Source organism: Pseudophryne corroboree, chromosome 3, assembly GCF_028390025.1.
Source record: "Pseudophryne corroboree isolate aPseCor3 chromosome 3, aPseCor3.hap2, whole genome shotgun sequence".
Classification (NCBI taxonomy): domain Eukaryota; kingdom Metazoa; phylum Chordata; class Amphibia; order Anura; family Myobatrachidae; genus Pseudophryne; species Pseudophryne corroboree.
In genome coordinates, this window is record NC_086446.1 from 701,170,793 (window position 1) to 701,242,881 (window position 72,089).

The window sequence follows — 72,089 nt, forward strand, 5'->3', positions numbered from 1 at the left end:
CCTTTGCCTCGTGGCAAATATGAATAGCCCTTTGCTCTCTTATTTTTAAAGGAACGAAAGGGCTGCGGTTGAAAAGTCGGTGCCTTTTTCTGTTGGGGAGTGACTTGAGGTAGAAAGGTGGATTTCCCGGCTGTAGCCGTGGCCACCAAATCTGATAGACCGACTCCAAATAACTCCTCCCCCTTATACGGCAAAACTTCCATATGCCGTTTTGAATCCGCATCGCCTGTCCACTGTCGCGTCCATAAAGCTCTTCTGGCCGAAATGGACATAGCACTTACCCGTGATGCCAGTGTGCATATATCCCTCTGTGCATCACGCATATAAAGAAATGCATCCTTTATTTGTTCTAACGACAGTAGAATATTGTCCCTGTCCAGGGTATCAATATTTTCAATCAGGGATTCTGACCAAACTACCCCCGCACTGCCCATCCAGGCAGTTGCTACAGCTGGTCGTAGTATAACACCTGCATGTGTGTATATACTTTTTTGGATATTTTCCATCCTCCTATCTGATGGATCTTTAAGTGCGGCCGTCTCAGGAGAGGGTAACGCCACTTGTTTAGATAAGCGTGTTAGCGCCTTGTCCACCCTAGGAGGTGTTTCCCAGCGCTCCCTAACCTCTGGCGGGAAAGGGTATAATGCCAATAATTTCTTTGAAATTATCAGCTTTTTATCAGGGGCAACCCACGCTTCATTACACACGTCATTTAGTTCTTCTGATTCAGGAAAAACTATAGGTAGTTTTTTCATACCCCACATAATACCCTGTTTAGTGGTACCTGTAGTATCAGCTAAATGTAACGCCTCCTTCATTGCCAAAATCATATAACGTGTGGCCCTACTGGAAAATACGGTTGATTCGTCACCGTCACCACTGGAGTCATCGCCTGTGTCTGGGTCTGTGTCGACCGACTGAGGCAAAGGGCGTTTCACAGCCCCTGACGGTGTTTGAGTCGCCTGGACAGGCACTAATTGATTGTCCGGCCGTCTCATGTCGTCAAACGACTGCTTTAGCGTGTTGACACTATCCCGTAGTTCCATAAATAAAGGCATCCATTCTGGTGTCGACCCCCTAGGAGGTGACATCCCCATATTTGGCAATTGCTCCGCCTCCACACCAATATCGTCCTCATACATGTCGACACACACGTACCGACACACAGCAGACACACAGGGAATGCTCCTAATGAAGACAGGACCCACTAGCCCTTTGGGGAGACAGAGGGAGAGTTTGCCAGCACACACCAAAAGCGCTATATATATATCAGGGATAGCCTTATAATAAGTGCTCCCCTATAGCTGCTTTGTTATATAAAAATATCGCCATAAATTTGCCCCCCCTCTCTGTTTTACCCTGTTTCTGTAGTGCAGTGCAGGGGAGAGACCTGGGAGCCGTCCTGACCAGCGGAGCTGTGAGAGGAAATGGCGCCGTGTGCTGAGGAGATAGGCCCCGCCCCTTTTCCGGCGGGCTCGTCTCCCGCTATTTTGAGAAATCAGGCAGGGGTTAAATATCTCCATATAGCCTCTAGGGCTATATGTGAGGTATTTTTAGCCTTTATAGGTACTCATTTTGCCTCCCAGGGCGCCCCCCTCCCAGCGCCCTGCACCCTCAGTGACTGCCGTGTGAAGTGTGCTGAGAGGAAAATGGCGCACAGCTGCAGTGCTGTGCGCTACCTTTAGAAGACTGCAGGAGTCTTCAGCCGCCGATTCTGGACCTCTTCTGTCTTCAGCATCTGCAAGGGGGCCGGCGGCGCGGCTCCGGTGACCATCCAGGCTGTACCTGTGATCGTCCCTCTGGAGCTTGATGTCCAGTAGCCAAGAAGCCAATCCATCCTGCACGCAGGTGAGTTGACTCCTTCTCCCCTCAGTCCCTCGCTGCAGTGATCCTGTTGCCAGCAGGAATCACTGTAACATAAAAAACCTAGCTAAACTTTCTCTAAGCAGCTCTTTAGGAGAGCCACCTAGATTGCACCCTTCTCGGCCGGGCACAAAAATCTAACTGGAGTCTGGAGGAGGGTCATAGGGGGAGGAGCCAGTGCACACCACCTGATCGGAAAAGCTTTACTTTTTGTGCCCTGTCTCCTGCGGAGCCGCTATTCCCCATGGTCCTTTCAGGAACCCCAGCATCCACTAGGACGATAGAGAAAAAGAGCCTAATTCAGACCTGATCGCAGCAGCAAATTTGTTCGCTAATGGGCAAAACCATGTGCACTGCAGGTGGGGCAGATGTAACGTGCAGAGAGAGTTAGATTTGGGTGGGTTATTTTGTTTCTGTGTGGGGTAAACCGCTCAGCACACATCTCCCCCCCCCCCACCGCTCAGCACAGCGCGATGTGCTGAGCAAGGGCGGGGCCGCCCACTTCACATAGCGCTGAAGTGAACGACCCGCTAGATTGAGCAATCTAGCACCGGTGATAGCGAAGCGCGGGGTCACGCATCGCTATCGCTGTGGGGCATACACACGGCAGATCCTTGCTTAAAATCTAAGCAATCTAGTCAGATTGCTTATATTTTAAACATGGATCTCTCCGTGTGTACCCCCCTTTACTCTTTCTGCACATGTTATATCTGCCCCCCTGCAGTGCACATGGTTTTGCCCATTAGCTAACACATTTGCTGCTGCGAATAGATCTGAATTAGGCCCAAAGAGAGGTAGGTGTGCAATGGATGAAGAGAGGTGGGCGTGGAATGGATGAAGAGAGGTGGGCGTGGAATGGATGAAGAGAGGTGGGTGTGGAATGGATGAAGAGAGGTGGGCGTGGAATGTATGAAGAGAGGTGAGTGTGGAATTCATGAATGTCTGGCTTTGTAAATAAAATGTAAAAAAAACACCTTTTATTAATCATTATTTATTTGGTCAGCTACTTGTGACTACTTGGCATAGGACTGCTTCACAATTTAGACTTCAGATGCCCTCTTCAAGCAGCACTGCGAATGTTAGCTATGTTTATTTCAGAGGCACATTTCTTACATCCACAAATAGTCCTCGTCTATCGTTATGTTTTATCCCTGCGTTCATTTCTCCTGCGCATCTTTGCAAAGTAACAGCTGGCCTGAAACTCCCATTAGCTGTCAATTTAAACAATTGTAATAAGATTGTCATTTCACAACAGGGTTTTTATTTATTTTAGTATGCAGTGAAAACTGTGCCATGTGCCAGGGATATAGCCTGTATGGTGACTGCAGCTTTCTACAGACAGGAATGAATACAGTCCTTCCCCGTCCCATCGAGCACTGCAGTGTTTTTTGTTTTGTTTGTGCAAGAACTTTATTCTGAAACCACAGCCATCAGTGCAACTAAAGATTTCAGGAAATAATAAAATTGTTATGTTTGATTGACAGTGAAAGACAGCTAACTGTTTTATGGAGAAAGCCAACATAAGCCAAAGGGGGGTCCATTGTGTAAATGGAAGGATTGATCACATACTCACAGCGGGGTCTCTGCATTCAGTGAAGCTGAATCTGTCTTCCACAGCAGACCCTATAGACACGAAGACTAGAACAGATGCACCCCTCACCCTCAGCCATAGACCGCGCTCTGAATGCCTCAGCGTATTTCAGTATGTCTCCATTGCGCCCTAGAGTTAAATATTATTTCCTGGTGCATCTGTAGTGGGAAAGAGTAAAGGCCATCATAATAAAAGTCAGTTAAATTAGATGGGTATTTACACTAGGGTCATTATATAACTACAGACAGGGCTTCAATACTATAAAGTTGCAGAAAATCAATAATTCTCAGTTTTATTACTCTTTTGACCTTAAAGATCCCCCGTTTTTAACTAATTAAAATAATTAGACCAGTAAGTCGAAATATTTCTGTGCGTTTCATTAATTCACATAGGAATGGATAACAATATTCAGTATTTCAGCAGTGGGTAGATATATATTTCATGGCACTCTGTAATGAAGGCTGCTATGGGGGATGAACTTACTATTCATGAGACTGCAGCCTAGGAACTAACACGGACATGCTCCATGTCACAGCGTTGTCGCTGGTTCTAGTGGAACCATCTCCTGTTCTCTCACGCGTTCCAGCTCAGCTAGAACAAGAAACGGCTGAGCTACAGTGTTATGGACACACTAGCGGCCATCGAGGGGAGACATGTTTTATTTAGCTGTACGATGCAGGGGGGAAAAGTGCCTGTTTGTGCATCGCTGCACGCTGTGCACCACTGCACCCGCCCCTGTACATCAGCGCTCCTGCCCAGTGCAGTCTCGGCAATCATAATATCTGTTATGCTATAGTTCAGTGATTCACATATATAATGTGTTTTTGCATTTAAACTTCTTTAACAACGAGATATCCTGCCATGAAGTTTTCATGTCCATGCAAGCACGATGGTTAAGTAAATAGCATGCCCAATTTTGCCATTTCTCATTTGTTAGATCTTCAGTGGCCTAGAGTACTAATGGCCTGATTCAGAGATGTACGCACATTCCGTCACACCTGCGATTCCGTACAAAAGTATGTGACTGTTGCAGCTGCCAGGATTTGTATTTTTGTAGGAAGACGCACACACCCAATCCAATGGATGCATAGTATGGCAGTACGGAGCCATGCTTACTGCATACAAAACGGCAGTTGCGCGCTATGACATACGTCTGCTGTTGAGTTACCTCCCACAAATGCCTGTTAATTATTTTGTGAATAAATCCTCACGGCAACCGCCATCACAAGGCCATGCAGGTGCTAAAAGCTGTTGCCCAGGGAAAGTTTAGCATACCAGCCGTACTGACTATCATTGGAGGGACGCTACAGGCTGGTCCCTCCCCTGTGGGGGAATGGAAGATGGTGGAGAATCATTTTACTTTTATCCTTATTGATTTAAATTATAAATGATGTGTATATACACACACAACATTGGAATTGAGAACGTATTCTTATTTTCTCGATTAATAAATTTCCTGTAGGGCTGTACTCATTGCCAATTCCATTATACAGTAATTAAAAAAATGGAAGATTTGCATTAATAACAATGGACATAATTCATGTTTGTATGCAGATGCAATTAAAATTGTGGTTCTCTAGGCTACGGAGCTGCTAATGGGGGTAATTCCAAGTTGATCGCAGCAGGATTTTTGATAGCAATTGGGCAAAACCATGGGGGTAATTCCAAGTTGATTGCAGCAGGATTTTTGATAGCAATTGGGCAAAACCATGTGCACTGCAGGGGAGGCAGATATAACATGTGCAGAGAGAGTTAGATTTGGGTGGGTTATTTTATTTCTGTGCAGGGTAAATACTGGCTGCTTTATTTTTACACTGCAAATTAGATTGCAGATTGAACACACCCCACCCAAATCTAACTCTCTCTGCACATGTTATATCTGCCTCCCCTGCAGTGCACATGGGCCCTCATTCCGAGTTGTTCGCTCCCAAGCTGCTTTTAGCAGCTTTGCACACGCTAAGCCGCCGCCTACTGGGAGTGAATCTTAGCATGGTAAAATTGCAAACGAAAGATTAGCAGAATTGCGAATAGACGGGGGTAATTCCAAGTTGATCGCAGCAGGATTTTTGTTAGCAATTGGTCAAAACCATGTGCACTGCAGGGGAGGCAGATATAACATGTGCAGAGAGAGTTAGATTTGGGTGGGGTGTGTTCAATCTGCAATCTAATTTGCAGTGTAAAAATAAAGCAGCCAGTATTTACCCTGCACAGAAACAAAATAACCCACCCAAATCTAACTCTCTCTGTACATGTTATATCTGCCTCCCCTGCAGTGCACATGGTTTTGCCCAATTGCTATCAAAAATCCTGCTGCGATCAACTTGGAATTACCCCCAGACACTTCTTAGCAGTTTCTGAGTAGCTCCACACTTACTCGGCAACTGCGATCAGTTCAGTCAGTTTCGTTCCTGGTTTGACGTCACAAACACTCCCAGCGTTCGCCCAGACACTCCCCCGTTTCTTCAGACACTCCCGCGTTTTTCCCAGAAACGGCAGCGTTTTTTCACACACACCCATAAAACGGCCAGTTTCCGCCCAGAAACACCCACTTCCTGTCAATCACATTACGATCACCAGAACAAAGAAAAAACCTCGTAATGCCGTGAGTAAAATTCCTAACTGCATAGCAAATTTACTTGGCGCAGTCGCAGTGCGAACATTGCGCATGCGCAATTAGCGGAAAATCGCTGCGATGCGAAGAAAATTACAGAGCGAACAACTCGGAATGACCACCATGGTTTTGCCCAATTGCTAACAAAAATCCTGCTGCGATCAACTTGGAATTACCCCCTATGTTAGCAAGTGAAGCTGGCATCGAGAAGAGACTCCTACCACAGCCATTGCAAACGCATTTGCAACTGTGTACACATTCGCAGCCTGTACACTAAAACTAGGAACATCGGAGCTAAGGGTTGCTCTATGGCTGCGCAGACGGGACCCAGCAGTAGCGTTTCAGACACCATGTTCTTGCACGTACGAGCTCACAGCTGTCAGCAGATAAACACACCCCGAAATGGCCATGACACGCCTGCATTTTACCAACCACTCCCTGTAAACTCCCCGTTAACACCTCCAAATGGCCACTTTCTGTCAGTCACTTTTCCATGAACTCCTCATTGTGAGTGAGATCACAGCAGCACCTTGGCACATGCGCATTGCAATCACAACACATTCGCAGACTGTTATATCTGTTGCGATAATCATCTATTACATAGAAACATGAATAAGGCCTAATGATACAGAAATACTAGTTAAACTATCCCAAATATTGTATCCTATTGCTGCACTGTTTGGATTCTATTCACCAGTATTGGGATAATTAGCAGTTTAGCGCTCTTACTTCTTGTAGCCAAGTGCTACGGTGCTGTCAACCTCTGTGCCATCAAAGATGGTCACACCAATACTGTGCTATAACAAGGGGCACTCACCAGGCTTCTGCAAAGGCAGTACTGTAGTTCGGGGTGTGGTTCATTGGATTGACCTGACCCCAAAAGGTTGACAAGCACAATGTCAACATAGGGAAAAGGTCGACATAGTAAAGAGGTCTACATGGAAAAAGTTGACAGAGGAAAATGTTGACATGAGTTTTTTAAATTGTCTTGGTGTTGTGTTCTCTGTAAAATGACCAAGAACCCCAATTAATGCACCATGTCCCCTTGCATGGTGCTGCAGACAGGTTACTATTCCCCATCGTAGTCTACGTGGATGGTAAAGTATAAAAAAGTTGAAAATGAAAATAAAAAATGGTATAAAACCATGTCAACTTTTTTCTGTGTCGACCATTGCCATGTCAACCCTTCAACAATGTCGATCTTTTGTCCATGTTGACCTAATGCATGTCGACCAGTATTGGTTGACCTATTGACTGATGACCTTAGTAGTGTCATCCTATCATCCGGATCCCCTGTAGTTGATTACTCACACATATTCAATGCTGCGAGTGATGATATGTAAGCAAAGGCATGTGCAGATGCCGACACAGGGGTGCCGCTCTGGACTTCCCCCCTTCACCGCATTATCGTCTACACTACTCCCCCCTATCCCTGTCCAGGACATAGACTGCTTACCTAGCAGCCCAGATGAGCAGTCTTATGTTCCAAAGGAAGGGGTGGAGGAGATAGTCTGTTACCCGGAGGAGGGAGGTTGTCCGGGGCAGCATCCCTGTGTCGGCGTCTGTGCGCGTCTATGTATGTGAGTAAAAAATAAATTCCTCTAGAAGTCTGGTGAGTGCCCTTCCATTGCAGTACAGTATATACACACGCTGGCCAATGTTTACATGCTACGATTTAGAAAATATACACATCAATAATATTTAGATCGTTTTACAAAGCAGTAGGAGCTGTATTCTATGGTGGTATAATGGTCCACCTTGACCATTTTATATGTGTGCATGTGTTTATAAATATATATATTGTTTGTGTGAACATTTATGTGCGCGTGTGTATAACAATATAATGTGTTTGTAATATGTATATATGAATGCATGTTTATAGGAGACACCAGATAGCACTGTCCAGTAAAGTTTGTAAGCACAGCATTTAAATGTTACAAACAATTCTAAACTGGATAGGAAGTGGGTTTTAAACTGGCTTAAAGGGATTATGGTTTTAAAGCTGAATAAATGGTTCCCTGTTTTAGTTCATACACATTAGCTTTTAAAAGATTACTTGTGTATTGACCAACAACCACTGTAGCTGATCTTAAAATAATGATCTGTGCTGAGGGGGTATCATTGTATTTGTGTTGGGAAGGGGCATTCCCTAGAGGAGGGCTGGCGTTTGGACTCTTTACTTCATCTTCCCCACTGAGGATAATCTGTTGGGGATGTTTAATGCACTTAATTAAGCCTAGGTAAAGATCTGGTTCCAATTAGCATGGAATTGCACATACCCCACCCTGTCGCTAACAGAAGTATTACAACTGGTCATTTACATACTGACATGTAAGCTCTAGGCCCAGAGTAACCCGGCCATCTTACCCTATTATATGCTACAGTGATATATACTGTATAAAATGTGTATTTGTGTTTCTTATATCACTTCATATAATGATGATTTATTTATCTTTTAGCTCCTGGATCTGTTCATGATTTGGGACTGGTCGACGTATCTAGCTGACTATGGCCAACCGAACTCCAAGTATCTGAGGGTGAACCCCAGCACAGCCCTAATCCTGCTGGAGAAGTGAGTATAGAACTCCCTTGTGAATAATCATGCAAAGAGAATGAAGTCTTACCTGTAACGCATGCTGATAGCAGTCCTGGATATATGAAACGTCACATAATACCTCTGCTATTAGGGTGCTAGAATTACAGTGGTGTTAGGGTGCTCGTTAATTACTTACATCAGAGTTTCCCAAACTCTTCCATTACAATCCAGGTTTTAAGGATATCCATTTTTTAGCACAGGTGTCTAAATTAGTAACCGTCTGGACTCGAGCATGGATATCCTCAAAACCTGGACAGTAATGGTGGAGTTTGGGAAACTCTGTCTTACATTAGAAAAAAAATTGTCTAGCATAAAAAAGAACTACTAAAATAATAAAAATAGTTGACACGCTAACTCCTTTTCACTTCATCCGGTACTCACTGAAAGCTATATTAAGTCGCTATTGCAGGGCATTCCAGGCGTTATGTTGGGTTGTACCATATGTGTGGGTGTAAACATTACAGGCTTCCCGGTGCTAAATATACAGTTAGGTTTAATGACCAAGAATTATACGGCTGCAGCACGTATTGGTAGAGGTAGTAGGATTTAAAGCTCACACCTACAAATACCAGGATACGCAGTGCTATTGGGATGGTCAATAATAATATCTAAAAATATATTATTTTGATCTCTACAAAAGTGCTGGATGGTACAATCACAGGATGCAGCCGCTCTTCTGTGATCACCTATGCTATTGTCTTCATCATCGTTTCCTAACTCGCACGAGGGGTTGAGAAGCTGCAAGTTACTCCTCTCCTCCTCTCCTGATGTTTGCATTTGTGACTGTCTTCCTAGGTGGCATTTGTGCCAACATGCCCATACTCTACTTTGGGAACCTTTACATGCACCGTGCTTCTCACAATCCACACCTTCAATCATAATAAAACGCCATAAGTGTAAGATGTGAATGACTGTCCATACATAAGTAGTGCTCTGTGCGCAATCGCAGAAGTAAAATGCGTATTTTACACAGTAAATCACAGCTCAACACAGGAGCGTATTAAGAGAGGAGGGGGCACGAGCGCAGTCTCCATCTGGACCCCCTCCTCTCTAGCGCTAGCCGGTGGCGCAAGTGCGTAGACTCTGCTACTGTGCTGATCTTCGGGAAAATGGCTGCTACACCCAGTGATTTCTGCAGCCCTGCCATTGCCAATGCTGGACACCACAAAGGCAAGTATTTAAGAACATGGGTGTGTGGTGTGGCCACGCCCCTGCTGACCCAGAGGCCCGAGTGTACCTCACATCCTGCACCCATTTGCCACTTTCTCCTGCTGATATTGAGCAACATGTTCATCATGCGTGAATGGTGGGGCATGCTGGAACTTGTAGTTTGACAGCAGCTGAAACTCTGCAGGTCTGCATGATTATATATGATGAGATAGTGATGACTGTGTTGTCGCATTAGCGTATGGAGATACACAATTACAAGCTGTCACTGTTGCCTTTCTTTTCCTAGGATGAAAGACATGAGCAAGAAGAATAATATATTTGCCCAGTTCAGGAAGAATGACCGGGACAGGCAGAAGTTAATAGACACCGTGGTGAAACAGCTTAGAAGTCTGGTGAATGGGATGTCCCAGCACTCGTAGTGCTGGCGTGGTTCCTTCTGCAAAGTGTACAGAGACCTATAATCAGCACATTTCTTTCCTGCAATCTTTATTGTTTCTGCAAAAAGTAAAAAAGGTTTGGAGTGTGAATGCCGGCGTGGTCAGGAAACAGAGATTTTTAAGATTTGTTTTTTTGTAACTAGAAGGTATTTTATATATTGCACACAGGTGGTGTCGGTATTGCAGTTGGCGGAACAAGTCACTGGTGTGCACAGCTAGTGAATGAACTATAAATAAATATTGTATTTTAAATATAGCTGCTAAAGCCGCCACTTTTCTGCTACCTGGGCATTTTACGAAAGGGTTTTCTAAGTCACGCAAAGTCATTGCTATGATGAGAAGTGCGTCAGTCGCTGAGAAGACATGTCTGGTGGTGATCATTATAATTCAGACCTGCATCTATGGCTACTGAATGGAGATGTCTTCCTATCTGAGTGTATGACTGTGACCATCCACTTTTATCATATATTATATTCTCAGGGTTGTGATTTTGAACTGTACTTTGTAAATACTGGCTTTTACTCTCCTTTGGGAATAAAAAGAATGTTGACGAAAACTTGAGCTTTTAACGTTATTTCTGAAAATAGCCTAATCAAATATACATTATTAGGGAGAGAGATAAAGTAGAGAAAGATAAAGCACCAACCAATCGGTTCCTAACTGTCATTTTTAAACACAACTCTCTCCATGCTTTAATAAATCTTCCCCTACGTTTCCACATAGTCCTTTGCCGTCTAGCAACTGCCTAGAATGGGTTATCTCCGTCAATTGGATTTTGTTTAAAACTGCAGAAAAATTGTTTGATAGAACATCTCAGGCTAATTCAGAAAACCATTCCATGGTTGTTCATTGAATTCTGACATATTTCTGCAAATGTCTGTTACTCACACCTAGTCGCTGACAGTTTCTCCTCTGGGTAGCCCTGTATGCTACAATCCTTTTCTACCTCTTTGATAGGTTTTGCTGAATCTTGGAAATTGGAATACAACATTTGCTATATCATAAAATGACCTCGAATTGCAGTATATATTATACAAACAACCCAATATTATTGAAATCAACATGGCAGCCCCCAATCAGCAAACTAATGTCATTCAAATGTATGTGCCATTTAATGGAAAACTAGGAACAGTATGTAGTATATGTAATCTTAAAAGAATATAGAGAATGAAGGTTCTTTTTTTTAAAATAAGACTTGTGCAAACAGTTGTGGAACTACAAGTTTCAGCATTTGCGGCCACATATGCTAGTAGGACTCCTAGCTGGACAAAGGCTGGGTGGGGACACGCACAGTTTGCTGACCTCTGTACCGGACACCCTATGTCCCATTTCTCTGTAGCTGATTTAGAGGTCCTGAATATGTGTCCCTGGTGACATGTACAGGGGTGCCTGCTGTTTATTTCCCAGTGGCATTTTAATTTGAATCTTCCTTTAATATGAACATAAATACTCCAGTCACTTAGCATGTGACAGATATTGGGGTTGGTGGGTTTCCAAATGGCTATTGGCAGATGACTGTACTGTGAGCAGAATTAGATGTCTCCGGTCAGGGTGTACAGGGAGGCCCACAAGCTACTCTCCCTTTTATTGCAGTTTGTGATCTGGGGAATGGCCCTTCGTGGGACATACATTTCACGTCGTAAATTACTGAGAACGGGCTCAAAGCCTAAAGAGATTTATACTGATGGTGCTATGGATTATTACATGCCTGCCCTGCCTCGGATCATGCAGAGAGACATTTGTATATCGATCTCTGCTCAGATGCCCATGATCTGACTCTTACAGCAATAACAGGACCCTGGGCAGAGTCATGCATCTGTGCGGGGAATACTTAGCGATTTCCATCATCATCGTACACAGCAATAACCAGAAGGACTTAACAACAATTCAGTTGCTTATCTATATCACAATCGCATAATAGTAACGTTCCTTGCGGGTGCTATATATATATATATATATATATATATATATATATATATACTGCTCAAAAAAATAAAGGGAACACTAAAATAACACATCCTAGATCTGAATTAATGAAATATTCTTATTAAATACTTTGTTCTTTACATAGTTGAATGTGCTGACAACAAAATAACACAAAAATTATCAATGGAAATCAAATTTATTAACCCATGGAGGTCTGGATTTGGAGTCACCCTCAAAATTAAAGTGGAAAAACACACTACAGGCTGATCCAACTTTGATGTAATGTCCTTAAAACAAGTCAAAATGAGGCTCAGTAGTGTGTGTGGCCTCCACGTGCCTGTATGACCTCCCTACAACCCACACAAGTGGCTCAGGTAGTTCAGCTCATCCAGGATGGCACATCAATGCGAGCTGTGGCAAGAAGGTTTGCTGTTTCTGTCAGCGTAGTATCCAGAGCATGGAGGCGCTACCAGGAGACAGGCCAGTACATCAGGAGACGTGGAGGAGGCCGTAGGAGGGCAACAACCCAGCAGCAGGACCACTACCTCCGCCTTTGTGCAAGGAGGAACAGGAGGAGCACTGCCAGAGCCCTGCAAAATGACCTCCAGCAAGCCACAAATGTGCATGTGTCTACTCAAACGATCAGAAACAGACTCCATGAGGGTGGTATGAGGGCCCGACGCCCACAGGTGGGGGTTGTGCTTACAGCCCAACACCGTGCAGGACGTTTGGCATTTGCCAGAGAACACCAAGATTGGCAAATTCGCCACTGGCACCCTGTGCTCTTCACAGATGAAAGCAGGTTCTCACCGAGCACATGTGACAGACGTGACAGAGTCTGGAGACGCCAAGGAAAACGTTCTGCTGCCTGCAACATCCTCCAGCATGACCGGATTGGCAGTGGGTCAGTAATGGTGTGGGGTGGCATTTCTTTGGGGGGCCGCACAGCCCTCCATGTGCTCGCCAGAGGTAGCCTGACTGCCATTAGGTACTGAGATGAGATCCTCAGACCCCTTGTGAGACCATATGCTGGTGCGGTTGGCCCTGGGTTCCTCCTAATGCAAAACAATGCTAGACCTCATGTGGCTGGAGTGTGTCAGCAGTTCCTGCAAGAAGAAGGCATTGATGCTATGGACTGGCCCGCCCGTTCCCCAGACCTGAATCCAATTGAGCACATCTGGGACATCATATCTCGCTCCATCCACCAATGCCACGTTGCACCACAGACTGTCCAGGAGTTGGCGGATGCTTTAGTCGAGGTCTGGGAGGAGATCCCTCAGGAGACCATCCGCCACCTCATCAGGAGCATGCCCAGGCGTTGTAGGGAGGTCATACAGGCACGAGGAGGCCACAGAGACTACTGAGCCTCAATTTGACTTGTTTTAAGGACATTACATCAAAGTTAAATAAGCCCGTAGTGTGTTTTTCCACTTTAATTTTGAGGGTGATTCCAAATCCAGACCTCCATGGGTTAATAAATTTGATTTCCATTGATAATTTTTGTGTGATTTTGTTGTCAGCACATTCAACTATGTAAAGAACAAAGTATTTAATAAGAATATTTCATTCATTCAGATCTAGGATGTGTTATTTTACTGTTCCCTTTATTTTTTTGAGCAGTGTGTGTATATATATATATATATATATATATATATATATATATATATATATATATATATATATATATATATATAGATATATATATAGATAAAGTATTACGGAAAAACTGAAAACATTTTCTTCATATATATGATTCTGCTTAGTGATGTTCTATATGTAAATATAGAAACTACAGACACATGTATGTTTCTATGTAGTTTGTATAAACAAATAGCGAGGACAACCTGTTCCTATTTTGGGGGTCATTCCGACCCGATCGCTCACTGCAGTTTGTTGCAGCGCAGCGATCGGGTCGGAACTGCGCCGCCGTTTAGCACCCTCCCACCTAGCGACCGTCTCTGTCTCAGAGGCGATCGCTAGGTAACGAAAGCTGCGATGTGCCGGCGCCGCATGCGCAGTTTCGACCCGATCGCTGCGCTGCGACAAACTGCAGTGAGCGATATATACACACGTTACATACATACACACATATATATGTATTGTGATTTTTTTCCCCCATAATCACTATATATATATATATATATATATATATATATATATAGTTCAGTCCCCAAGATTACTGCTGCACCCACATACCCCTGTCCCTCTGCCCAGCACCCATTGCTCCATGTTTTTTTAGGGATAAAAATAAGGGATTGGGTAACAATAAAGCAAACTGTACACCTCTCTGTAATGTGCTATGTGTCTATCTGGTGTGTCTATAAGGCATATGCTGTCCCGACTGAAGCTATTTTCCAATATAGCTGTATTTCTAATGCTCAGGTGGGGAGCAGTAATTGTACAGCTAATACATAAATGTTACATGCAGAGTAATGTATGTACAATGTATACAGAAGAACGTTATAATATAGTCTGCGCTTCAAGTGCTATTGCGCACAGGCGCAGTCCTCTGGATCCAGACTGCGCAATCTTCCCCACATGTACCGAGCTTGTCCAGAGTATTTTATGGTGCTGAAAACTCTTTGGTTGGCTGACATTTTATTTAATTTACCCCCAGACCACAACAGGTGCTTCCAGTACAGCTAGCACTATAGCCTATAAATTACTACTTGCAAAGGTTTCCCCTGCCGGGGATGAACGGGTTAAAGAGTCCAGCTTTATTTGGGAGTTAGTGACCCCTTCCCCCAGACCCCAGAGCAGTGTAGACCGTACCTGTAATACTGCCTTGCAGCGCCTTCAGTACAGATGATCACTTGTATCTGATAAATGATGAAGTATTTAGGTAAATAGAGAGATGATAATAATATCGGGACAAATTGCTTATTTCCAAAAGTGAACTGATTTGTTGTGTTATCTTATGTAAACTCTCAGCTGATAACCTCAGCAATGTAACCTGTCAGGTTACTGATAGATACATGGAGTGAGCAGTGACTTTACACCCATACAGACGACTTGTAACCGATTACTTGGATCAAAGGCAGCATTCATCTGTGCCATTGTATTTAATTACATTGTATCTTCTCCAACACACACAGTTGTCACCCAGAAGACACAGAGAGAGTTACTGTAATCCCCAGCTAGGGGCTAGCAGTCACTGGCTACCAGGTCCTATACAAGGCAGTCTCTCTCTGTGTGTCTCTCTCTCTGTCACTCTCACACACACTCACTCTCTCTCTCTCTCTCTTTCTCCCAGAACTGTCACCTCACCCCCAGCACATTCCTGCAGTCAATACCATCACCTCCAATTTGCCCAATCCTAGCACTTTCCCCAGCTGCTTAGCTATGCAGAAAACACGTCACATATGAAGGTGGACCATATATTAGCTAGGAGGACGGCTAAACCCTCTGCCTTGAAGTTATGAGCTAGAACGCTTCAAGACATCTATCACTTGACTGAAGACTGTTTCTGAGCAGAACTGGTGAGTAGTCTCCACATAACCTTAGGAGCTTAGTTTTTATAAAACACCTGTTAGAAAAGTTTATATAGTTGTTTTATGGGCTATGAAAAGTCTTTTGTGTGAATACATTTTTTTTCTGGATTATCACCTATAGTTCTTTTCTATGCAGTCCGAAGGAAGCAGCAGGGTGCAAATTAAAGTGGAAATTGCACTATAGCGTTCAGATGTGTAGCCTGCAGCTATTCCCCTTTATCTTTCAGAAATAAATCTTTTCAGCCAAGATCCTTCACAGGAGTTTCTGTTGGGACTAAATCTATCACTGTCCATAGCATGCCAAATATATAATGAAATATGAAAGCTGCAATTTTAGCCCTTATAATCAGCATAGCTGCGTTCACAGTGCGCACTATTTATTTCTTCCTAGACTAAACATAACTCATTTCAGGGAAGGGAATCTTATATAAATCACCTACAGAACATTTTTGTTTTTTGGATGCTTTTTCATTATTTTTTGCAACATAATAAGAGGTTCCCATGTTTATTGGACTGTTTGTTTTTTGTATGCCTGTCTTAAAGAGCTGAGGATATCTTCATGGATTAATCAAAGTGTTAAGCATCTTGCAGAACAGTAACGCCTCCCAGTGCCAATTAAACCATTTCCAGCACAGTGACAGAGGCTGAGGCTCCAGAGCTACTGTAGTCACTGTGGGGTTGGAAGTGACACTAATTCCACTACATCCAGGAGATCTGCATCCGACTGAAGCCTTGCACCCACTGGGGGAGAAGATGTTCCTCTCTACAGACCTCAATTACTTCTCATTCTTTGAGGCGGCTGTTACCTCAGTCCTCTCCTTGGTCCTTCTCCTGGCAGCGTCTCACCAGTTATGGTCGCTGAGATGGCACAGTACCAGAGACCGGGCCAGCAGCTTACCTCTCCCCAAAGGCTCTATGGGCTGGCCATTTTTGGGGGAGACTCTGCATTGGCTTGTCCAGGTAAGACTGTTTATAATTTTATTTTAGAATAATCCACATTGATATATGGTCCAAGATCCTAGAGGAACAAACAAGATGTAGCTTTTCAACTGTTGTGGAACCACAAGTCTCAGGCTGCCAGAGAATACTGAGACTTGTGGTTCCACAATTACACGAGAGTCATGGGCTGCCTATGAGAAATAATGTCATTTTTGCTGTATTCAGTTTCCAGTGTTGTTTTATTTCATGGGTACTTTATTCCCAGTACTGACTCTACCAGGGCTGTGTCCTAGGTGTCAGTAATTACTTGCTAGGTGTCCAGAAGGTCCCTGGACTCCGAGCAGGACTTGCTGAGATACTGCTTTGTCTGATCATGACTTGTGTGTCCATCTCCAGGGTTTGGATTTCCATAGCTCCAGACGGGAAAAGTATGGAAACATTTTCAAGACTCATCTGCTGGGGAAACCACTGATCCGGGTGACTGGGGCGGAGAACGTCCGGAAGATCCTGCTAGGGGAGCACCACCTAGTGAGTGCCCAGTGGCCCCAGAGCACCCAGATCATCTTGGGCTCCAACACCATGGTCACCTCTATTGGGGAGCTCCATAGGCACAAGAGGAAAGTGAGTTATCGTACATAAACTGGACATATGTGTGTGTAGATTTTATATATATATATATATATATATATATATATATTCTGTAATGTAGATGTATTCATCCCATTCTGTACTATACTAGAAGTCCCTGTCCCTGTGATGTATTAGAGGAATGGTCAGAGTGTACAATGTATTAGACAAACCTAGAAATATAGATACACTGCCTGGCATGGAGCTGCCTGTAGTCTCCTGCCCATTAATGGTCTCCTCCTCTGCTTCCAGGTCATGGCCAAGGTGTTTAGCCACCCGGCGCTGGAGGGCTACATCCCACGCATCCAGGAGGCTGTGCGCCGGGAGCTGCACGGCTGGTGCAGGGAGAGCGGCTCCATCTCCATGTTCTCCTCGGCCAAAGCCCTGACTTTCCGCATTGCCGCCCGCATCCTGCTGGGGCTCAGCCTGGGGGAGAAGCAGTTCAAGGAGCTGTGTCGGGTGTTCGAGCAGCTGTTGGAGAATCTCTTCTCTCTGCCCCTGGACATCCCCTTCAGCGGTCTCCGCAAGGTGCAGCCTGTGCCCCCGTCCCGGGACCCTAATCACCCCTGATGTGCTTTCATCTGTGGCTATGTGCCCACCTTATGTGTATACGTGTGTGTGTGTTGTTTTAGTACGTATGTTATATATATCAGGTACATTTCATGGCACTCCCTGCTGTCCTTGTACAATGGCCGGGGTGCCTTCCTACAACTTTATACAGGAGACACGGGTTCCCTGGGGTACCTTTGCACGGTACTCCTGTACATACGCCTGGAGTGCCACCTGGTTCTTTGTAAGTACAGGAGTACCAGGCAAAGGTAACCCAGGGAACACGTTTCTGCTCTATCTACCTACCTATCTATCTATCTAGATAATGCAGTACAGGGATGTACTTCTGCACTCTGCTCCCCATCTTCATTGCAGAGAACCACATACAGTTGATAGAAAGCTACTATGATGCAGGATATAAGCAGTGAGGGCGGTGGGAGTGGGTCCCCACAGCATCCCCCCATGTACTGACAGAGGGTGATATAAGTGGCAGAGGTGGATGCCCTGTGTATGGGCTGCACACTCCGGCTAGCATATGATTTATGGACATGAGCACGGTAATGGGCAGCAGCTTAGGCCGGGGTCTATAAATCACACCCTGAATGGGACCCCTGGTAACTGCAGCTATCAGACATGGCCTATCATTGTCCTGTGGGGAGAGCACAGTGAGCGGAGGGGACAGTAGATGCAGATCAGCAGTTCCCCGGGTGTCAGGGACATGCCAGTCACTTTATCAGGCCATGCACCTGGGGACTTGTGAGATATCTGCCAGCACTGAGCTATGGGGTAACCTTCATTTACTTACTCCTACCTGCTGCCCTCTAGTCAGCCTTATAGTCTCTCCAATCAGAATACAGGTGTAGGTAACCTTGTGTCTCAAGAGGACATGGAACTACAGATCTCAGCATGTCCTGAACCTCACAGTCCCACAATAGATGTACATGGTTTCTCCTCCTGCTGTAAATTGCTAAGTATTATCAATATGTTATACATCTGGAATTGTATAGCGATATATATACATTTCCCTTCTCATGTTTGATTAATAATAATATTGAGCAGGAAATAAGAATAGTTACATATTAGCGAGTGACACAGACAGAAATCTAGGTTTCTACCTTTTCTAAAGGAGGCAACTAACGCCCCCTGTGATGTAGCTGGAGAGAGCTTCCTGGCCCAGGGATGGAGATCACACTAGTCACTAGTTCCTTCTAATCCACCCAATTTGGTTATTTAAATGAAAGGTATAAGCAGTATTTCCTGCAAAAGATTCACATACTTATATATTTAGGAGTGTATGCTTATTGTTATATTGGGCTATACGTACACCATTTCTACTTGTTCATTTATATATAGAGAGAGAGAGAGCAATACACAGATATAAATACATATATGGAGACAGACATGCAAACAAATATATTCATATACACACACACACACACACACACACACACACACACACATATATAATCCTATCATTTTCACCCTCTTTGCTAACAGCTTGTGTGCTCCCATAGGGTATTAAAGCACGGGACACTTTGCACAAGTATATGGAAGACGCTATTAGGGATAAAATCACAAAGAGAAATCCTGAAGTATGTGAAGATGCTCTGGACTACCTGATAGACAGCTCCAAGGAGAATGGCAAAGAGCTGAACATGCATGAGCTAAAGGTATGGGTCTAGCCATCCGCAACATTGTGTGTTATTACCAGGAACATGTATATCAGCAAGTTATGGAATATAAGTATAGGGCTTAAGCAAATTCTGTACACAGTATATACACCAGTTATATCCAGTGTGTAGCAACTGCTACCTATCCCATAAATACTTGTACTCTTATTATTCAGCATATACACAATGGGGCAGATGTATTAAGCCTGGAGAAGTGATAAAGCAGTGATAAGCGCAAGGTGATAACACCCCAGCCAATCAGCTCCTAACTTCTATTTACATATTGGAGCTGATTGGCTGGCGTGTTATCACCTTGCACTTATCACTGCTTTATCACTTCTCCTCTGCACAATACAATATTACTACATGCACAATTACAAGAAGGTTTTTGAAGCTTTATGGTTTACATTTTTTTTAAACCATTTAAGGTCTGATGTGATTGTTTCTATATTAAAATGCAGTAAGGTATACAGTGCATTTGTACTCAATAAAATGCATTACATTTAGGATATAATGGCACTGATTGAGATTTGAGAGCAAAAACAAGAAAGTAGCAACATCATGTTGCACTGACTTAAAATATGCAGAGATTTATGGGCCATACACATTGCGCGATCTGCCGCCGAGCTGCCCGACGGCGGATTGGGCCGACGGGCGACCTGGCGGCGGAGGGGCAGTTACGGGGGGGAGTGAAGTTTCTTCACTCTCCCCTCGTCACCTGGCTCCATAGCAGTGCAGACAAATACGGACGAGATCGTCCATATTGGCCTGCATGCACAAGCGACGGGGCACCAACGATGAACGAGCGCGGGGCCGCGCATCGTTCATCGCCGGTGCCTCCACACTGAAAGATATGAATGGTATCTCGTTCATTAATGAACGAGATCGTTCATATCTTTCAGTATTATCGCCCAGTGTGTAGGGCCCATTAGAGTTGGAAGGGGCGTGTCCCAGCTGAACTCTAAATTGCAGTGTAAAAATAAAGCTGAGCAGCATTTGTGGGCTAGATGCAGAAGCAGCCAGTATTTACCCTGCATGCAGAGGCAATACATTAATAAATTAATCAATTTGCACCTCTTGCATTGCAACATGGTTTGTCTTGGTGCCCCCTCCCAACTCTGAATCAGCCTCAGTGTCACTTAGCAGGTCTACATAAATCTTGGTTCTCAGCTGTGATAATAGCTGTGCCGCATTGGGTGCGATTTTCTAAGCATCACATTTATAGAAGTAAAGTATTTAAAAAAAAATTTCTCATACGTCCTAGAGGATGCTGGGGATGACATCAAGACCATGGGGTATAGACGGGATCCGCAGGAGACATGGGCACTCCAAAGACTTTTCATTGGGTGTGAACTGGCTCCTCCCTCTATGCCCCTCCTCCAGACCTCAGTTTTAGAAATGTGCCCAGGTCGACTGGATGCACTCTGAGGAGCTCTACTGAGTTTCTCTGAAAATACTTATGTGAGGTTTTTTATTTTCAGGGAGATCTGCTGGCATTAGACTCCCTGCTTCGTGGGACTGAGGAGGCAGAAGCAGAACCAACTTCCTCAGAGTTTCATGGCTCTGTTTCTGGCTGACAGGACACCATTAGCTCCTGAAAAGAACTGAACGCTAGCCGTGTCTAGATGCTCACTCCCACAGCACGCCGTCACCCCCCTCACAGAGCCAGAAGTCAGAAGATAGGTGAGTATGAGAAGAATGATCTTCAATCAAGTAAGTGACGGCTGAGGTGCGGCGCGGCTGGCGGGAGCGCAGCGTGCCATTGCTGCCCACACACACAGGCACTGCAGAGTGCAGGGCGCGGGGGGGGGGCGCCCTGGGCAGCAAGAAAAATACCTCAAACTGGCTAAAAGGGGTCATGAGATGCCACTGGCACAGCCCTACCCCCGCCAGTATAAATATTGTCATGGATACTGAGGGGCGGAGCTTCTTCCTCAGGCAGCCAGCACACTACTCAGCACCATTTTCTCTCTCTCCTCAGGCTGCAGAGAACACGTTGGTGCTCTCCTCCACTTCTGACAAGTACAGGGTGCTATAGAGGGGGGGGGGGGGGGGCACAAAGCAATTGTGGTGCATTTGATAGTGTATATTACTATTTAAAAGCGCTTTTGGGCTGTGGACATACTGTGTTCACAGGCAATACTGGCGCTGGGTTTGTGAACTGGCTGCTCCTATCCTGTGTCCCTCTGACAGATTTTACTGTGGGTCTGTCCCCAAAATAAGTCCCAGTGTGTCTGTGAGTGTGGTGTACACGTGTGAGGCATGTCTGAGGCAGGGAGTTCCTTCCCGGAGGAAGCCATTTTAGGGACACAGAGTTGTAATGTGGTGGCGCTATCGGCACACCAAGAGCCTGCATGGGTGAAAGAGATACGTGACAGTATGCATCTGATTAACCGTAGATTAGATAAGTCTGAATCTAAGGCTGTGTGCTGGAGAAAATCTGTGGAAGATGTGATTTTTCAGGATGCTGTTATTCCTTATGCGTGCGGCCCCTCTGGGTCACATAAGAGACCATTTGCAAATGTTGTAAACACTGATACCGACACGGATTCTGATTCTTGTGTCGACAATAGTGAATCCAGAGAGATAGATCATAAATTGGCAAAAAGTATACAATATATGATTGTGGCTATAAGGGACGTGTTGGAGGTTACAGAAAGCACTCCTGTACCTCAGGAGAAAGCTTATTTATGTAAGGAAAAGAAATCCAAATTCACGTTCCCTCCTTCACACGAACTAAATGCTCTGTTTGAAGGGATGTGGGTGAATCCTGATAAAAAATTTCGTATTCCCAAAAGGATTCACATAGCTTATCCTTTCCCGGTTGAAGACAGGAAAAAATGGGAGTCACCCCCTGTGTTAGACAGTGCACTTTCCAAGTTGACAAAGAAGGTAATTCTCCCTGCTCCTGGCACGGCTTCTCTTAAAGAGCCGGCAGACCCCAAAATGGAAACGACATTGAAATCCATTTATGTTACCAATGGTACACTGATTAGGCCCACTATTGCCTGCGCATGGGTGAGTCGCGCTTTTGAAAAATGGTCAGAAAACGTGTCATCAGAAATTGACACGATTGATAAAGATGAGATACTCCTTAAGTTAGGGAATATCAAGGACGCTGCCGCCTACATGCTGGAAGCAATGAAGGATATTGGACTCTTGAGTTCACAGGCCGCTGCCATGGCAGTATCGGCTAGGCGGGCATTGTGGATTCGCCAGTGGAACGCGGATGCAGATTCCAAAAGAAACATGGAGGCTCTCCCATATAAAGGTGAGGACTTATTTGGCGATGGCCTGGATGCGTTAGTCTCGGTGGCTACCGCAGGTAAGTCGACATTTTTGCCCTCTGCGCCTGCACCGGCAAAAAAGACCTATCACCCGCAAATTCAGTCCTTTCGGCCCAATAAATACAAAAAGGCAAAAGGTTCCCCCTTCTTTGCAGGAAGGGGAAGGGGAAAGAAGCCCACACTGGCTCCAGGTTCCCAAGAGCAGAAGTCTACCCCTAATTCTGCCAAATCCCCAGCATGACGCTGGAGCTCCCTTGCGGGAGGCCACTCGGGTGGGGGCACGTCTCAAACTTTTCAGCCCGGATTGGATTCTGTCTGGCCTGGATCCTTGGGTGTTGCAAATAGTATCCCAGGGATACAAACTAGAGTTTCAAGACGTTCCCCCATGCCGATTTTTCAAATCGACCTTGCCAGCTTCTCCGCCAGAGAGAGAAGCAGTAACAGCGGCAATCCAAAAATTATGTCAAGACCAGGTTATAGTTCTGGTACCGTTGTCACAACAAGGGCAGGGTTTTATTCAAGCCTCTTTGTTGTTCCGAAGGCGGACGGCTCGGTCAGACCGATCCTAAATCTAAAAGATCTGAATTTCTTCCTGAAAAGGTTCAAGTTCAAGATGGAATCACTTCAGGTGGTGATTGCCCCTCTGGAGGAGGGGGACTACTTAGTGTCGGTGGACATAAAGGATGCTTACCTGCATGTTCCCATTTATCCTCCTCACCAGGCTAATCTGAGATTCGCGATTTAGGATTGTCATTACCAATTCCAGATGTTACCTTTTGGTCTCTCCATGGTGCCGAGGGTGTTCACCAAGGTGATGGCGGAGATGATGGTCCTCCTTCGTCAGAAAAGAGTCAATATAATCCCTTATCTGGACGACCTCCTGATAAAGGCGAGATCCAGGGAGCAGTTATTACAAAACATATCCCTCTCCCTGTCAATACTCCAACAACACGGGTGGATCATAAATTACCCAAAGTCACAGTTGGAACCGACGACAAGGTTGTCTTTCCTCGGGATGATTCTGGACACAGAAGTTGAGAGAGTATTTCTTCCGCTGTAAAAGGCTCTGGAAATCCAGAAAATGGTAAAACAGATATTGAAACCATCAAGTGTGTCGATCCATCAGTGCATTTGGTTGCTGGGGAAGATGGTGGCGGCCTACGAGGCCATACAGTTTGGCAGGTTCCATGCCAGAGTATTCCAGTGGGACCTGTTGGACAAGTGGTCGGGGTCACACCTACACATGCACAGAAAGATAATCCTGTCGACAAAAACCAGGATTTCGCTCCTGTGATGGTTTCACAGCTCTCACCTGCTAGAGGTACGCATGTTCGGGATTCAGGACTGGGTCCTAGTAACCACGGATGCAAGTCTCCGAGGCTGGGGAGCAGTCTCTCAGGGAGAAAACTTCCAGGGACGTTGGTCACAACAGGAAGCCTGCCTTCACATAAATGTTCTGGAGCTAAGAGCCATTTACAACGGCCTTCAACAAGCGGTACATCTTCTTCAAGACCGTCCCGTGCAGATCTAGGCGGACAATGTTACAGCAGTCGCATACATAAACAGGCAGGGCGGAACAAAAAGCAGAGCGGCAATGGCAGAGGCGACAAAAATCCTCCGCTGGGCAGAAATCATCTACAAGCTTTGTCGGCAATATTCATTCCGGGATTAGACAACTGGGAAGCAGGCTTCCTCAGCAGACACGATCTCCATCCAGGAGAGTGGGGCCTCCACCAAGAAGTCTTCGCAGAGGTGACAAGTCTTTGGGGAGTTCCTCAAATAGACATGATGGCGTCTCGTCTCAACAAGAAGCTTCAGAGATACTGTTCCAAGTCGAGAGACCCTCAAGCAGTAGCAGTGGATGCACTGGTGGGTGTTTCCGTCAGTGTATATTTTCCCTCCACTTCCGCTGATCCCAAAAGTACTCAGGATCATAAGAAAAACAAGGGTTCGAGCAATCTTCATTGTCCCAGACTGGCCAAGAAGGGCTTGGTACCCAGATCTTCAGCAGTTACTCATAGGAGATCCTCGGCCTCTTCCTCCTCGGGAGGACCTGCTGCAGCAGGGGCCGTGTGTGTACCAAGACTTACCACGGCTATGTTTGACGGCATGGCTGTTGAGCGCCGTATCCTAGCCAGGAAGGGTATTCCTAAGGAGGTCATCCCCACCCTTATTCAGGCCAGAAAGGGAGTAAAATATGTGTCTTGGTGTGAATCCAAGAAAGCTCCTATGTAAGAGTTTCACTTAGGACGTTTTCTCCATTTTTTTGCAGGATGGTGTGGAGGCGGGCCTACGATTGGGATCAATCAAGGTCCAGATTTCGGCCTTGTCAGTGTTCTTCCAAAAACAATTGGCCTCTCTTCCAGAGGTTCAGACCTTCGTGAAAGGGGTTCTGCACATCCAGCCTCCATTCGTGCCTCCAGTGGCACCATGGGACCTTAACGTGGTGTTGCAGTTCCTTCAATCGGATTGGTTTGAGCCTCTACAAAAGATAGAGTTGAAGTTTCTCACTTGGAAAGTGGTGATGCTTTTGGCATTGGCATCCGCAAGGCAGGTGTCGGAATTGGGGGCCTTGTCTCACAAGAGCCCTTACCTGATTTTCCATGAAGATAGGGCAGAGTTGCGAACTCGCCAACATTTTCTTCCAAAGGTGGTTTCTGCTTTTCACATAAACCAACCTATTGTTAGTGCCAGTAGTTACTGACACATTCACTGATTCAAAGTCTCTAGATTGGTTAGAGCTTTGAAAATCTATGTTGCTAGAACAGCTCGTATATGGAAAACAGAGGCTCTGTTTGTCATGTATGATCACAACAAGATTGGCTGTCCTGCTTCCAAGCAGACTATTGCACGTTGGATTAGAAATACAATTCAGCAAGCTCATACTACGGCTGGATTGCCATTACCGACGTCGGTAAAGGCCCACTCCACTAGGAAGGTGGGCTCATCCTGGGCGGCTGCCCGGGGGGGCTCAGCATTACAACTTTGCCGAGCAGCTACTTGGTCAGGGTCAAACACATTTGCTAAGTTCTACAAGTTTGACACCTTGGCCGATGAGGACCTAAAGTTTGGTCAATCGGTGCTGCAGGGTCATCCGCACTCTCCCGCCCGTACTGGAGCTTTGGTATAGACCCCATGGTCTTGATGTCGTCCCCAGCATCCTCTAGTATGAGAAAATAGGATTTTGATAACCTACCGGTAAATCCTTTTCTCCTAGTCCGTAGAGGATGCTGGGCGCCCGTCCCAGTGCGTACTTTACCTGCAGTTTAGTTATTACAGTTACACAAGTTGTGTTATTTTGGTTTCAGCATGTTGCTGCAATTAGTTCATGCCTGTTGGCGTGTGTTATGTTGAATGTCATGTGTGCGGCATGGTTGAGGGTGTGAGTTGGTAGATATCTCACCACTAGTTAAGTAGTTCCTTTCCTCAAAATGTCAGTCTCCCTGGGCACAGTTCCTACAACTGAGGTCTGGAGGAGGGGCATAGAGGGAGGAGCCAGTTCACACCCAATGAAAAGTCTTTGGAGTGCCCATGTCTCCTGCGGATCACGTCTATACCCCATGGTCTTGATGTCGTCCCCAGCATCCTCTACGGACTAGGAGAAAAGGATTTACCGGTAGGTTATCAAAATCCTATTTTTTAAGTGTTATGATATTTAAATTAAATAAAATCTAATTAACAGAAGCAAGCACACAACAATCAGTACAGTAAATATGAGCCTAGGGGGAGGTGTATCAAACCAGAGCTCTAGATCTTGTGGTGCCCAGGGCGAAAGTTTCCTTTGCCCCCCTCCCCCGACAGGTAAAACAGAGTTAGTGCGTGCCGATCATATGGGATCGTGCGTGGCTTCATAGGGGAGGGGCGTGGCTTCATAGGGAAGGGGCATGGCCACAGTATGCCCCCAGTAGTTGTGCCCCCAGTAGATTTGCCCCCTGTATTTGTGCCGCCAGTAGATTTGCCCCCTGTAGCTGTGCCCCCAGTAGCTGTGCCACACACACACACACAAAAAAATACTCACCAGCCCCCCTCCTGCTTCCTGACCGCTGCTGCTCTGTCTCTGGCTGCCTGCTCCTCTCTATGGACGCCCCGGGGGCCCGCCCTGCTTGCCCGTGCCTAGAACCACTCCTGTATCAAACCCTAGAGAGAGAGAGAATGTGGAGGCGTTGCCCATAGCGACCAACTGTCATTTTATAGCCTGTACTAGATAAAAGATAACTAAAATCTCACTGGTTGCTAGCATGCTCTAATAGCAAAACTATAGCAAGGCATGCTGGAATGTGTAGTTTTACAGCAGCTGGTTGGCTGAATGTTGAATACCCCTATTGTACAGGTTAGAATGTTGAATACCCCTAATGTACAGGTTAGAATGTTTCCCATGGAGTCTACCTGTGGTCACTTCTTACTGGAACCCCCTTAATACTAAAGTATATAGCGGTAGCCAGCAAATTGCTTTCTAAATGACCATTCCAGATTTTATATATATATATATATATATATATATATATAAAATCAATCCTCTGTGTGGTCCGGCACTCACCCCTCCCGACAGGTTACTTGCTCCGGTGCCCTCCTAAGAGGTTGTTGCTACCTCAATGCATGTGGAGAAGAAAGGCGGCACTCGAAGGCTGATAATATGGTCAAACAGAACCACTCAGTGTTTATTCACGTCTACGTTTCGGGGGACGTACCCCCTTCCTCAGGACAAACCATTTTCGTCCGTCATCTTGATGAAGTCCTGTTGATGACGGACGAAACGCGTTGGGACTACCTGCTGACATTTCCTCTTATGGACAGATAAGCCATATATATTTTTGAATTCTGTACGCATGCATTCCAGCTATTTATGGACAGATAAGCTTGATATAATCTTTTATTCTGTACGCATGATATACAGCTATTCATGTATTTTTATGTATTTTTATGTATTTTTATGTCATTACGTGTATTAAATATTTTTATCTTCTATATATACACTGCCCAGGCTATATATTGATTGCATCTTGGGAATATGCTGGTTCCCTAATTGAGCCTAATGACTTTTTGGCAGTGATATATTTTGAAATTTGAATTTTAAAAACGGTACACACTATGTTTGCTTTCCTTTGTTTTTTCTACATGTATTAAGCGATAAAGAAGTACCGCTTGAACTAAGCTTCTCTGGTTTTCAGATAAGTTGTCTAAACTGGCTTTAACATACCTTCTCTTGATACCTTCATTTTTACCCGGTTATACAAATTACACTCTTGGGCGCTTATATTCACCAATTCTTTTAAATACTTATGTGTGCATGCCAAGCACATGTGTATGTACTATAAGCTGCCGCTCATATAATATATTGAGAAGTGTTCTTTATTTATTTTTTATTTTTACAAAAGGTTACTTTCACTTAAGGTATAGATAACACAAATCTGCACCTAAGCGCCGTAGTCTTCGTTTATATATATATATATATATATATATATATATATATATGTATAATGGTGGTCATTCCGAGTTGTTCGCTCGCAAGCTGCTTTTAGCAGCTTTGCACACGCTAAGCCGCCGCCTACTGGGAGTGAATCTTAGCTTCTCAAAATTGCGAACGAAAGATTCGCAATATTGCGAAAAGACTTCTCTGTGCAGTTTCTGAGTAGCTCGAGACTTACTCTGCCAGTGCGATCAGTTCAGTGCTTGTCGTTCCTGGTTTGACGTCACAAACACACCCAGTGTTCGCCCAGACACTCCTCCGTTTCTCCAGCCACTCCCGCGTTTTTCCCAGAAACGGTAGCGTTTTTTCGCACACACCCATAAAACGGCCAGTTTCCGCCCAGAAACACCCACTTCCTGTCAATCACATTACGAACACCAGAACGAAGAAAAAACCTTGTAATGCCGTGAGTAAAATACCTAACTGCATAGCAAATTTACTTGGCGCAGTCGCACTGCGGACATTGCGCATGCGCATTAGCGACTAATCGCTCCGTTGCGAGAAAAAAATAACGAGCGAACAACTCGGAATGACCCCCAATATACACAATGCAGCAGACCCGGCACTCCACGAGGTAGATACAGCTGGGTTTGGTGCCCTTACAAATAGAAAGTACAACAGCACAGACGTACGGCACTCAAAACCACTTGGCAAGAAAATGACAGAAGCACGTTTGCTTTACAACGTTTCAAACTCTATTTGAGTTTTTCATCAGGTAAACATCATGTTTACCTGATGAAAAACTCAAATAGAATTTGAAACGTTGTAGAGCAAACGTGCTTCTGTCATTTTCTTGCCAAGTGGTTTTGAGTGCCGTACGTCTGCACTGTTTTATATATATATATATATATATATATATATAAAATATATATTATATTACATTTACCCACAGTATCTCACTCTCCTTCCCTTTCTCCTGCTGTCTCAGTGTCTCAGACTGATGAATACAATTAATTAGAGGCTGAATCATGATATACAGCATAATGTCAGTGTGCGAGAACACGCTCATTACCACAGTCTCTTGTTACACAGGAATCGGCTATTGAGCTTATGTTTGCTGCCTTCTTCACCACTGCGAGTGCCAGCACCTCCCTCATACTTCTCTTACTCAAGCATCCATCTGCCATACACAAGCTCAAGCAGGAACTGGCATCACATGGGTTAAACAAGCAGTGCCAGTGTCTCCATTCAGATAACCCAAATAACAACAGATTGGATGAGCAATGTGTGACTGCAGGTTGCCACTCATCTCTCCTGGGCCCTGAGGGGCATGTGACAAAGATATGGGAGCAGACAAAACTCATGTTAGCAGATAGAAACGTGAGAGAACAGATTTGTCCTCTGGAAAGAAGATGCCATGATGGTATGAACTGGGAGCACCAGTGTAATGGTGCATTGTACAAGCAGGATACAGCACTTTACCACCTGGGTACTACCACGTTACCAGAAGAACCTCATGGACTAAAGTCTGAGTGCACCTGCCAGATGAACATGACTTTGGAGAAATTGAAAGGACTTCACTATCTGGACTGTGTAGTGAAGGAGGTACTCCGACTGCTCCCACCAGTCTCTGGGGGTTACAGAACTGCTCTTCAAACCTTTGAACTAGATGTGAGTATAAGCTCTGTTTTGGGGTATGCCTGAGAATTGTGTTTGATCTGATAATATAGGGGACATGGCTGAATGTGAGTATAAGCTGGTACTCTATGAGATATCTCAGTGTTGCTGGATGTGAGTATAAGCTGGTACTCTATGAGATATCTCAGTGTTGCTGGATGTGAGTATGAGCTGGTTCTATAGGAGACATCTCAGTGTGGCTGGAAGTGAGTATGAGCTGGTACTCTTGATATTTCTCAGTATGGCTGGATTTGAGAGATTTCTCAGTGTGGCTGGATGTGAGTATGAGCTGGTACACTATGAGATTTCTCAGTCTGGCTGGATGTGAGTAGAAGCTCTGTTTGAGCTGATAATATAAGGGACATGGCTAGATGTGAGTATGATCTTGTTCTATTTGAGATTTCTCAGTGTGGCTGGAAGTGAGTATGAGCTGGTACTCTGAGATACCTCAGTGTGGCTGGATGTGAGTATGAGTAAGTACTCTATGAGATATCTTTGTGTGGTTGGATGTGAGTATGAACTAGTACTCTGAGACATTTCAGTGTGGCTGAATGTGAGTATCAGCTGATTCTTTATGAGATACCTCAGTGTGGCTGGATGTGAGTATGAGCTGGTACTCTATGAGATATCTCTGTGTGTCTGGATGTGAGTATGAGCTGGTTCTAGATGAGACATCTCAATGTGGCTGTATGAGCTAGTACTCTGAGATTCCTCAGTGTGGCTGGATGTGAATGTGAATATAAGCTGGTACTCTATGAGATATCTCAGTGTTGCTGGATGTGAGTATAAGCTGGTACTCTATGAGATATCTCAGTGTTGCTGGATGTGAGTATGAGCTGGTTCTATATGAGACATCTCAGTGTGGCTGGAAGTGAGTATGAGCTGGTACTCTTGATATTTCTCAGTATGGCTGGATTTGAGAGATTTCTCAGTGTGGCTGGATGTGAGTATGAGCTGGTACTCTATGAGATTTCTCAGTGTGGCTGGATGTGAGTAGAAGCTCTGTTTGAGCTGATAATATAAGGGACATGGCTAGATGTGAGTATGAGCTTGTTCTATTTGAGATTTCTCAGTGTGGCTGGAAGTGAGTATGAGCTGGTACTCTGAGATACGTCAGTGTGGCTGGATGTGAGTATGAGTAAGTACTCTATGAGATATCTTTGTGTGGTTGGATGTGAGTATGAATTAGTACTCTGAGACATTTCAATGTGGCTGAATGTGAGTATCAGCTGATTTTTTATGAGATACCTCAGTGTGGCTGGATGTGAGTATGAGCTGGTACTCTATGAGATATCTCTGTGTGTCTGGATGTGAGTATGAGCTGGTTCTAGATGAGACATCTCAATGTGGCTGTATGAGCTAGTACTCTGAGATACCTCAGTGTGGCTGGATGTGAGTAGTATGAACTGGTATTCTATGAGATATCTCTGTGTGGCTGGATGTGAGTATGAGCTGGTTCTATATGAGACATCAAAGTGTGGCTGGATGTGAGTATGAGTTGGTTCTATATAGACATCTCAGTGTGGTTAGATGTGAGTATGAGCTCTATGAGATATCTCAGTGTGGCTGGATGTGAGTTGGATGTGCGTATACTCTATGAGATATCTCAGTGTGGCTGGATGTGAATAGAAGCTCTGTTTGAGCTGATAATATAAGGGACATGGCTGCATGTTAGTATGAACTGGTACTCTGAGATACCTCAGTGTGGCTGATTGTGAGTATGAGCTGGTATTCCATGAGACATCACAGTGCGGCTGGATGTGAGTATGAGCTGGCTCTATATGACATATCACAGTGTGGCTGGATGTGAGTATGAGCTGGTTCTGGTTCTATATGATATATCACAGTGTGGCTAGACATGAGTATACTCTATGAGATATCTCTGTGTGTTTGGATGTGAGTATGAACTTGGACTCTATGAGACATCTCAATATGGCTGGATGTATGAGCTGGTTCTATATGAGATACCTCAGTGTGGCTGGATGTGAGTATGAACTAGGACTCTGAGACATCTCAATGTGGCTGGATGTGAATATGAACTTGTTCTATATGATACATCTCAGTGTGGTTGGATGTGAGTATGAGCTGGTGCTCTATGAGATATCTCAGTGTTGCTGGATGTGAGTATGAGCTGGTTCTATATGAGACATCTCAGTATGGCTGGATGTGAGTATGAGCTGGTGCTCTATGAGATATCTCTATGTGGTTGGATGCGAGTATCAACTAGCACTCTATGAGATATCTCAGTGTTGCTGGATGTGAGTATTAACTGGTTCTATATGAGATACCTCAGTGTGGCTGGAAGTGAGTATGAGCTGATACTCTGAGATACCTCAGTGTGGCTGGATGCGAGTATGAGCTGGTACTCTGAGATACCTCAGTGTGGCTGGATGTGAGTATGAGCTAGTACTCTGAGACATCTCAGTGGTGCTGGATGTGAGTATGAGCTGATTCTATATGAGACATCTCAGTGGTGCTGGATGTGAGTATGAGCTGGTTCTATATGAGACATCTCAGTGACGCTGGATGTGAGTATGAGCTAGTAATCTATGAGATATCTCAGTACGGCTGGATAAGATATGTAATTCAAACTGTATCACAGTCTGAATGCCTTTGTGGAGTGCGCACGCGTAGCAGGCTCAATGCGTGTACACACCCCGGGAGCCCAGTGAGATGCTATCAGCATCTCTGGGCTGCGATCGCCTCTGCCTGATTGACAGGCAGAGGTGGTCACGGGGTGGGAGGGGGCCTGCCAATGGCGTCAGAACGGCGTTGGCAGGGCGCGGTCCGGACAACGCAGGCGTGTACGGACCGCTGCAGGGGCGGGTAGCAGTTGATGTGTGACATCACTCACAGCCGCTGTGACCCGGGACGCTGCGGGTAGCCGCCTGCTAGCATGCAGGAACTGTGTAGGCAGGGAGCTACTCACCAGGTGCAACAGCATCACCACCGTGCAATGGTTTTGCACCCTTCCGTTCGGGAGGGGGGTGGGGGTGGGGGCAGAGTCAGACATGCGAGGAGGACTAGCCCTGTGCTGGGCATTCCCCCGGATGTCTGAGTAACTATTCGTAGATGTGCTAAATTTAGCACATCTACGATCAGATCTGAATTACTCCCAAAGTTCCAGCTAGTCAGCTCCAAACTGTCGTTTCTATTAAGTCCTAGAGGATACTGGGGTCCATTTAGTACCATGGGGTATAGACGGGTCCACTAGGAGCCATGGGCACTTTAAGAATTTGATAGTGTGGGCTGGCTCCTCCCTCTATGCCCCTCCTACTAGACTCAGTTTAGAAAATGTGCCAGGAGGAGCCGCTCATGCTGAAGGAAGCTCCTGAAGAGTTTTCTGCATTTATTTTCTATGTTGTTTTCATGCAGGGCTGGTTGGCACCAGCCTGCCTGCTTCGTGGGACTTAGGGGGAAAAACGGCCCAACCTCTTGAAGGGTTAATGGTCCCGTTCCCCGCTGACAGGACACTGAGCTCCTGGGGGACCTATTCGCAAACCCCACCATGGCGAGCGTGCAGCACGCCGCCACCCCTAACAGAGCCAGAAGAATGAAGAGTGGTGAGTACTGAGCGCTAGTCGGGCGCTGGCCATTATGGCGGCATGAGGGTATGGAGACGCACGGCTTCTACACGGGGCGGAATGCGTCTCCGGACACAGTACACAACTGCGTCCCTGTACACTGTACACAGTACCCACACTGGCACAATAGCCTTAAAATGGTTCTCTCCATTTTAAGCACCAGATTCCTCAGCCAGTATAAAAAAAGCGGGAAGACCGCGCGCCATTGCAGGGGCGGGGCTTCACTATGAGAGGATCCAGCAGCTCATCGTCCCCATTTTCCCTCTGCAGTGGACACAGACGCTGACAGGACAGGGACGCGCAGCTCCTCCAGTGTGACTCCAGATTACCTCAGCAGTGCCAGGGGGTCATAGCAGGGGGGGAGTGATTATTGGTGTACTAAGTCCCCTATCAGGTACTTAGTCTGCTACCAGGCTAAGCTTGGCATTAGTGATAAGGGCACGGTGGGGGCTGGCTCCAAACAACTCTGTGTCTTTGTGGGTTAATTGTGCTTAACCTTTCCTGTGTGTGCGTGCTGTCACATTACATTATGTCAGGCACAGAGTGTGTGTCTTGTACAGCAGAGTGTTTCTCTTCACCAGGGGGCTCACTACTGCATACCCAGGGTTCACAGTCTAGCGGGGCTGGACCGGAATAGGTTAATTCTCTTAAGGGAATGATCTCAACTCTTTCTACAAAATTGTCCCACATTGAGAAAGAGACACAATACTTAAAACAGACTGTGGATGAGTTTATGAACAGAGACTCAGTACCCAAGACAGCGTCTCAGTCCCCTCCCATTTGTCCGCAAAAGTGATCTCTGGCCCATATCCTGCAGTCTGACTCTGACGCTGACAGGTCAGACATGGAGGAGGGAGAGGTGGACTCAGAGGCGGGATGCAGCTCTGTCACAGGGAATAGAGGCTCTTATAGAGGCTATCAGAGATGTTCTGCATGTTCCTGATAAGGCGTCAGAGGAGTGTGAGGAATCTCACTTTAATGTAAAAAAAAAAAAAGTCCTCAGTCATTTGCGTCAATGGAATTGAATACCCTGTTTGAAGAACCATGGGTTAATCCTGATAAGAAGTTTCAGATCCCTAAAAGGTTGCCCTCACCTTTTCCTTTTCCTATGGAGGATAGGAAAAAATGGGAAAATCCAGCGATAGTGGACGCATCAGTCCTGTCACGTAAAATTGTATTGCCTGTTCCTGGTGCAGCCTCCCTGAAAGATACGGCTGATTGAAAAAATTGAGACTACACTCAAATCATTGTACACAGCTGCTGGGGTGCCCAAAGACCCACTATTGCATGTGTGAGGATCACTAAAGCCATTGCTAAATGGTCAGGTAACCTAATTGAGGGGTTAGATTCCTTATCTAGGGGGGTTGTTGTCTTACTCTTGCAGCATATACAGGACTCTGCAAACTTTATGGTGGAAGCCATAAAGGAAATAGGCATGCTTAACGCACGCACCACCGCTATGGCAGTGTCGGCACGCAGGGGCTTGTGGCTACGCCAGTGGACTGCTGGCGCGGATTCCAGGATAGGCGTAGAAGGCCTACCATTCACAGGAGAGGCCTTGTTCGGAGATGAATTAGACAAATGGATCTCCACAGCTACTGCGGGTAAGTCTACGTATCTTCCTTCCGCAGCCCCCCCCCCCCACCCCCAACCAAGAAGACTTATTCAGCTTCTAAGTTACAGTCCTTTTCGGACGGCCAAGTTCAAGGGCAAATCCAGAGGTGCTTCTACATCCTCCAGCGGCGCAAGGGGTAAACCACGCAAACCAACAACAGCAGGTGCTCAGGAACAGAGCTCTGCTTCCTCAAAGACTTCAGCATGACGGTGGATCGCAATGCCTGGAAGGCTGTCAGGTAGGAGCACGCCTACAATTCGTCAGTCAGATCTGATCAAATTCGTGCCAGGATCCCTGGGTCATAAATCTTATTTCCCAGGGCTACAGACTGGAGTTCCAAGAGCTCCCACCTCACAGATTCTTCAAATCAGGCTTGCCAGTTTCACAAGAGGCAAGTGTTACTTTACAACATGCCATCCAAAAACTGGTACAGACTCACGTCATTGTTCCAGTTCCACCTCATCAGTTAAACAAGGGGTACTATTCCAACTTGTTTGTAGTACCGAAACTGGACGGTTCAGTAAGACCAATTTTGAACCTCAAGTCGTTGAACCCATACTTATGAGTGTTCAAATTCAAGATGGAGTCTCTGAGAGCGGTGATCTCCGGTCTGGAGGAGGGGGAATTCTTAGTATCTCTGGATATCAAGGATGCGTACCTTCACATTCTGATTTGGCTGTCTCATCAGGCTTACCTACAATTTGCACTTCAGGACTGTCACTACCAGTTCCAGGCCCTGCCATTTGGTCTCTCCATGGCACCAAGGTGATGGCAGAGATGATGTTTCTACTCTGCAAACAGGGAGTGAACATAATTCCGTACCTGGACGATCTCCTGATAAAAGCACCATCCAGGGAAAGGTTGCTGGACAGCATTGCTCTCTCAACCAAACTTCACCAGAATCATGGGTGGATTCTGAACCTTCCGAAATCTCACCTAGAGCCAACACGGAGGCTCCCATTCCTGGGAATGATACTGGATACGGAGTCGCAGAAGGTGTTCCTTCCGTTGGAAAAGGCATTAGTGATCCAGTCGATGGTTCGGGATGTCCTGAAGCCAACCCGGATATTGGTACATCTATGCATTCGCCTTCCGGGGAAAATGGTGGCCTCTTACGAAGCTCTTCAATATGGAAGGTTTCACGCAAGACCCTTCCAGCTCGATCTGTTGGACAAATGGTCAGTATCGCATCTTCACATGCACCAGATGATCCGTCTGTCACCAAAAGCCAGGATCTACCTTCTGTGGTGGCTACAAACTTTTCACCTCATCGAGGGTCGGAGGTTCGGAATTCAAAATTGGATTCTGTTAACCACAGACGCAAGCCTCAGAGGTTGGGGAGCAGTCACAAAGAAGATGGTCCAGTCAGGAAGTTGTCCTTCCAATCAACATTCTGGAACTCAGGGCCATATACAACGCCCTTCTGCAGGCCTCACATCTTCTTCAAGATCAGGCCATTCAGGTCCAGTCGAACAATGTGACGGCAGTAACGTACATAAACCGTCAGGGTGGAACGAAAAGCAAAGCAGCAATGTCAGAGGTGTCAAGAATTCTCCTCTGGGCAGAGAGAAACGCTGTGGTGTTGTCAGCGGTCTTCATTCCAGGAGTAGACAACTGGGAAGCAGACTTCCTCAGCAGACACAACTTGCACCCGGGGGAGTGGGGCTTTCACCCGGAGGTGTTCAGGTGCTTGACAAGTTGATGGGGATATCCACAGATCAACATGATGGCCTCCCGTCTCAACAAGAAGCTCAAGCGGTACTATTCCAGGTCGAGAGACCCACAGGCGGTGGTGGTAGACGCCCTGACGACTCCATGGGTCTATCAGAGGGTGTACGTGTTTCCTCCACTTCCTCTGATCCCAAGAATTCTAAAGAGAATAAAAAGGGAAAAGGTTCAAGCAATTCTAATTGCTCCGGACTGGCCAAGGAGGGCCTGGTACGCGGACCTTCTGGAGATCCTCGAAGATCCGTGGCCTCTTCCTCTTCGCGAGGATCTTCTGCAACAGGGCCCGTTCGTCTATCAGGACTTACCACGGCTACATTTGCCGGCATGGAAGTTGAACGGCTGATTCTAGCCAGGAGAGGGATCCCTAACAAGGTTATCCCGACTATGATCCAAGCCAGGAAAGGGGTACCGTATAAGTATTACCATTGTATTAGGAAGAAATACGTCTCTTGGTGTGAGAGCAGAAAATATTCTGCGGTGGAATTCTATCTGGGACATTTCCTGCTTTTTCTACAAGCAGGAGTGGATGTGGGCCTATGTCTGGTCTCCTTAAAAGTCCAGATTTCGGCCTTGTCCATTGTCTTTCAGAATCAATTGGCTTCTCTCCCTGAGGTCCAGACGTTCTTAAAAGGTGTTCTGCACATGCACCCTCCCTTTGTGCCTCCCACGGCTCTTTGGAGGAAATGCAGCACCACATCGAGATCCCAATCGGACTGGTTTGAGCCGTTACAGGAGGTGTACGTAAAATATCTTATGTGGAAGACCGTCACACTGTTGGCCTTGGCTTCAGCAAGACGTGTTTCGGAGCTGGGGGCTTTGTCTCACAAAAGTCTTCATTTAATTTTCCATGAAGACAGAGCTGAACTCAGAACTCGTCAGTCATTTCTTCCTAAGGTGGCGTCTGCATTTCACATCAACCAACCTATTGTGGTTCCATTGTCACCGACGGGTGTAGTATGGTATGCCGGTGGCCGGGCTCCCGGCGACCAGCATACCGGCGCCGGAAGCCCGACTGCCGGCATACCGACAGCGTGGTGAGCGCAAATGAGCCCCTTGCGGGCTCGCTGCGCTTGCCACACTGCGGGCACGGTGCACGCTATTTATTCTCCCTCCAGGGGGGTCGTGGGCCCCCACGAGGGAGAAAAAGTGTCGGTATGCCGGCTGTCGGGATTCCGGCACCGGTATACTGTGCGCCAGGATCCCGACAGCCGGCAACCTGAAGACCACCCGTCACTGACACCTCTGCTACTCCAGAATCTTTGGATGTTGTGTGGGCTTTGAAGGTGTATGTGAAAAGAACAGCGTGTCACAGAAAGACTCGCTGTTTGTACTTTATGATGTCACAGAAAGACTCGCTGTTTGTTCTTTATGATCCCAATAAGATTGGGTGTCCTGCTTCAAAGCAGACTATTGCACGCTGGATCAAACTTACTATCAGCATGCTTATTCCACGGCAAGTTTGCCATGTCCAAAATCTGTACAGGCCCACTCTACTAGTTCGTTGGGTTCTTCTTGGGCGGCAGCCCGGGGTGTCTCGGCTTTACAGCTCTGCTGAGCAGCTACTTGGTCAGGTTAGAACACGTTTACTAAGTTCTACAAGTTCGATACTTTGGCCTCTGAGGACCTTCAGTTTGGTCAATCAGTTCTGCAGGAACCTCAGCACTTTCTGACCCGGTTTGGGAGCTTTGGTACATCCCCATGGTACTAATGTGGACCCCAGAAACCTCTAGGATGTAAGAGAAAATTGGATTTTAATTACCTACCGGTAAATCCTTTTCTCATAGTCCGTTGAGTATACTGGGCGCCCACCCAGTGCTTCGTTCTTCCTACACTGTTACTTGGTTAAGTAATGTTGGTTCAGCCGTTGCTGTTCCTGTGTCAAGTTTGGTTAGCTTGGCTTTCCTCTTGTTGTGTGTGCTGGTTCAGAATCTTACCACTATCCTGATCTAGCCTTCTCTCGAAGTATGTCCGTATCCTCAGGCACAGTTTCCTAGACTGAGTCTGGTAGGAGGGGCATAGAGGGAGGAGCCAGCCCACACTATCAAATTCTTAAAGTGCCTATGGCTCCTAGTGGACTCGTCTATACCGCATGATACTAAATGGACCCCAGTATCCTCTACGGACTACTAGAAAAGGATTACCGGTAGGTAATTAAAATCCTATTTTTTCAAACTCAGCCTGTTACATGGTAGTTAGGAGCTGATTGGCTGGGACTCAGGGCCGGTTCCGGGGCTTCTTGCGTCCCGGGCGGCATTAGGGGGCGTGGCTTCATATAGAGGGCGGGGTCAGTTATGCCCCCTGTACTGTAGTAGGATGTGCGGTGCACGATGACGTCATCGCGCACCGCACAGCAAAGGTCCTCTCCACGAAGGAAAACTAGACACTAAGCGTCTAGTTCCCTTCGTGGAGAGGACCTTTGCTGTGCGGTGCGCGATGACGTCAACGCGCACCGCACATTATTACAGTTAAGGTCCTCTCTAGGAAGGAAAACTAGACGAGTAGCGTCTAGTTTCCCTTCACAGCAGACAGCGGGACAGCGGCTGCGGGGGGCACCACAGCAGCAGCGGATCTTGCCATGGTGCAGCGCCCTCCGGAGGGCGCCGGCGCTCTCCGGATGGCGGCGCCCCGGGCAAAAGTCCTGCTTGCCCGTGGCAAGATCCGCTACTGCTGGGACTTTATCTCCATGCACTTTATCACTTCACCAGGCTTAATAAATCTGCCCTTGAGTACTAAGCCTTGGAGAGATAGGAAGTGGACAGAGATAAATGGGGAAATGTACTAAACAGTGATAATTGTGGAGAAATGAGCGAGTGTAGAAGTTGCCTATGGCAACCAATCAGCTGCTCTGTATAAATTGAAAGTATGCAAATGATAAATGTTACTTCAATGCTGATTGGTTGCCACGGCAACTTCTCCACTGGCTCACTTCTCTACTCTTTTACTGCTTAGTACATACCCCCTAAAGTACCAGCCAATCAGCTCTTAATTGCCATGTTACAGGCTGTGTTTGAAAAATGATAGTTAGGAGCTGGTCGTTGGTACTTTATGAGTATGAGCAAGTACCCTATGATTTATTTATTTATTACCAGTTATTTAAATAGCGCACACATATTCTGCAGCGCTTTGCGGAGAATATTTTTCCATTCACATCAGTCCATGTCCCAGTGGAGTTTACAATCTATAGGGCCTAAATCGCAGCAGCAAATTTGTTAGCTAATGGGCAAAACCATGTGCACTGCGGGGGGGGCAGATGTAAGATGTGCAGAGAGAGTTAGATTTGGGTGGGGTGTGTTCAAACTGAAATCTAAATTGCAGTGTAATAATAAAGCAGCCGGTATTTACCCTGCACAGAAACAAAATAACCCACCCAAATCTAACTTTCTCTGCAAATGTTATATCTGCCCCACCTGCAGTGCACATGGTTTTGCCCAACTGCTAACAAATTTGCTGCTAGAATTGTTGTCCTACGATCACACAGTCGCCGCCCAAGGGGAGTGTATATTCGCCATGCAAGTGTGCGATCGCATGTGTATGCCGAGCTGCAGAGCCAGCCCTAACCAATATGATGCCCTAGGCAAGATTTTGGCTGGTGCTCCCTAGCACAGAGACTAGTTCCGCCTCTAACCATCTACCCCCTTCCCAGCACCATCACCCCTCCCCCATAGCAGTCCTCATTTTGGTGCTCCTACCCCCTATACCTTATTTTAAATAGGAACAGTGTGCACATTCGGTGTGCCGCCAAAAACGGTGCATGTTCTTGCTGGGAAGGGGCATGGCCACACAATAATACCGCCAGTTGAAATTACGCTGCACAGTACTGCAACTTTATTCACATTATATCATGCAATATTGTCTCTTATTCACGTGACATCACACAATAGTACCACGTTACTCCTCACAGTAGTGCCCCTTATTCACATTACACCACACCATATTGCTCTTTATTCACATTAGACCACACAGTAGTGCTCTTTCTATTCGTTTCGCCACCAAGTACTGTAGTACACCTTATACACATAATGACACACATTAGTAATGCATTTCATATGCAGATAGAGCCGCAGTCACACACAGAATATAGGCATGCTGCATATCATTTTAATCAGCAGAAGCAGCTTGTGGCCCTAGACATTTGCCTAGTTTGCCTATGCCTAGAGCTCTGCCGAGGTGCTAAAAACCCTCCGTCAGCGGACAGCTGCAAATCCGTTCACACCTCACTCACCACTGAATGGTTTTTACCACTGTGTGCAGTCTGTGCGCAGCCCAGGTCTTACTCCTACAGTGTGATGAGAACAGGCTGATCGGGGCCTGAGCTGACGTCACACACCCTCCCTGAAACACTTGGGCACGCCTGCATTTTTCCTGACACTCCCAGAAAATGGTCAGTTCCCACCCACAAACGGCCTGAACCATGCGAATGGGTGTGCGATTAGAATGTCACACCAGCCGGCGATGCATGTTTGGCGACGCACGTGCGCATTGCGATACATATGCATGCACAGTTAATCGCTGATTGCCCACTGTGCAAAAACGCACAGCAGCGATCAGGTCTGAATCACCCCCTATATTCCCTACCACATGTACACACACACACATTCACACTAGCGTTCATTTTGTTGGGAGCCAATTAACCTACCAGTATATTTTGGATTGTGGGAGGAAACCGGAGCACCCGGAGGAAACCCACGCAAGTACGGAGAGAATATACAAACTCCACACAGTTAGGGCCATGGTGGGAATTGTACCTATGACCTCAGTGCTGTGAGGCAGTAATGCTAACCATTACACCATCCGTACTGCCCTATGATGCATCTCAATGTGGCTGAATGTGAGTACGAGCTGATTCTATATGAAGTGTCAGTACACGTGTGACAGTATGTGAGTAAAAGCTGGTGTACTATAATTCCTCTTAGATTGGCTGGATGGGATTATGACCAGGTACCCTATGAGGCATCTCAGTGTGTTTGGATGTGAGTATGAGCTGGCACTCTATGAAACCTGGCTCAGTGTGACAGGATGTGAGTATGAGCTGGTACTTTATGAAACCTGACTCAGTGTGACAGGATATGAGTATGAGGTGGTACTGTTTGAGACCGGGCTTAGTGTGACAGGATGTGAGTATGTGCTAGTACTTTATGAGACATCTCAGTGTGACAGGATGTGAGTATGTGCTAGTACTTTATGAGACATCTCAGTGTGACAGGATGTGAGTATGAGCTGGTACTCTATGAAACCTGACTCAGTGTTACAGGATATGAGTATGAGCTGGTACTCTTTGAGACCTGGTTTAGTGTGACAGGATGTGAGTATGAGCTGGTACTTTATAAAACCTGACCCAGTGTGACAGGATGTGAGTATGAGCTGGTACTCTATGAAACCTGACTCAATGTGACAGGATGTGAGTATGAGCTGGTACTTTATGAAACCTGACTCAGTGTGACAGAATGTGAGTATGAGCTGGTACTCTATGAAACCTGACCCAGTGTGACAGGATGTGAGTATGAGCTGGTACTTTATGAAACCTGACCCAGTGTGACACGACGTGAGTATGTGCTAGTACTCTATGAAACCTGACTCAGTGTGACAGGATGTGAGTATGAGCTGCTACGTTATGAAACCTGACTCAGTGTGATAGGATAGGAGTATGAGGTGGTTCTCTTTGAGACCTGGCTTAGTGTGGCAGGTGGTAATCTATGAGACATCTAAAGGGGGGTACACACGGAGAGATCCGTGCTTAAAATCTAAGCAATCTTGCTAGATTGCTTAGATTTTAAGCACAGATCTGCCGTGTGTATGCCCTCCAGCGATAGCGATGCGCGGCCCCGCGCATCGCTATCGCCGATGCTAGATTGAGCTGCATGCAGGCTCAATCTAGCGAGTCGCTCACTTCACCGTTGTGTGAAGTGAGCGCCCCCCCGTCGGCTTTCCCCCTCGCTCAGCACATCGCGCTGTGCTGAGCGGGGAGAGAGATGTGTGCTGAGCGGTCTGTGTTAAGATCGCTCAGCACACATCTCTCCCGTGAGTACCCCCCTTTAGTGAAAGCTTTGAAGCAAATTGTATCCAGCAATCTATAAACATGTCCTAATGTTGTTGGATGTGAGTATAAGCTGATTCCTAATGAGACCATATAGCATACATGTGAGTATGAGTTGATACCGTGTGCGACATCTCAGTATGGCTTAATGTGAGTATGAGCTGGTACTTCATGACACATGGTAATGTGGCTGATGTGAGTATGACCTGCTAATCTTTAAAAATGTGTTAATATGGTTACATGTGATTATAAGATGGTACTAAATAAACATTTCCTATAGTGGCTGGATTTCTGGGCTTGTTCTGTACAAATATCTAAATGTTGCTGGACATGAGTATGACTGTAGGTTGGATGTGAGTGTGAGCTGGTAATCAATTAACATAAGCAGGTATGCTATGAGGCATCTCAGTGTTGTTGGACTTAAGTATGAGCTGGTATTTCATGACACATATCTTAATATGGCCGGATGTGAGTATGAGCGAGCACTCAAACACATCTTAATGTGGCTGGACGTGAGTATGAGCTGATACTGAATAAACATGTCTTAATGTGGCTGGATGTGAGTATGGCACTCAATAGAACATGTCTCAATGTAGTTACATGTAAGTATGAGCTGGAACTCTAAACATATCTTGGTGAAAGATACATTTGAGTATGAGTGGGTGTTTAGTAGAGCATTAGAGCATGAACTTGAATGCATATCTTAATGTAACTTATCTCAATGTACCTGTCAGTGCTATAATGCAGTAAATGTTGCTACCCAGCTCTGTTCCTCCTCTTATGCCTTGCCCCTTGCCCCCACTAATACTGTGTGAGCGCATGATCTATGTGGACCTGTCACTAGCATTTGTATTATTAAATTATAAGGAGTGAATACAATGTAACACAATCAAAAGGAAGAATCCATCAGCAATTAAAGGGACCTCAAGGCTTGGAATTCTTAAGCCAAATTCAAGGAATGTGTTTTGTACAAGAGTGTTCCTTAGTCGCCCCCTATTGGTTGAAAAGAAAATGTATTTTACATTTAAGTAGAGAAATTCTGAAGGTAAAGTTTTGGTAACAGTGATTCAGTATTACTAAGAAATTATACACTGCAACTCTTACATTGAAAAATTATAGTAGGACGATTGAATAATGGACATGTTATTTTAATTATTCAATTATTTAGACGTATAATATTTTATTTTCTGCTTTTAATTTGAACATAGCTATCCTTTTTTAATTTGGTGGGTTTAAAAAAAAAAAAGAAAAAGGTTTTTGATATCGAGCATTCATTTCTTATATTTTCTTAATTACAGGGTTACCAGATCCCCAAAGGCTGGAGCGTTATGTACAGCATCAGGGACACCCATGAAACCGCAGCCATTTACCAGAATTCCGAATCCTTCGACCCAGATCGGTTCAGTGTGGAAAGAGATGAAGGGAAAGCTAGCAGATTCAATTATATTCCATTCGGAGGTGGGGTCCGAAGCTGTATTGGCAAAGAATTGGCACAAGTCATACTCAAGATTCTTACCATAGAGCTTGTTAGTACTGCCAAGTGGGAGCTGGCCACCCCAAGTTTCCCCAAAATGCAGACTGTCCCCATTGTGCACCCCGTAGATGGACTCCAGCTCTTCTTCCGATTTTTTAATTCTAATGACAGTGACACAGGGTCAAAGAAATGATGATTTCTATATCCTTGCTGAAGAATCCTCACCGCTTCTAACACTTATTTTTTTATTTAATTCAGGATTCCCGAAAGGGTGTCTGTACTATCTGTAATGTAGGTAAAAAGAGATTATATTATTTATAATGTAATATTTATATGTCAATTAGTTATTTAAAAAAAAAAAAAAGATGTGGGTGATAAATTATAAAAGACAAAAATATTGAGATTTTAATGATGTGCATTTTGTTTTGGAGGCAGTTCCATAATATACACTAATTATATTAGACAGTATTAATCTTTGTAATGACAATTCTGAAATCTGTAATATCTGCCTTAAACAAATTCATTTCTAATGTCAACCTTTGCAGTCGTTCAGTTAAAATCTGGCAGGGAGAGTGTGACAGTAGTGACAGTTGGGTGCTATGTACTAAAAGGTATCCGGATGATAGATCGACAATGTATTGGTCAACAGCTAATATGTCGCTACATATGGTCGACATGCATTAGGCTGACATTTACAAAAGGTCAACAGGTTCAAAAGGTCAACATGACAATGACTGACACACAAATGGTCGACACATAACCTATGGTGAGTGAAGCGAGCCACCTTGCCCGAACAATGGCGAGCGTCTACGTTTGTACTGATGGTTTTTACATTAAATATACAAGATTTGGACGAGAAAATGTGTTGACCATTTTTGCGTTGACCGTTGTCATGTTGTCATTTTCATTTTGACCCCATCAACCTTATGTATCTGTCGACTTTAACCTTTGTTGACCTTTCATATGTTGAGTTTTTGTACCTGGTGACCAAATCCATGTCGACCATTTGGTGCCAACCTTTTGACTGTCGACCATATCACTGTCGATCTGTTATACCACACCCGCACTAAGAAGAGGTATCTTGTCAGTACACAAGCTAATGGTAACAGCACACTGACTATGTGCCAGCTGCAGTATTCACAGAGATAATCCTGAGTGATTGTTGTACAGCAATTTCCTCCTGCTTCCAGTCGCTGATGAACACTGATAGGCAATTCAAAAACAAAACAGGGGCCTCATTCAGAGATAAACACCAACCTGATTTTTCTGCAGTTGAGCGATTATTGGCTTACTGTGCGTGCGTCTAAAGGTGCCCATACACCTAAAGATTTATCTTCCAATCCGGCTGGTTGGAAAGAAAATCTGGTAATATATGGGAGCTAATGACAGTTGACCATTTGAAATGGTCGTCATTTGCTCCCATCCATGGCCCTCATTCCGAGTTGTTCGCTCGCAAGCTGCTTTTAGCAGCTTTGCACACGCTAAGCCGCCGCCTACTGGGAGTGAATCTTAGCTTATCAAAATTGCGAACGAAAGATTCGCAATATTGCGAAAAGACCTCTCTGCAGTTTCTGAGTAGCTCGAGACTTACTCTGCCTGTGCGATCAGTTCAGTGCTTGTCGTTCCTGGTTTGACGTCACAAACACACCCAGCGTTCGCCCAGACACTCCTCCGCTTCTCCAGCCACTCCCGAGTTTTTCCCAGAAACGGTAGCGTTTTTTCAAACACTCCCATAAAACGGCCTGTTTCCGCCTAGAAACACCCACTTCCTGTCAATCACATTACGATCACCAGAACGAAGAAAAAAACCTCGTAATGCCGTGAGTAAAATACCTAACTGCATAGCAAATTTATTTGGCGCAGTCGCAGTGTGAACATTGCGCATGCGCAGTTAGCGGAAAATCGCTTCGATGCGAAGAAAATTACCGAGCGAACAACTCGGAATGACCACCCATGTCATTTGCGCCCATCCATTATCAGATTTTCGTTCCAACCAGCCAAATTGGAAGAAAAATCTTTAGGTGTATGGGCACCTTAAGTAACGTGCGGCTGCAGCATTTGCATATTTTTGCAGTCACTGCGTACATATTGGCAGCTGCGGCACATTACTGTACATCGCTGAATCAGGCCCAGAAATCTGTAATAAATTGCTGTGAACACACTCAGTGCACCAGGTAACAGTCACATACCACAGCTGTACTTTATCGCAGAACATTAAAAGCTGGGGAAAGTCGTTCTTGATGGCAAATAGAGGAGAGGAAAATCCCCATTGTGAAATCCTCTAATTAAACACATTATATATTCATGGGAAGATATCTGCAGAGATTTTACAGGCTGAATTTTAAAACCAATATGTCTGCAGAAAAATCTCCAGTGTGACGCTGACCCAAAGCGTGATCCAAAACCACCTGGGCTGGATGATATCCCACATATGCATGCGTAACACAGTGTACATTGGATGTGCTGGCAGAGTGGGGACAGGGTGTGTTAGGATGTACAGTAACAGAGCTGTTCATGGGAATAAATATATTTAATGGATATACGGAATGCAATGATCCCACAAGCTTCCCTGGTGGCAACACATGGAAACAATATCTATACAATAAAAAGACACTCGTACTAAAATTTTATACTGGAATGTTATGCGCGAATTTGCATGGGCATCTGGAATGATATGCAATGGCACAGCATATAGAGTGCCACTTGGCATTGGGTGACTTGCATGCCACCACAATAGGTAGAAAATGTATACGTGTTGGCATGTTCTCCGAACCCCGGGCACAAGATGTATATCTTCTGCAAAAACCTACACATCACACTGCCCTGTGGGAAGGAGCTAGAACCAGTGCAGGTGCCATGTACAGTATTACCTATCATTTCATCAGTAGGTCTGTTCTAGAGGGGAGATTCCGGGCACTTGTAATCACCGCTTTGCATTTGCCTGCCATGTTTTCCAGATTCATCATAAATGCAACAAGTTCTACTTGTTTCCTTTTTTGCTTTACTAAATAGGGATTGATCTATTAATGTCTGCAGTTTGTCCACATCTGCTAGTGGGTCACACACGCTGCCAGGGAGGGATCTGGTAATACAGACAATTATGTAGATACTTCGCTAAACATAGATTTCTCCTGCTACAACCTTAGATTAGATACTATAAAGATGCCTTAGTCATGCAGAACTGTACCTGCATGTTTTTATCTTCATACATAGGCCCCATAGTGCCTTGTTCACTGTGTACAGAGCCGTTTTCCCGTTGTGCTACTCATGGACAGAGCAGTAGAGAGATGTGTAACGGAACCTGGCCCGGAATCAGTGTAGTGCAATCTGTCAGCTCCAGTCTGAAGCTGTCAGTCATTATGCTTGTTCCCGTGTCATCTTTGCCAACATGTGTCACGTCTGCTGCTGAGTGAGCTGGAAACAGAATGCTCATGAGAGTATAGCACATTAGGAGGCTTGGTGACCCGGTGGACACAGGGTTGGCAAATGCATTGTGGGGAGATGTCAGAAAGCCCAATGGGAAGGTTCTCACAGGCTGTTTGCTCTTAATACATATGGGCAGTTGTCTAAGAAAATTCTCTAATAACATATTTTAGTTGTCGGATTGTCTATTTTTTTAAGTCTATGCAAAATGATGAACAGCTATAACAGATAAAAGAGATTTATATAAAATGGTGCTGTAGTATATATTGCTGCAGAGAGATTTATTTATTTCTAGGTTATCAGCTAGGAGATGTGAAACAGACTTTGACTAAAATATGGTAGCATGTAGTAAGCACTGAACAAATGAATTCTGTGAGTATATAGCGTTGTTCTGACATTCCTAACTGTATGAAAGATATTAGATAAATGTTCTGCTACTTTTTCAGCCTTGTGAAATATTCCTGAAAGACTCCACACCGGAGTGTGCACTGCAAAGCTCCTTAAGTAGGACACAGCATTTAATTGTTAAAAGATCAAACCCTTTTATTTCTACCATTTCTCTGACGTCCTAGTGGATGCTGGGAACTCCGTAAGGACCATGGGGAATAGCGGCTCCGCAGGAGACTGGGCACAACTAAAGAAAGCTTTAGGTCACCTGGTGTGCACTGGCTCCTCCCACTATGACCCTCCTCCAAGCCTCAGTTAGATTTTGTGCCCGGCCGAGGTTGGATGCACACTAGGGGCTCTCCTGAGCCCTTAGAAAGAAAGTATAGATTTAGGTTTTTTATTTTCAGTGAGACCTGCTGGCAACAGGCTCACTGCAGCGAGGGACTAAGGGGAGAAGAAGCGAACTCGCCTGCTTGCAGCCGGATTGGGCTTCTTAGGCTACTGGACACCATTAGCTCCAGAGGGATCGACCGCAGGCCCAGTCCTTGGTGTTCGGTCCCGGAGCCGCGCCGCCGTCCCCCTTACAGAGCCAGAAGCAAGAAGAGGTCCGGAAAATCGGCGGCAGAAGACATCAGTCTTCACCAAGGAAGCGCACAGCACTGCAGTTGTGCGCCATTGCTCCTCATGTACACCTCACACTCCGGTCACTGAGGGTGCAGGGCGCTGGGGGGGGGGGCGCCCTGAGCAGCAATATTAACACCTTGGCTGGCAAAAATACCACAATATATAGCCCCAGAGGCTATATATGTGGTAAATACCCCTGCCAGAATCCAGAAAAAAGCGGGAGAAAAGTCTGCGAAAAAGGGGCGGAGCTATCTCCCTCAGACACACTGGCGCCATTTTCTCTTCACAGTGCAGCTGGAAGAAAGCTCCCCAGGCTCTCCCCTGTAGTTTTCAGGCTCAAAGGGTTAAAAAGAGAGGGGGGGGGGGCCACTAAATTTAGGCGCAATATTATATATATACACAAGCAGCTATTGGGGAAATTTCACTCAGTTATAGTGTTAATCCCCACATTATATAGCGCTCTGGTGTGTGCTGGCATACTCTCAGTCTCCCCAAAGGGCTTTGTGGGGTCCTATCCTCAGTCAGAGCATTCCCTGTGTGTGTGCGGTGTGTCGGTACAGCTGTGTCGACATGTTTAATGAGGAGGCTTATATGGTGACGGAGCAGATGCCGATAAATGTGATGTCGCCCCCTGTGGGGTCGACACCAGAGTGGATGGTTAGGTGAAAGGTATTAACCGACAGTGTCAACTCCTTACATAAAAGGGTGGATGACGTAACAGCTGTGGGACAGCCAGCTTCTCAGTCCGCGCCTGCCCAGGCGTCTCAAAGGCCATCAGGGGCTCAAAAAACGCCCGCTCACTCAGATGGCAGACACAGATGTCGACACGGAGTCTGACTCCAGTGTCGACAAGGTTGAGACATATACACAATCCACTAGGAACATCCGTGACTTAATCCCGGCAATAAAAAATGTGTTACACATTTCTGACATTAACCCAAGTACCACTAAAAAAGGGTTTTATGTTTGGGGAGAAAAAGCAGGCAGTGTTTTGTTCCCCCATCAGATGAGTGAATGAAGTGTGTGAAAGCGTGGGTTCCCCCGTTAAGAAACTGGTAATTTCTAAAAAGTTACTGATGGCGTACCTTTTCCCGCCAGAGGATAAGTTACGCTGGGAGATATCCCCTAGGGTGGATAAGGCGCTCACATGGTTGTCAAAAAAGGTGGCACTGCCGTCTTAGGATACGGCCACTTTAATAGGTACCTGTTGATAAAAAGCAGGAGGCTATCCTGAAGTCTGTATTTACACACTCAGGCAGGGCCGGCGACAGGGGGGGTCAAAGGGGACACCTGTACCGGGCCCCAAGACTAAGAGGGGCCCCAAGGATACGCCACTTAGTGGCCGGCAGTGATGTCAGCCATCTTGCCAAATAGGGCAGCGAGCTGTAGGCAGAGTGACAGGAGCCTCTCACACACAGTGACTGAGCGGCGCGAGTGTGCACCCGCTCTTCCAGGTCCAGCTTAGTTATGGGACATGGCAGCTCCCCTGGCCAGGATTCCGGCACCCTGCACCGGCCTCTTCTGGTGGGATGTGAGGGCTGTATAGTACCCGCTGTGCGGTGTTCGGGTCTAATTACTGGGGAGTGCAGCGCAGGTGAGTCTTTCCCCATATTAACAATGTCTTATAAATAATCTGAGGGGGGCCCCAGAGATATCACTGTACCGGGTCCCAAGATTTCTGTTGCCGGCCCTGCACTCAGGTACTAGACTGAGACCTGCAGATCGTGCTGCTGCAGCGTGGTCGGTGACCCTGTCACACATGAGAACATATTAAAGACGTCGTCTTATATATGAGGGATGCACAGAGGGATATTTTGCCGGCTGGCATCCAAAATGAATGTAATGACCATTCTGTCAGGAGGGTATTAGAGACCTGTCACTGGACAGGTGATGCTGACTTTAAAAGGCGCATAGAGACTCTGCCTTATAAGGGTGAGGAATTATTTGGGGATGGTCTCTGGGACCTCGTATCCATTACCTCAGGTTTCCTCACAGACTAAGAAAGCACTGTATTATCAGGTACAGTCCTTTCGGCTTCAGAAAAGCAAGCGGGTCAAAGGCGCTTCCTTTCTGTACAGAGACATGGGGAGAGGGAAAAAGCTGCACCAGTCAGCCTGTTCCCAGAATCAAAATTCTTCTCTCGCTTCCTCTGAGTCCACAGCATGACGCGGGGGCTCCACAGGTGTAGCCAGGTACGGTGGGGGGCCGTCTCAAAAATTTCAGCGATCAGTGGGCTCGCTCACAGGTGGATCCCTGTTTCATTCAAGTGGTATTTCAGGGGTACAAGCTGGAATTCGAGATGTCTCCCCCCCGCTGTTTCCTCAAATATGCCTTGCCGACAACTCCCTCAGGCAGGGAGGCTGCGCTAGAGGCAATTAATAAGCTGTATTCCCAGCAGGTAATACTCAAGGTGCCCCTACTTCAACAAGGATGGGGTTACTATTCCACACGGTTTGGGGTACCGAAACCGCATGGTTCGGTGTGACCCATTTTATATTTAAAATCCTTGAACACATACAAATTCAAGTTCAAGGTGGAATCGCTCAGGGCGGTTATTGCAAGCCTGGACGAGGGGGATTACATGGGATCCCGGGACATCAAGGATGCTTACCTGCATGTCCCCATTTACCATCCTCGCCAGGAGTACCTCAGATTTGTGGTACAGGATTACCATTACCAAGTCCAGACACTGCCGTTTGGACTGTACACGGCACCGAGGGTCAAAATGATGATACTCCTTCAAAAAAAGGGAGTTTTAATTATCCCGTACTTGGACAATATCCTTATAAGGGCAAGGTCCAAGGAGCAGTTGCTAGTCGGGGTAGCACTATTTTGGAAAGTGCTACAACAGCACGGTTGGATTCTAAACAGTCCAAAGTCACAGCTGGTTCCTACGACACGTCTACTGTTCCTGGGGATGGTTCTGGACACAGAACAGAAATAAGTGTTTCTCCCGGAGGAGAAAGCCAAGGAACTGTCATCTCTAGTCAGAGACCTCCTGAAGCAAAAACAGGTATCGGTGCATCATTGCACGCGAGTCCTGGGAAAAATATGGTAGCTTCCTACGAAGCAATCCCATTCGGCAGGTTCCATGCAAGAGGGCCGCAGGTTCGGCATACAGGACTAGGTCCTAGTGACCATGGATGCCAGCCTTAGAGGCTGGGGGGCAGTCACACAGGGAAAAAACTTCCAGGGACTTTGGTCAAGTCAAGTGACTTCCCTACACATAAATATTCTGGAACTGAGGGCCATTTACAATGCCCTGAGTCAGGCAAGGCCTCTGCTTCAAAACCAGCCGGTACTGATCCAATCAGACAACATCACGGCAGTCGCCCATGTAAACCAACGGGGCGGCACAAGAAGCAGGATGGCGATGGCAGAAGCCACAAGGATTCTCCGATGGGCGAAAAATCATGTGTTAACACTGTCAGCAGTGTTCATTCCCGGAGTGGACGACTGGAAAGCAGATCTTCTCAGCGGACACGACCTCCACCCGGGAGAGTGGGGATTTCATCCAGAAGTCTTCCAAAGGATTGTACACCATTGGGAAAGGCCACAGGTGGACATGATGGCGTCCCGCCTCAACAAAAAGCTATAAAAGATATTGCGCCAGGTCAAAGGACCCTCAGGCGATAGCTGTGGACGCTCTGGTAACACCGTGGGTGTACCAGTCGGTTTATGTGTTCCTCCCTCTGCCTCTCATACAAAAGGTACTGAGAATAATAGGAAGGCGAGGAGTAAGAACGATACTCGTGGTTCCGGATTGGCCAAGAAGAGCTTGGTACCCAGAACTTCAAGAAATTATTAGAGATGAGCGGGTTCGGTTTCTCTGAATCCGAACCCGCCCGAACTTCATGTTTTTTTACACGGGTCCGAGTGACTCGGATCTTCCCGCCTTGCTCGGTTAACCCGAGCGCGCCCGAACGTCATCATCACGCTGTCGGATTCTCGCGAGGCTCGGATTCTATCGCGAGACTCGGATTCTATATAAGGAGCCGCGCGTCGCGGCCATTTTCACACGTGCATTGAGATTGATAGGGAGAGGACGTGGCTGGCGTCCTCTCCGTTTAGAAATTAAAATAGATAGGAGAGTGAGAGTGAGACACTTCATTTACTTACTGGAGCTTAGGAGGAGTTATACTAGTGACTGATGACCAGTGACCTGACCACCAGTGCAGTTTTATAATTTATTATTATTTAATAATCCGTTCTGTTCTTGTTCTCTGCCTGAAAAAAACGATACACAGTGACTCAGTCACACTCACATACCATATCTGTGCTCAGCCCAGTGTGCTGCATCATCTATGTATAATATCTGACTGTGCTCACACAGCTTAATTGTGGGGGAGACTGGGGAGCAGTTATAGGTTATAGCAGGAGCCAGGAGTACATATTGGCCCTCATTCCGAGTCGTTCGCTCGGTATTTTTCATCGCATCGCAGTGAAATTCCGCTTAGTGCGCATGCGCAATATTCGCATTGCGACTGCGCCAAGTATCTTTGCTATGAAGATAGTATTTTTACTCACGGCTTTTTCCTCGCTCCGGCGATCGTAATGTGATTGACAGGAAATGGGTGTTACTGGGCGGAAACACGGCGTTTTATGGGCGTGTGGCTGAAAACGCTACCGTTTCCGGAAAAAACGCAGGAGTGGCCGGAGAAACGGGGGAGTGGTTGGGCGAACGCTGGGTGTGTTTGTGACGTCAAACCAGGAACGACAAGCACTGAACTGATCGCACAGGCAGAGTAAGTGTGGAGCTACTCTAAAACTGCTAAGTAGTTTGTAATCGCAATATTGCGATTACATCGTTCGCAATTTTAAGATGCTAAGATGCACTCCCAGTAGGCGGCGGCTTAGCGTGTGTAACTCTGCTAAATTCGCCTTGCGACCGATCAACTCGGAATGAGGGCCATTAAACAGTGCACACTTTTGCTGCCAGAGTGCCACTGCCAGTGTGACTGACCACTGACCACTGTGACCAGTGACCTGACCACACTGACCACCAGTATAGTATATTGTGATTGAATGTCTGCCTGAAAAAGTACACTCGTCGTGTGACTTGTGTGGTGTTTTTTTATTCTATAAAAATTAAAAAACTCATTCTGCTGACAGACAGTGTCCACTCCAGCAGGTCCGTCATTATATAATATATACCTGTCCGGCTGCAGTAGTGATATATATATATTTTTTATATCATTATTTATCATCCAGTCTACTAGCAGCAGACACAGTACGGTAGTTCACGGCTGTAGCTACCTCTGTGTCGGCACTCGGCAGTCCATCCATAATTGTATACCACCTACCCGTGGTTTTTTTTTTCTTTCTTCTTTATACATACTACATCTCATTATCATCCAGTCTATATTAGCAGCAGACACAGTACAGTACGGTAGTCCACGGCTGTAGCTACTTCTGTGTCGGCACTCGGCAGTCCATCCATAATTGTATACCACCTACCCGTGTTTTTTTTTTCTTTCTTCTTTATACATACTACATCTCATTATCAACCAGTCTATATTAGCAGCAGACACAGTACGGTAGTTCACGGCTGTAGCTACCTCTGTGTCGGCACTCGGCAGTCCATCCATAATTGTATACCACCTACCCGTGGTTTTTTTTTTCTTTCTTCTTTATACATACATACTACATCTCATTATCATCCAGTCTATATTAGCAGCAGACACAGTACAGTACGGTAGTCCACGGCTGTAGCTACCTCTGTGTCGGCACTCGGCAGTCCATCCATAATTGTATACCACCTACCCGTGGTTTTTTTTTTCTTTCTTCTTTATACATACTACATCTCATTATCATCCAGTCTATATTAGCAGCAGACACAGTACAGTACGGTAGTCCACGGCTGTAGCTACCTCTGTGTCGGCACTCGGCACTCGGCAGTCCATCCATAATTGTATACCACCTACCCGTGGTTTTTTTTCTTTCTTCTTTATACATACTACATCTCATTATCAACCAGTCTATATTAGCAGCAGACACAGTACAGTACGGTAGTCCACGGCTGTAGCTACCTCTGTGTCGGCACTCGGCAGTCCATCCATAATTGTATACCACCTACCCGTGGTTTTTTTTTTCTTTCTTCTTTATACATACTACATCTCATTATCATCCAGTCTATATTAGCAGCAGACACAGTACAGTACGGTAGTCCACGGCTGTAGCTACCTCTGTGTCGGCACTCAGCAGTCCATCCATAATTGTATACCACCTACCCGTGGTTTTTTTTTTCTTTCTTCTTTATACATACTACATCTCATTATCATCCAGTCTATATTAGCAGCAGACACAGTACAGTACGGTGGTCCACGGCTGTAGCTACCTCTGTGTCGGCACTCGGCAGTCCATCCATAATTGTATACCACCTACCCGTGGTTTTTTTTTTCTTTCTTCTTTATACATACTACATCTCATTATCATCCAGTCTATATTAGCAGCAGACACAGTACAGTACGGTAGTCCACGGCTTTAGCTACCTCTGTGTCGGCACTCGGCAGTCCATCCATAATTGTATACCACCTACCCATGGTTTTTTTTTTCTTTCTTCTTTATACATACTACATCTCATTATCAACCAGTCTATATTAGCAGCAGACACAGTACGGTAGTTCACGGCTGTAGCTACCTCTGTGTCGGCACTCGGCAGTCCATCCATAATTGTATACCACCTACCCGTGGTTTTTTTTTTCTTTCTTCTTTATACATACATACTACATCTCATTATCATCCAGTCTATATTAGCAGCAGACACAGTACAGTACGGTAGTCCACGGCTGTAGCTACCTCTGTGTCGGCACTCGTCAGTCCATCCATAATTGTATACCACCTACCCGTGTTTTTTTTTTTCTTTCTTCTTTATACATACTACATCTCATTATCATCCAGTCTATATTAGCAGCAGACACAGTACAGTACGGTAGTCCACGGCTGTAGCTACCTCTGTGTCGGCACTCGGCAGTCCATCCATAAGTATACTAGTATCCATCCATCTCCATTGTTTACCTGAGGTGCCTTTTAGTTGTGCCTATTAAAATATGGAGAACAAAAATGTTGAGGTTCCAAAATTAGGGAAAGATCAAGATCCACTTCCACCTCGTGCTGAAGCTGCTGCCACTAGTCATGGCCGAGACGATGAAATGCCAGCAACGTCGTCTGCCAAGGCCGATGCCCAATGTCATAGTACAGAGCATGTCAAATCCAAAACACCAAATATCAGTAAAAAAAGGACTCCAAAACCTAAAATAAAATTGTCGGAGGAGAAGCGTAAACTTGCCAATATGCCATTTACCACACGGAGTGGCAAGGAACGGCTGAGGCCCTGGCCTATGTTCATGGCTAGTGGTTCAGCTTCACATGAGGATGGAAGCACTCAGCCTCTCGCTAGAAAACTGAAAAGACTCAAGCTGGCAAAAGCACCGCAAAGAACTGTGCGTTCTTCGAAATCCCAAATCCACAAGGAGAGTCCAATTGTGTCGGTTGCGATGCCTGACCTTCCCAACACTGGACGTGAAGAGCATGCGCCTTCCACCATTTGCACGCCCCCTGCAAGTGCTGGAAGGAGCACCCGCAGTCCAGTTCCTGATAGTCAGATTGAAGATGTCAGTGTTGAAGTACACCAGGATGAGGAGGATATGGGTGTTGCTGGCGCTGGGGAGGAAATTGACCAGGAGGATTCTGATGGTGAGGTGGTTTGTTTAAGTCAGGCACCCGGGGAGACACCTGTTGTCCGTGGGAGGAATATGGCCGTTGACATGCCTGGTGAAAATACCAAAAAAATCAGCTCTTCAGTGTGGAGGTATTTCAACAGAAAAGCGGACAACAGGTGTCAAGCCATGTGTTGCCTTTGTCAAGCTGTAATAAGTAGGGGTAAGGACGTTAACCACCTCGGAACATCCTCCCTTATACGTCACCTGCAGCGCATTCATAATAAGTCAGTGACAAGTTCAAAAACTTTGGGCGACAGCGGAAGCAGTCCACTGACCAGTAAATCCCTTCCTCTTGTAACCAAGCTCACGCAAACCACCCCACCAACTCCCTCAGTGTCAATTTCCTCCTTCCCCAGGAATGCCAATAGTCCTGCAGGCCATGTCACTGGCAATTCTGACGAGTCCTCTCCTGCCTGGCATTCCTCCGATGCATCCTTGCGTGTAACGCCTACTGCTGCTGGCGCTGCTGTTGTTGCTGCTGGGAGTCGATGGTCATCCCAGAGGGGAAGTCGTAAGCCCACTTGTACTACTTCCAGTAAGCAATTGACTGTCCAACAGTCCTTTGCGAGGAAGATGAAATATCACAGCAGTCATCCTGCTGCAAAGCGGATAACTGAGGCCTTGACAACTATGTTGGTGTTAGACGTGCGTCCGGTATCCGCCGTTAGTTCACAGGGAACTAGACAATTTATTGAGGCAGTGTGCCCCCGTTACCAAATACCATCTAGGTTCCACTTCTCAAGGCAGGCGATACCGAGAATGTACACGGACGTCAGAAAAAGACTCACCAGTGTCCTAAAAAATGCAGTTGTACCCAATGTCCACTTAACCACGGACATGTGGACAAGTGGAGCAGGGCAGGGTCAGGACTATATGACTGTGACAGCCCACTGGGTAGATGTATGGACTCCCGCCGCAAGAACAGCAGCGGCGGCACCAGTAGCAGCATCTCGCAAACGCCAACTCTTTCCTAGGCAGGCTACGCTTTGTATCACCGCTTTCCAGAATACGCACACAGCTGAAAACCTCTTACGGCAACTGAGGAAGATCATCGCGGAATGGCTTACCCCAATTGGACTCTCCTGTGGATTTGTGGCATCGGACAACGCCAGCAATATTGTGTGTGCATTAAATATGGGCAAATTCCAGCACGTCCCATGTTTTGCACATACCTTGAATTTGGTGGTGCAGAATTTTTTAAAAAACGACAGGGGCGTGCAAGAGATGCTGTCGGTGGCCAGAAGAATTGCGGGACACTTTCGGCGTACAGGCACCACGTACAGAAGACTGGAGCACCACCAAAAACTACTGAACCTGCCCTGCCATCATCTGAAGCAAGAAGTGGTAACGAGGTGGAATTCAACCCTCTATATGCTTCAGAGGTTGGAGGAGCAGCAAAAGGCCATTCAAGCCTATACAATTGAGCACGATATAGGAGGTGGAATGCACCTGTCTCAAGTGCAGTGGAGAATGATTTCAACGTTGTGCAAGGTTCTGATGCCCTTTGAACTTGCCACACGTGAAGTCAGTTCAGACACTGCCAGCCTGAGTCAGGTCATTCCCCTCATCAGGCTTTTGCAGAAGAAGCTGGAGACATTGAAGGAGGAGCTAACACGGAGCGATTCCGCTAGGCATGTGGGACTTGTGGATGGAGCCCTTAATTCGCTTAACAAGGATTCACGGGTGGTCAATCTGTTGAAATCAGAGCACTACATTTTGGCCACCGTGCTCGATCCTAGATTTAAAGCCTACCTTGGATCTCTCTTTCCGGCAGACACAAGTCTGCTGGGGTTGAAAGACCTGCTGGTGAGAAAATTGTCAAGTCAAGCGGAACGCGACCTGTCAACATCTCCTCCTTCACATTCTCCCGCAACTGGGGGTGCGAGGAAAAGGCTCAGAATTCCGAGCCCACCCGCTGGCGGTGATGCAGGGCAGTCTGGAGCGACTGCTGATGCTGACATCTGGTCCGGACTGAAGGACCTGACAACGATTACGGACATGTCGTCTACTGTCACTGCATATGATTCTCTCACCATTGAAAGAATGGTGGAGGATTATATGAGTGACCGCATCCAAGTAGGCATGTCACACAGTCCGTACTTATACTGGCAGGAAAAAGAGGCAATTTGGAGGCCCTTGCACAAACTGGCTTTATTCTACCTAAGTTGCCCTCCCACAAGTGTGTACTCCGAAAGAGTGTTTAGTGCCGCCGCTCACCTTGTCAGCAATCGGCGTACGAGGTTACATCCAGAAAATGTGGAGAAGATGATGTTCATTAAAATGAATTATAATCAATTCCTCCGTGGAGACATTGACCAGCAGCAATTGCCTCCACAAAGTACACAGGGAGCTGAGATGGTGGATTCCAGTGGGGACGAATTGATAATCTGTGAGGAGGGGGATGTACACGGTGATATATCGGAGGATGATGATGAGGTGGACATCTTGCCTCTGTAGAGCCAGTTTGTGCAAGGAGAGATTAATTGCTTCTTTTTTGGTGGGGGTCCAAACCAACCCGTCATTTCAGTTACAGTCGTGTGGCAGACCCTGTCACTGAAATGATGGGTTGGTTAAAGTGTGCATGTCCTGTTTATACAACATAAGGGTGGGTGGGAGGGCCCAAGGACAATTCCATCTTGCACCTCTTTTTTCTTTAATTTTTCTTTGCGTCATGTGCTGTTTGGGGAGGGTTTTTTGGAAGGGACATCCTGCGTGACACTGCAGTGCCACTCCTAGATGGGCCCGGTGTTTGTGTCGGCCACTAGGGTCGCTTATCTTACTCACACAGCTACCTCATTGCGCCTCTTTTTTTCTTTGCGTCATGTGCTGTTTGGGGAGGGTTTTTTGGAAGGGACATCCTGCGTGACACTGCAGTGCCACTCCTAGATGGGCCCGGTGTTTGTGTCGGCCACTAGGGTCGCTTATCTTACTCACACAGCTACCTCATTGCGCCTCTTTTTTTCTTTGCGTCATGTGCTGTTTGGGGAGGGTTTTTTGGAAGGGACATCCTGCGTGACACTGCAGTGACACTCCTAGATGGGCCCGGTGTTTGTGTCGGCCACTAGGGTCGCTTATCTTACTCACACAGCTACCTCATTGCGCCTCTTTTTTTCTTTGCGTCATGTGCTGTTTGGGGAGGGTTTTTTGGAAGGGACATCCTGCGTGACACTGCAGTGACACTCCTAGATGGGCCCGGTGTTTGTGTCGGCCACTAGGGTCGCTTATCTTACTCACACAGCTACCTCATTGCGCCTCTTTTTTTCTTTGCGTCATGTGCTGTTTGGGGAGGGTTTTTTGGAAGGGACATCCTGCGTGACACTGCAGTGACACTCCTAGATGGGCCCGGTGTTTGTGTCGGCCACTAGGGTCGCTTATCTTACTCACACAGCTACCTCATTACGCCTCTTTTTTTCTTTGCGTCATGTGCTGTTTGGGGAGGGTTTTTTGGAAGGGACATCCTGCGTGACACTGCAGTGACACTCCTAGATGGGCCCGGTGTTTGTGTCGGCCACTAGGGTCGCTTAGCTTAGTCATCCAGCGACCTAGGTGCAAATTTTAGGACTAAAAATAATATTGTGAGGTGTGAGGTATTCAGAATAGACTGAAAATGAGTGTAAATTATGGTTTTTGAGGTTAATAATACTTTGGGATCAAAATGACCCCCAAATTCTATGATTTAAGCTGTTTTTTAGTGTTTTTTAAAAAAAAACACCCGAATCCAAAACACACCCGAATCCGACAAAAAAAATTCGGTGAGGTTTTGCCAAAACGCGGTCGAACCCAAAACACGGCCGCGGAACCGAACCCAAAACCAAAACACAAAACCCGAAAAATTTCCGGCGCTCATCTCTAGAAATTATATCAGAGGACCCATGGCCTCTGCCGCCCAGACAGGACCTGCGGCAGCAGGGGCCCTGTCTGTTCCAAGACTTACCGCGGCTACGTTTTGACGGCATGGCGGTTGAACGCCGGATCCTAAAGGAAAAGGGCATTCCGGAGGAAGTCATTCCTACGCTGATTCAAGCCAGGAAAGATGTAACTGCAAAACATTATCACCGCATATGGCGAAAATATGTTGCTTGGTGTGAGACCAAAAAGGCCCCAACAGAGGAATTTCAACTAGGTCGATTTTTGCATTTCCTACAAGCAGGAGTGTCTATGGGCCTAAAATTAGGCTCCATTAAGGTACAGATCTCGGCTCTGTCGATTTTCTTCCAAAAAGAACTAGCTTCAGTACCTGAAGTTCAGACATTGTAAAAGGAGTGCTGCATATTCAGCCCCCAGTTGTGCCTCCAGTGGCACCTTGGGTTCTCAACGTGGTGTTGAGTTTCTTAAAATCACATTGGTGTGAGCCACTAAAAACCGTGGATCTAAAATATCTCACGCGGAAAGTGGTCAGGTTATTGGCCTTGGCTTCGGCCAGGCGTGTATCAGAATTGGCGGCTTTGTCATATAAAAGTCCTTATCTGATTTTCCATATGGATAGGGCAGAATTGAGGACTCGTCCCCAGTTTCTCCCTAAGGTGTTATCAGCTTTTCACTTGAACCAACTATTGTAGTGCCTGCGGCTACTAGGGACTTGGAGGATTCCAAGTTACTGGACGTAGTCAGGCCCTTGAAAAACTATGTTTCCAGGACGGCTAGAGTCAGGAGAACTGACTCGCTGTTTATCCTGTATGCACCCAGCAAACTGGGTGCTCCTGCTTCTAAGCAGACTATTGCTCGCTGGATTTGTAGCACAATTCAGCTGGCGCATTCTGCGGCTGGACTACCGCAGCCAAAATCTGGGCTCATCTTGGGCAGCTGCCCGAGGGGTCTCGGCTTTCCAACTTTGCCGAGCTGCAACTTGGTCAGGGGCAAACACGTTTGCTAAATTCTACAAAATTGATACCCTGGCTGAGGAGGACCTGGAGTTCTCTCATTCGGTGCTGCAGAGTCATCCGCACTCTCCCGCCCGTTTGGGAGCTTTGGTATAATCCCCATGGTCCTTACGGAGTTCCCAGCATCCACTAGGACGTCAGAGAAAATAAGATTTTACTCACCGGTAAATCTATTTCTCGTAGTCCGTAGTGGATGCTGGGCGCCCATCCCAAGTGCGGATTGTCTGCAATACTTGTATATAGTTATTGCCTAACTAAAGGGTTATTGTTGAGCCATCTGTTGAGAGGCTCAGTTATATTCATACTGTTAACTGGGTATAGTATCACGAGTTATACGGTGTGATTGGTGTGGCTGGTATGAGTCTTACCCGGGATTCAAAATCCTTCCTTATTATGTCAGCTCGTCCGGGCACAGTGTCCTAACTGAGGCTTGGAGGAGGGTCATAGTGGGAGGAGCCAGTGCACACCAGGTGACCTAAAGCTTTCTTTAGTTGTGCCCAGTCTCCTGCGGAACCGCTATTCCCCATGGTCCTTACGGAGTTCCCAGCATCCACTACGGACTACGAGAAATAGATTTACCGGTGAGTAAAATCTTATTTTCTGTAACATTCACTGGTGGCAGCTACTAATCTGGTGCATCCTAAACCAGCTAGTAATTACCTAACCGTGTACAATACAACCTGTTATTTTTATATTAAAGTTCTCCTGTGTTTATTTTTTTTACAAATGTCTTAATGCACGTACTGTAAGTACAGTATAACAGGGTGCAACAAGAAGTAGAAGCCACTTTCTGGTTTATTTCTGTGTTCTTACTCCGTATTCTTCTATCATAGGGGGTCATTCCGAGTTGTTCGCTCGTTATTTTTTCTCGCAACGGAGCGATTAGTCGCTAATGCGCATGCGCAATGTCCGCAGTGCGACTGCGCCAAGTAAATTTACTATGCAGTTAGGTATTTTACTCACGGCATTACGAGGTTTTTTCTTCGTTCTGGTGATCGTAATGTGATTGACAGGAAGTGGGTGTTTCTGGGCGGAAACAGGCCGTTTTATGGGTATGTGTGAAAAAATGCTACCGTTTCTGGGAAAAACGCGGGAGTGGCTGGAGAAACGGAGGAGTGTCTGGGCGAACGCTGGGTGTGTTTGTGACGTCAAACCAGGAACGACAAGCACTGAACTGATCGCACTGGCAGAGTAAGTTTCGAGCTACTCAGAAACCGCTAAGAAGTGTCTATTCGCAATTCTGCTAATCTTTCGTTCGCAATTTTGATAAGCTAAGATTCACTCCCAGTAGGCGTCGGCTTAGCGTGTGCAAAGCTGCTAAAAGCAGCTGACGAGCGAACAACTCGGAATGACCACCATAAGACAGAGATGTTCCTTGTTTTTGCTTGAGAAACAAAACAGCTCTGTGGGTCTTCCTAATGCACAATGGAAACAATTATACAGGAATAAACAACTCTGCCTGATGATATAAATACATGGCTGAAGCATAAAACAAGCCAAAAACACAAACATGTATATAGTAAAAATAGCAGCATGATAACTGCAAGATACAAATGATCAAAACTAATAGATTTCTGTATAACTTGTTATTATACTGAGGAGCATATTTATAATTTATCCAGTTTTAGACCTGATAATTTTAATTGTTTTTTATCAATGCTATTCGCGTCAATAAGAAATATCTCTCAAAGAGCCCGTCCCTGCAATGTGTTTGGAGTGAAGTGACTGCATCTTCACTCTATAGCAGTGGTCATGGAACAGGGGTAAATTACCCCAAATCGGGTAAAAATGAAATTCCTGGGGGTAATGGACGGTCGCGCTGCCGAGACACAGCCCCATCCAGCTCGAGATGTGACGTACTGACGTCACACTGCGCTCCCTCCTGCCCGCCCTGCGCTGTGCTACAGGCCGCCCTGTTCTGTGTTCCTGGCCGCGATGTGACGTGCTGACGTCACACCGCGCTCCCTCCTGTCCGCCCTGCGCTGTGCTCCTGGTCGCCCTGTGCTGTGTTCCTGGCCACGGTGTGACGTGCTGAAGTCACACACGCTCCCTCCTGTCCGCCCTACGCTGTGCTCCTGGCCGCCCTGTGCTGTGTTCCTGGCCACGGTGTGATGTGCTGATGTCACACCGCGCTCCCTCACGTCTGCCCTGCGCTGTCCCGTCCTCCCGCCCACGTCCCGCCAACCCACACAGAGAACTTGAAGTGTTCTGTGGCTGACCGCTGACGGAGTTCCGCAGGATCAGACAGTGGCCCACATAACAGTGGGAAATTCCCACTGACATTACTGAGGTGAGGATGTGACCGTCTGTCTCCTAAAAGTCGTGTCCCCTCCCCCCTTCCCCCCTCATCTATCTTTCTTACATTCATTCTGGTATTTTGGGGAGAAAGTGTTAATTAACCCATTCATTGGCAAAAAATAATTGGCGTAAATAATAAAAAAATAAAAACATATCACACGCACGCACACACACACACACACACACACACACACACACACACACACACACACACACACACACACTCTCAGAAATGCCATATAAACAGTGATAACCGGTATACAGTATATGTACAATAATATATGATTTCCTTCCTTACAAATCAAGGGGGTAACGTCGGCCTATCTAAATATATTTTGGAGTAAAAGGTAAAAAAGTTCCCTGACCCCTGCTCTATAGGACTTCTGTGCACTACTACGGATGGTCCCGCTGACCACGTATGTGTCACGGCCAGTGCCAGAGGAATTTTTGCAAAATGTAGCCCATAGGTTACAATGGGTTAACACCATCTTCAGATGCCGTTAATTGCGGGGCCACTGGAGACTGCAGTTTCTGTTGAAAATGGAAGGATCGTGGCAGATATGGAGAAAATCTGCTGTGGTCTCTACATGGTACATTTGGGGGATACTTAATATTTTAAGGTATTCCCCCCCCCCTCCCCCCAAAAAACGGCTGGAATATTCTGCAAATATTATCTGATAAATAAGCTTCTTAATATAAAAATAGTGATGGTGATATAGAATACCTCTAAGCTGTCCTGAGTCCCATAACGCGACCAGAACTTTCATCCTGATTTGCAGGGAATTGGGAGGAATTTCCCTTCCACACACAGCGGAGACAGGCTCTTCCACTATGTGTAGCATAAGGACGGTGAAAAATCCACAGTATAACGGCGTCACACCTATAGCTTGCTGCAGCCACACCCCCTGGTGGGCGTTTTTTTACAGGTCAGATAATTATCTACCGTTACTTTTTTTTTTGGTTACTCACGGGAGAGATGTGTGCTGAGCGATCTTAACACAGACCGCTCAGCACACATCTCTCTCCCCGCTCAGCACAGCGCGATGTGCTGAGCGAGGGGGAAAGCCGACGGAGGGCCGCTCACTTCACACAACGGTGAAGTGAGCGACCCGTTAGATTGAGCCTGCATGCAGCTCAATCTAGCACCGGCGATAGCGATGTGCGGGGTCGCGCATCGCTATCGCTGGGGGGCATACACACGCCAGATCCGTGCTTAAAATCTTGGCAATCTAGCAAGATTGCTTAGATTTTAAGCACGGATCTCTCCGTGTGTACCCCCCTTCAGACTTCATTTATCAGGTGGTACAATTAACAGAGATTAGAAAAAAACAAATAGGATTGAACATACATTTATTAAAGGTGATAAGAGACAATAACAAGTAAATTGGTGGATTGTATAGAGGAAAACAAATGGAAGCAATTGCTGTGTAACAAAACTGTACACAGATGTACCAAGTTTATTAGTATTGGTATCTAGGGTTACTTTTATTTTCTGTAATACACTATGTAGACAAAAGTGATCGGATAATCCCCCCTCTGCGCGCAAGTGAAATGGTATGCTCCTCCAGCAGACACGTGTGTGTGTGTGTGTGTGTGTGTGTGTGTGTGTGTGTGTGTGTGTGTGTGTGTGAAGGAATGGGTAGGGGGGCACTGATTAGATCATCTTCTAACAAAATTGCTTACTGGAAGGAGATAACTGAGGAACACCGTAGGCTGCCCAATGTCATGTTTCCAAGGCGACGCTGGACTGGTATACTGAAAATTCTGTAACCTAGATGGACTGGCCAGCTCAGAGTCCAGATCTTAACCCATTGAGAACCTCTGGGACGAATTGGAGTGATGTGTGCATTCCGGACCGACTCGATCTTCTTCAATGTCACAGTTGGTCACTGTACTTAAGGATCTATGGCAAGAAATACCGCCTGCTGTTGTCCAGGAACAGTTTGCAAAGAAGGGCGTCTGCAGTAATCGCTGCATGGGGGGGACCTACAAAGTACTGATGTCAATAAAATCTCATTGGTCTATTTGCTGTCAGCGTCCAATCACTTTTGTCTACAGAGTGTAATTAACCAGTTTTCTTAACATTAAAGTGATGACATCAGAACTTTATAATTACAGACAATGACATAAAAACACACCATTAACGCAGATAATATTCAAATGAGTTTATACATCCAGGAACTGTGTATTATGTAGCAATATACAGCAATGTTGGGTGTTTCAGAGACATTAAGAACACATAACATAGCTACATGGTGATGGGCCTAAATAAGCTTAGGGTCACTCGCTAAATTGATGCTCGGTGGCCCTTTTTCTTCTAATCATCCATAATGTATTATTATATAAGCAGAGCAGTGGATCTGCAAGATCAAATATTTAAGTCCAGATCTACAATATACACTGAATGGCTGCATTCACATATATACGTGTGTGTGTGTGTGTGTGTGTGTGTGTGTGTGTGTGTGTGGTTATGCAGAAGAAGGGGGGGTTAGGGAAAAGCGCAGGGAAGGTTAGGGTTAGGGACCACGGAGGGAGGCTTAGAGTTAGGGACCAAGGAGGGAGGGTTTGGTATAGGCAGCGGGGAAGGGAGGGTTGGGCACCAAGCAGGGAGGGTTAGGTATAGGCAGCGGGGAAGGGAGGGTTGGGCACCAAGCAGGGAGGGTTAGGTATAGGCAGCGGGGAAGGGAGGGTTGGGTATCAATCAAACAGGAAAGGTTAGGTATAGGCAGCGGGGAAGGGAGGGTTGGGCACCAAGCAGGGAGGGTTAGGTATAGGCAGTGGGGAAGAGAAGGTTGGGCACCAAGCAGGGAGGGTTAGGTATAGGCAGCGGGGAAGGGAGGGTTGGGCACCAAGCAGGGAGGGTTAGGTATAGGCAGCGGGGAAGGGAGGGTTGGGTATCAAACAGGAAAGGTTAGGTATAGGCAGCGGGGAAGGGAGGGTTGGGCACCAAGCAGGGAGGGTTAGGTATAGGCAGCGGGGAAGGGAGGGTTGGGCACCAAGCAGGGAGATTTAGGTATAGGCAGTGGGGAAGAGAAGGTTGGGCACCAAGCAGGGAGGATTAGGGTTAGGCACCACCAGGGAGGGTTAGGGTAGGGAAAAGGTGAGGATTAGGGGGCTTACTGTGGGGATTATGATGGTTGGAATGCCAGCGTCGGTATGCTGACCGCCGGCATCCCGTCCATCGGTCATTCATACTGATCCCGTGTGAAAGCATTGGGTGCTAGCCAAGTGAGCAACTTCCTCTCTCATCCTTCCTGCAATCTTTCCTCACCCCACTTTCTGGCTGGCCACAGGACATCGCAGATTGGGGTGTAGAAACTGTAGTCTATTTACTAAACATTGGAGAGAGAAAAAGTGTATGGATACCAGCCAATCAGCTCCTAACTGCCATGTTACAGTCTGTTTTAAAATGACAGTTAGGGGCTGATTGGCTGGCACTTTATCTCCATCCAAGGCTTAGTAAATAGACCCCTTAGGCATGTGTCGGTTTGCTTAACCCTTCATAGTATGAGGTGGATAGCTGCTTTGGGGAAAACTGCAGGAGGTGTGTCTGCTTCACTGTCCAATCACCAAGTGTATATGTATATTTTTAACCCTAGTACAACCCATGAGGGCACCTAAACAATGTGCCAAAGAGCCCACAAAACTATGGTTATGCCCCTGGTATAGTGCTGTCTTATTAAAAACAAATGTTTGGGACAGCTGCATCTAATGCATTTGCTATGTGCATTGCTAATATATAATAGGATTTTGATAACCTACCGGTAAATCCTTTTCTCCTAGTCCGTAGAGGATGCTGGGGACGACATCAAGACCATGGTGTATAGATGGGATCCGCAGGAGACATGGGCACTCTAAAGACTTTTCATTGGGTGTGAACTGGCTCCTCCCTCTATGCCCCTCCTCCAGACCTCAGTTGTAGGAACTTTGCCCATGGAGACTGACATTTCGAGGAAAGGAATTACTTAAGTAGTGGTGAGATATCTACCAACTCACACCCTCAACCATGCCGCGCACATGACATTCAACATAACACACGCCAACAGGCATGAACCAATTGCAGCAACATGCTGAAACCAAGATAACACAACTTGTGTAACTCTAATAACTAAACTGCAGGTAAAGTAGCACTGGGACGGGTGCCCAGCATGCTCTACGGACTAGGAGAAAAGGATTTACCGGTAGGTTATCAAAATCCTATTTTCTCATACGTCCTAGAGGATGCTGGGGACGACATCAAGACCATGGGGCCTATACCAAAGCTCCAGTACGGGCGGGAGAGTGCGAATGACCTTGCAGCACCGATTGACCAAACTTGAGGTCCTCATCGGCCAAGGTGTCAAACTTGTAGAATCTAGCAAACGTGCTTGACCCTGACCAAGTAGCTGCTCGGCAAAGCTGTAATGCCGAGACCCCCCGGGCAGCCGCCCAGGATGAGCCCACCTTCCTAGTGGAGTGGGCCTTTACCGACGTCGGTAACGGCAATCCAGCCGTAGTATGAGCTAGCTGAATCGTATTTCTAATCCAACGTGCAATAGTCTGCTTGGAAGCAGGACAGCCAATCTTGTTGTGATCATACAGGACAAATAGAGTCTCTGTTTTCCGTATACAAGCCATTCTAGCAACATAGATTTTCAAAGCTCTAACCACATCTAGAGATTTTGACTCAGTGAATGTGTCAGTAATCACTAGCACAACAATAGGTTGGTTTATGTGGAAAGATGAAACCACCTTCGGAAGAAAATGTTGACGAGTCCTCAACTCTGCCCTATCTTCATGGAAGATCAGGTAAGGGCTCTTGTGAGACAAGGCCCCCAATTCAGACACCCGCCTTGCGGATGCCAAAGCCAAAAGCATCACCACTTTCCAAGTGAGAAATTTCAACTCTATCTTTTGTAGAGGCTCAAACCAATCAGATTGAAGGAACTGCAATACCACGTTAAGGTCCCATGGTGCCACTGAAGGCACGAATGGAGGCTGGATGTGCAGAACCCCTTTCACAAAGGTCTGAATCTCTGGAAGAGAGGCCAATTGTTTCTGGAAGAACACTGACAAGGCCGAAATCTGGACCTTGATTGATGACAATCGGAGGCCCGCCTCCACACCATCCTGCAAAAAATAGAGAAAACGTCCTAAATGAAACTCTTCCATATGAGCTTTCTTGGATTCACACCAAGATACATATTTTCTCCAAATACGGTGGTAATGTTTCGACGTTACTCCCTTTCTGGCCTAAATAAGGGTGGGAATGACCTCCTCGGGAATACCCTTCCTGGCTAGGATACGGCGCTCAATAGCCATGCCATCAAACGTAGCCGCGGTAAGTCTTGGTACACACACGGCCCCTGCTGCAGCAGGTCCTCTCGAGGAGGAAGAGGCCGAGGATCTCCTATGAGTAACTGTTGGAAGATCTGGGTACCAAGCCCTCCTTGGCCAGTCTGGGGCAATGAAGATTGCTCGAACCCTTGTTTTTCTTATGATCCTGAGTACTTTTGGGATCAGCGGAAGTGGAGGGAGGACATACACTGACGGAAACACCCACTGGGTCACCAGTGCATCCACTGCTACTGCTTGAGGGTCTATCAACCTGGAACAGTATCTCTTAAGCTTCTTGTTGAGACAAGACGCCATCATGTCTATTTGAGGAACTCCCCAAAGACTTGTCACCTCTGCGAAGACTTCTTGGTGGAGGCCCCACTCTCCTGGATGGAGATCGTGTCTGCTGAGGAAGTCTGCTTCCCAGTTGTCTACTCCCGGAATGAATATTGCCGACAGAGCTTGTAGATGTTTTTCTGCCCAGCGAAGGATTTTTGTCGCCTCTGCCATTGCCGCTCTGCTTTTCGTTCCGCCCTGCCTGTTTATGTATGCGACTGCTGTTACATTGTCCGCCTGGATCTGCACTGGACGGTCTTGAAGAAGATGTACCGCTTGTTGAAGGCCGTTGTAAATGGCTCTTAGCTCCAGAACGTTTATGTGAAGGCAGGCTTCCTGTTGTGACCAATGTCCCTGGAAGTTTTCTCCCTGAGAGACTGCTCCCCAGCCTCGGAGACTTGCATCCGTGGTTACCAGGACCCAGTCCTGAATCCCGAACCTGCGTCCCTCTAGTAGGTGAGAGCTGTGTAACCACCACAGGAGCGAAATCCTGGTTTTTGACGACAGGATTATCTATCTGTGCATGTGTAGATGTGACCCGGACCACTTGTCCAACAGGTCCCACTGGAATACTCTGGCATGGAACCTGCAAAAACTGTATGGCCTCGTAGGCCGCCACCATCTTCCCCAACAACCGAATACACTGATGGATCGACACACTTGATGGTTTCAATATCTGTTTTACCATTTTCTGGATTTCCAGAGCCTTTTCCAGCGGAAGAAATACTCTCTCAACTTCTGTGTCCAGAATCATCCCGAGGAAAGACAACCTTGTCGTCGGTTCCAACTGTGACTTTGGGTAATTTATGATCCACCCGTGTTGTTGGAGTATTGACAGAGAGAGTGATATGTTTTGTACCACTGCTCCCTGGATCTCGCCTTTATCAGGAGGTCGTCCAGATAAGGAATTATATTGACTCCTTTCTGACGAAGGAGAACCATCATCTCCGCCATCACCTTGGTGAATACTCTCGGCGCCGTGGAGAGACCGAAAGGTAACGTCTGGAATTGGTAATGGCAATCCTGAACTGCGAATCTCAGATAAACCTGGTGAGGAGGATAAATGGGAACATGCAGGTAAGCATCCTTTATGTCCACCGACACCAAGTAGTCCCCCTCCTCCAGACTGGCAATCACTGCCCGAAGTGATTCCATCTTGAACTTGAACCTTTTTAGGTAACCATTCAGATCCTTTAGATTTAGGATCGGTCTGACCGAGCCGTCCGGCTTCGGAACTACAAAGAGGCTTGAATAAAAAACCCTCCCTTGTTGTGACAACTGTACCAGGACTATGACCTGGTCTTGACATCATTTTTGGATTGCCGTTGTTACTGCTTCTCTTTCTTACGGAGAAACTGGCAAGGTCGGTTTGAAAAATCGGCATGGGGGAACGTCTTGAAACTCCAGCTTGTACCCCTGGGATACTATTTGCAACACCCAGGGATCCAGTCCAGACAGAATCCAATCCTGGCTGAAGAGTCTGAGACGTGCCCCCACCCGAGCGGCCTCCCGCAAGGGAGCTCCAGCGTCATGCTGGGGATTTGGCAGATGTAGGGGTAGACTTCTGCTCTTGGGAACCTTGAGCCGCTGTGGGCTTCTTTCCCTTTCCCCTTCCCCTACCTGCAAAGAAGGGGGAACCTCTCGCCTTTTTGTATTTATTGGGCCGAAAGGGCTGCATTTGCGGGTGATAGGTCTTTTTTGCCGGTGCAGGCGCAGAGGGCAAAAATGACGACTTACCTGCGCTAGCCGCCGAGACTAACGCATCCAGGCCATCACCAAATAAGGCCTCACCTTTATATGGGAGAGCCTCCATGTTTCTTTTGGAATCTGCATCCGTGTTCCACTGGCGAATCCACAACGCCCGCCTAGCCGATACTGCCATGGTAGCGGCCTGTGAACTCAAGAGTCCAATATCCTTCATTGCTTCCAGCATGTAGGCGGCAGCGTCCTTGATATTCCATAACTTAAGGAGTATCTCATCTTTATCAATCGTGTCAATTTCTGATGACACGTTTTCTGACCATTTTTCAATAGCGCGACTCACCCATGCGCAGGCAATACTGGGCCTAATCAGTGTACCATTGGTAACATAAATGGATTTCAATGTAATTTCCATTTTGCAGTCTGCCGGCTCTTTAAGAGAAGCCGTGCCAGGTGCAGGGAAAATTACCTTCCTTGTCAACCTGGAAAGTGCACTGTCTAACACAGGGGGTGACTCCCACTTTTTCCTGTCCTCAGCCGGGAAAGGGTAAGCTATGTGAATCATTTTGGGAATACGAAATCTTTTATCAGGATTCACCCACATCCCTTCAAACAGAGCATTAGTTCGTGTGAAGGGGGGAACGTGACTTTGGACTTCTTTTCCTTACATAAATACGCCTTCTCCTGAGGTACAGGAGTGGTTTCTGTAACCTCCAACACGTCCCTTATAGCCACAATCATATATTGTGTATTTTTTGCCAATTTATGATCTATCTCTCTGGATTCACTATCGTCGACACAAGAGTCAGAATCCGTGTCGGTATCAGTGTTTACAACATTTGCAAATGGTCTCTTATGTGACCCAGAGGGGCCGCCCGCATAAGGAATAACAGCATCCTGAAAAATCACATCTTCCACAGATTTTCTCCAGCATGCAGCCTTAGATTCAGATTTATCTAATCTACGGTTAATCAGATGCATACTGTCACGTATCTCTTTCACCCATACAGGCTCTTGGTGTGCCGGTAGCGCCACCACATTACAACTCTGTGTCCCTAAAATGGCTTCCTCCGGGGAGGAACCCCCTGCCTCACACATGCCTCACACGTGTACAACACACTCACAGA

The 72,089-nt window shown here is 46.3% G+C and overlaps 1 protein-coding gene across 5 annotated transcripts; it reads left to right on the plus strand.

Annotated features, from left to right (window-relative positions):
• Positions 1-7,567: 7,567 nt before the first annotated feature.
• On the plus strand, positions 7,568-47,952 carry LOC135056638 (cytochrome P450 26C1-like). 5 transcript variants are annotated; one of them, XM_063962062.1, is made up of 10 exons: positions 7,568-7,645; positions 8,525-8,637; positions 10,118-10,344; positions 15,448-15,673; positions 16,229-16,645; positions 17,021-17,245; positions 17,504-17,779; positions 19,315-19,470; positions 29,257-29,835; positions 44,101-47,952. In XM_063962062.1, exons 5-10 carry the CDS (start codon positions 16,439-16,441, stop codon positions 44,467-44,469), a joined length of 1,812 nt encoding a protein of 603 aa, XP_063818132.1. In that variant the 5' UTR covers positions 7,568-7,645; positions 8,525-8,637; positions 10,118-10,344; positions 15,448-15,673; positions 16,229-16,438; the 3' UTR covers positions 44,470-47,952. The 5 variants fall into 5 exon arrangements, with proteins under 5 accessions (XP_063818132.1, XP_063818131.1, XP_063818130.1 ...); XM_063962061.1 differs by lacking the exon at positions 7,568-7,645 and adding an exon at positions 8,231-8,305; XM_063962060.1 differs by lacking the exon at positions 7,568-7,645 and adding an exon at positions 8,321-8,396.
• Positions 47,953-72,089: the final 24,137 nt, after the last annotated feature.

What these genes read in the sequence shown, in the direction of transcription:
- LOC135056638 (XM_063962062.1), top strand. Translation starts at nt 16,439, where the DNA reads ATGTTCCTCTCTACAGACCTCAATTACTTCTCATTCTTTGAGGCGGCT. An exon ending in CTCTGCATTGGCTTGTCCAG is followed by an intron (nt 16,646 to 17,020) that starts GTAAGACTGTTT and finishes GTCCATCTCCAG; the next exon opens with GGTTTGGATTTCCATAGCTC. An exon ending in TTCAAACCTTTGAACTAGAT is followed by an intron (nt 29,836 to 44,100) that starts GTGAGTATAAGC and finishes TCTTAATTACAG; the next exon opens with GGTTACCAGATCCCCAAAGG.